This window comes from Meleagris gallopavo, chromosome 6 (assembly GCF_000146605.3).
Source record: "Meleagris gallopavo isolate NT-WF06-2002-E0010 breed Aviagen turkey brand Nicholas breeding stock chromosome 6, Turkey_5.1, whole genome shotgun sequence".
Lineage (NCBI taxonomy): Eukaryota > Metazoa > Chordata > Aves > Galliformes > Phasianidae > Meleagris > Meleagris gallopavo.
Genome location: NC_015016.2, coordinates 37,003,817 through 37,054,640, shown reverse-complemented (window position 1 = coordinate 37,054,640; position 50,824 = coordinate 37,003,817). Strand labels below are relative to the sequence as shown.

General features: G+C 38.8%; 2 long non-coding RNA genes across 2 annotated transcripts in view; both read left to right on the top strand.

Annotated features, from left to right (window-relative positions):
* The first annotated feature begins 8,742 nt into the window (after positions 1-8,742).
* Positions 8,743-15,348, top strand: LOC104911528. Its single transcript, XR_793971.2, has 3 exons — positions 8,743-8,833; positions 10,909-11,015; positions 12,582-15,348. It is a non-coding gene; the product is annotated as an uncharacterized LOC104911528 (long non-coding RNA).
* A 32,902-nt stretch (positions 15,349-48,250) lies between these two features.
* Positions 48,251-50,824, top strand: part of LOC104911526 — a 28,457-nt gene continuing 25,883 nt past the window's right edge. Inside the window, exons 1-2 of the long non-coding RNA XR_793966.3 lie at positions 48,251-48,336; positions 48,714-48,811. This is a non-coding gene — a long non-coding RNA (uncharacterized LOC104911526). The remainder of the gene's footprint in view (positions 48,337-48,713; positions 48,812-50,824) is intronic.

The following is a 50,824-nucleotide window of genomic DNA, read 5'->3' as shown; positions in this document are numbered from 1 at the left end:
TTGTTTGTATGACTAGTCCTATTGTTTTGTTCCTATTGGTTTTTTTTTTTTTTTTTTTTGTGAGCTTAATATATTAATTTCCAAGCTTAAGCAGTACTTTTTTCTGTTTGCTTTTCTCTGTGGGCTTTCATATCTCTGCTTATGTCATACTTAAGCCAGTACTTACGAACAAGAAGCAAACAGTGAGTGTCTGCAGAAGTGAGGTAAACACAAAAAAATCTGGGCCAAATGCTTCTTGGCTTCATCCCCAACTCTTCCACTCTAGCTCCAGATTCCTTTTCACAATGAAAAGCAAAAATGAAATTGTATGTCTGAACGATATATACCCCAAGAACTTTCTACTAGGGAGAAATATGTTGTAATCAAGAGCCAACTATGAAGGCTATGTGAAAATTTAAGTCTATCGGAATAAAGGAAGGCTCAGATCTGTGCTAAATACGACAAACACTTCACATAGGAAAAACTAAAACCTTTAAGATAAGTTTTCAAACAATGATAACTTAGGAGCTCAAAATTGGATCACTACGAAGGGGCAAGTCACACACAAGGTCCATATTTTAAATGGTTTCCTGTATGCCTGCTCACAGTGTCAGCAGCTTAATTAAGTTTGGCTTTAAATTCTTTCAGTGGAAAAAAATATGTGATGCAATTGAACTGGCATGCCAGTGATTTACAATTGTCTTGTATGCAGTCAAAGGCAAGCTCCTAATTAAATTCAGATGTTTTAAATTGTTTTTAAGACCAAGGAAGAGAATAAAGATACCCCAGGGTTTTTGAAACTATTCTTCAAATTTGTATAACTATCTTCTTTTATGACCTCAGAATACATCAAAATTCGTTCAGTGAGTTCCAATCACTTACAAAAGCTGCCTTAGATTTGCTATATAAAGTATTTCTGCTGCCTTTCAGTAAAGACAGTGGACTCCTATAGAGAGAATAAGATTTACTCCTTATGACACCTTAGGTTAAATAGTGCCTCTAATGAATTCAACAAGAAAAGAGAATTCAGAGAAGCTAAGTATTTGTCCATATGTATCTGCTAATATCGACGAAACCCTCCAGGGAATAAAAGAAAATTACATTTCTACATTATTTATTTTAATGTTAGAGAACTCTCTTGTGCAGATTAAACCTAAGGCTACTTCTGACTTTTGATCAGAAGCACAGATTAGGGTGTGGTCAGATGTGTAGGATGAACTTGCTTTGATCTTTTGTCTTCAAAATATTGAGAAACACAGTGATATTTATCATTTTTTCAGTATGGTGTATCTCTAAATGGATACATTTGGCCACTTCCTAGATGCAGCTGCTATGGTTTATCTGAAAGATAATCACTGTTATGACATTGCTCTTTTTACCTTTCTAATTTTTACCCATTAAGAACAAAATATAAGAAGAAAGAGTACATGGCAAACTAAAATCTGCGTATGCTGGTTAATAATATTAGACTTTTGAGTATAAATTTACCGTCGTCTCATCAGTGGTGCTTATCACAACAAGTTCCAAGTTGTGCTTAAAATGGAAAAAAAAACAAAAAAAACAATTATTTTCTTCACCTAAGTATGCTTTAAAAATCCTAATTGATTACCAAAGGCAAGATTCTGAAAGAGGATATACAGGAACATCTGAAAAACATACTTGAAGATGGAGGGCTTAAAGAGTTTATAATTTGGTTTCAAAATATAGTCATCATCAAAATTCAGTGAGTCTCCATTTGTACAGAAGGCAACATGACAAAATGTTCTTTGCACAAGTAATAGTGAGCACATATCTATTCCCCAGAGTCTGTCAGAACATTCTGTGGGTGCTCTCTGTTTTGGTAAAACTGCAAATTAAGAGATGCATTCAGTTCTCTCTAAGTTCAGATGCATTATAGAGATATCTTTTACCAAGTGCTTCTTCCTCCAAGCTCTAAATTCCCAGAGGCAGTCTGATCATACACTGATTTATGCTTCTGTTCCCTTTTATCTTAAATGCAAGCTATTTTTTTTGCAACTTCTTCATTGAGCCTGAATATACATAAGCTTCTGTCTTTAATATAGCTGTGTAAAGTTCTTTTTGTTAATCATTAATTAACCTGGCTGATTAGCTGCCTAATCTAAATGTTAAATTTTCAGGTTTACTGCTAGCAGAACATATGTTCAATCTTTGTACTTTCATTGTGTTTCTTTAGATAGTTCTACAGATGAAGATTCTCCCAGATTTGAGCTTTCAGTTTAAACTGATGGAGACTTGATTAAATCTTTTCATTTTGATTTTCATTTTTCATTTTTATGTTTTTAATTTTGATCTTTTCCTAAGACAATTAACAATATTTTCTTTGCTGCATTCAGTGAAACGGATGAGCATGCCTATACTCTAACACAACTGAAAATATGCAGAAGACTTTTGGTGTCTAATCATATTGAGTAAGAAAGAGCACTGAAGTCAGAACTGATTTATGTGCAACATGTACTCCACCTACTATAAGTCAATAATATTCTAGATAGTAGCCTATGGAGGTTAAAAATCTACAGTGCTTTTCAATATTTTCTTTCCATTCCAACAAAACACTCAGGTTAGGAGGTAGGAGGTAGAAGGTTATTTTGCATTAATAAGCCTTTTCTCATTTTAGAGAAAAAGAGAACATTGTGAGAGCTGTATAAGGATAATCCTCATTAAAACATTATTAGCAAGTCACACTATTAGAACTGTTAAAGCCACTGACCTTGATTATAAATGAGTAAATTGGTTAATGAGAATTATAGTTAATTGGGGGTATTATTGCCAAACTGGGAAATTATATGAAAGTTAAATACATCACAGTGGTAATTCTACACAATTAAAGATCTAGGAGGAAAGAGATTAAGGAGGAGAGTATGAGAAAGTAACAGTCATCAAACAGAAGTACGTTTTTAAAAGCATATTGCAGGAGTCTATTAAGTAAAGCTAAATAAAAGTCAATGGTGCATATTTATTTTGTTGAAATTCATCTGAAGCTACTTCTTGTAAGACTATAGAAAATCTTATGCTTAAGCACCCTGCTGAAGTGTTATTCTGTAATCATAGAGTACCTGGCTGGGATAAAACTGGCACCTCTGCACTTATCTAAAAAAGCCATTCTCACATCTGTCCTTCCTCAAGCTTCTCTTTGCACATGTCGGTGAGTTTTATCTGCTGTGTTGATTTTTTTGAGCATTCTTTGCTTGTTTGATTAGATTTTGCTCAGAGTTTTCAGGCTTTGTGGTACTTCCTTTCCCATTTAGCTATGCTGGAAATTACATGCCTTCCTGCCAAGAACATCTTGTGAGAGATAACAGTGCAGGCACATAAATGCTTGCATCTAAATCTGGTCACTCAGATTGGATAAAACCTAGGAAGACATCGCTGAATTTGTTTTATGTTTGACATGGTATTTCTCCTATTAGAGCTTATTTCCAAAACATCTCACTTTATTTAAGGAGATTTTATCCAAGTTAAAGTCTAATGTGTGTGAAGCATATATTTATATTTCTAAAACATGCTTCAAGGAGAATCAGCAAAGCTGTTGATCATGCTGTACCTCTCAACATGGTTCTATGTAATCTATACTGCCTCTTGTTTCTGATTTTGACAACCCAACGATTGGATCACCTGTACATTCCAGGTACTGGAATTGAATCTAGTAAAGGATGTCAAAGACAGCAGGAAGAGCATCTGTAAATACACAGCTGGCAAAAAGAAAACTAGGGAAAATGTGGCTTTGATGTTGAATGTGTTAGGAGACCTTGAGACAAAGAACATGGAAAAGGAGAAGAGATGGTTCGGAGGGGGATCTTATCCACGTGCATAAATACGTGGTAGAGGTATGGGTAAGTAAAGGAGTGGTGACAGGCTCTTTCCAGTGGCTGCCAGTGACAGGACAAGAGGCAAAGGGCATAAACCAAACAGGAGTTTCTGTCTGAACATCAGGAAATATTTTTACACTGACATTGGCCAAGCACTGTCACAGGTTGCCCAGAGATCTTGTGGAGTCATCCCTCTTGGAGATCTTCCAAAGCCATCTGGATACAGCTCTGGGCAACCAACTCTGGATATCCCTGATTGAGCAGGGGGGTTGGACTCCAAAGGTTCTTTTTAGCTGCAGCCATTTTGTGATTTATTTTGGGCAGATGAACTTTAGTCTGAGTTATTTGTGTTTGGTAATCTCACAATCACACATGCCCTTGCAGCAGAAAAAGGTCTCATGGAAATGAAGTCACATTACCAACTCTTTCTTGAAATTGCAGATAGGGAGGTAGATTTCCACAGTACCACAGAGCTCAGAGCAGAAGAGAGGACCAAGTTCTCTCCCGAGAACTATCACCAAAACTCCTTCAAATAGGAGCCCTTTGGCAGGTAAACGATGTGGATAAGATTGCTTGTTTGGCTTGGATTGTGTCTAGAGCCACTCTCTGAGGTTGTACATACACAGTCCAGCAAATGTTACAAGAAAGCATATGCTATCAGTATCAGTGCTTAAATCTGTGGTCATGCTGTATATTTATATGCTTGAACCACACGGAAATCAGTCCAGCCTCAGGTCTTTAAGAGTGGCATGAGACCCCTAGCTCTGTGGGTCTCCTTGCAGCTCCTAGGTACAAAGGAACTACATGCTCAGTGTCCTTGATTTTAGTGGGATCCAGGCTATGCCCTGGATCAGATGGTCATCAGATGGTCCTTGCATGCTGACAAGGTTAACCCTGGGGATGAAAGGACAGGAGGATACAACACTGGAAAAACATAGTCAACTTCTAATAGTTAAAACAATAAAGGTGCACAATTCAAGGCTTTTCACAACTACTTTTGCAAATTTGTTGTTAATAGCCTGTGGGATGTTTCAGTGTATTATAGTGCATGACTAGAGTTATGCTGAAAGCATTAGTTATGACATTGGTCAGTTGAGAACACTATTAACTGCAATTCTCTAATTTCTATGGGGTGAACTGCTTGGGGCATAGACTCATTTAGAGCACTGTGTGCAATGGAGTACTTAGTTTTTATATAAAATTGTAATGAAAACAGAGATGGAGTGATCACATCCCACTCATCCTTATTCTTCTTGAAATTCCTTATGAAGTACTTCCTCATTCATCTTTTCCCTCTATAAAAAATAAAATATTCAGTGGAGTGTTGTCTGGGAGGGGACTGAAGGTTGTGTGGCTCCCAGGTGACACTTTAGAGAAGGCTAGTTTTTATAGTACACTCACAAACTACACTGAACTTATAAAGGTCTAAGACTTTCTTCAGCTTGAGAGCTGAAGGTATGGCAGGAGTGGATGGAGAGGTAAGAAAGGGCAGGAGGTCTGTATGGAACAGTATTTTCCATTCAGTTTCAGAAAGCAAATCCACAACCTGCTGCCAATTTTCTGTCATTTGTTTGGTGGTGATGGCATGCTGTAGAGTGCCAAGCTGAGCATAGATCTTATGCATAAAAAAAAAGTGTAGGAAGCTGAAGATATATGTCTTATAACAAAACAACACATAAGGGCTGTACATCACTGTAATCTCCTTTTTTCTCTCAATTTTTCATTATCATTCTGCAGCAGTTTGAGTTTGTCATCCTAAAGCTACAAAACAATTTTGTACTTATACTAGATATTTTAAAAAATCATACTAAATACACAAAGTGTTGGAAAAATTAAGTATTAGATCATAGCTCTGTGAAAAAAGAGTAATATGGATTATCCACAGAGAGTTAACTCCTATGAATACTGCATAGCTGGGATACCTCTTCTTTCCTCTGATTTCATCTGCAAGAAATTGCTGTGGTGATATGTGTCTTATCATACATCCTACTTTAAATAAAATAATCAATATCTGTTCTTCCTTTTGTCTCACATTTTCATGAGTTAATTTAATATTCTTTATCTTGCTGGATGTAAGATTGAAAATCCTAGATCTGTCACTGTCCTTCTAAACTCTCTATTTCAGGGTCAACAAAAGGGTTGGTCATGGTTTGCTCTGCTAAACTGAAGGTATAGGAGTGCTACAAGGTTTTAATTTAATCTTTCATAACCTTTTCCCTTTTAGCTTAAACTGTGCTCAGTTTCCTTGCAGTCTTGAGCCTTTTGTTCCTCACTTGCTTCAACTACATCTTGAGTATTCTGAGGGGAGAGAAGGAATTTGTTTGAAATGCCCTTTAGGTCTCTACCCTGCTGGAGGAAGGTTAATATATTGGCATAAAGCAAAGAACTGACAGTTCTGGCCAGTTATTTCTATGGCTTCTTTCACTATAGTGTCTAAATGCCTCACAAAAATGTGTTTATTCTTATTGTACCACTCCCCAAATGAAAACACAGAGAAAAAACAGACCTGTGCAGCTCAGGCTGGCAAAGTTGACAGTAGAACAGAAGACAATTCAAGTCTAAGTAACAACCCTGTGCTTCAACTTGAAACCTTTCTCCCAGCTTTGCAGTGTTTGCCTGGTGTGGTCCTGCTTTTTCCCAAACTGAATGGCTGCGGTCGGACCATTCTATGCTGTGCATCTTGTAACACTGTGAGACCTCGTCAGGAAATTTTTGATACCTGCAAGCAACACTCATCTGTGCACACAAGAGAACTGTCAAGTATTTCCTGAGATGTGAAGGAGGGTCTTGACTCCAAGCCTGTTAAAAGTAGTCAATGTATCAAACAGATAAGGAATATTCTGTGTGAAACTCACTCTGAATCAAGCTACAACAGGCACAAGACAGACAAGATCACACTTCTTTTTCCTGAGATAAATTACAGAGAAACTACCTAGAGGTTAGATACAGGCTCACGTAATTGATGCTAATATGCTAACTGTAGCAAAGCCTGGACTCTAGCCAGAATAAAGTTGTGTTACATCATTGGTAGATGATCTCCTGGCATTAATGGGTACAGAATGATCTCTTTTCCTTCAGTATCCATTTATATTTTATCTTTGTCACTGTAAGATGCTGCTCTCATCCAAGGATGCTAGAATGCACTTAAGTCATGACAGATGTTATGGGTGGGAGTTACCTAATGAGTTGGAACAGAAAAATACCCTTCCATCCTTACACCTCATTTAACGGGTCCAGATATTTGTTATATTCTCTTCAAAGTTATTCTGTCAAAAAGTACTATCATAGAACAAAAAAGAACAATCACAGTCTCTGATGAGAGGCATCTGTACTACTTTGGCCACCATGGCAATCAGGCCAAGTATACTTGTGCTCCTTGTTGTGTTAAGAGTATTTGTGGCCTCATTCGTGAATAATGTTTTCTAAAATCTCCATTTGCCCCAAAGTCTCCATCCTATCCTGATGAATGAAGACCTATCTGTATTTAATTATTTCTCCAATGGTAAGCAAAATCCTTGAGCACTGACAAGTAAATGGCAAGTAAATATTAACAGTATAGACCCCCTTGGCATATATCCTTGGTGACCAGGCTCCCACAGTCCATCCAACTAGTGATCCATTCTCAATGGTGAACTCCAAATAAAATTTTGGATATGGGTTCATGGCTATCTAAAACTCAAATATATTTAACTTGTCATCTTGTAACTTTGATTAATTGGGTACTTTTCTTCTACCAGATCTCTGGCTGCTGATTTTACTCCTTTCAACTGAACTAGAAGTGCTGAAGACATGTACAGCATATCCAGGCTCCACAAGCTGTCGTACATTATTTTGTGCACATACCAAAAATAGTTCCAGGCACCTCCACAAGCAGGTTAGGTTTGGCAGCACTGCACATGACATAGTCATTTCTGGACAATATAACTTCTGTTGCTGTAGACACAGGTGAAGAATAAATGGCAAGATCTGTAAGGAGCAGAGGGGAGATTTGGAGCACGTATGTCTTTTGGTGAGAAAAGTCAATCCATTCTCTGTATACCCTTATCCCCTGGGATCATGGCATACTAGTCTAAATTATTAGTGGTGCTTTTCCACAAGAATTTCTTTGGCAAGGATTTAGTTAGAATAGACATCAGGACTTAAAGATGGCTTAAAAAGTCCTTTTGAGTGTTTCGCCATTTAGTAACCAAAGTTAAAATGTTCCCTGGAAGCATGACTATATGACATATATATGACAGCAATAAAATAGTGATGAAATTCTGGAAGGGCTGAACTCTTGCCTGATTTCCCACCAGCTTGCCTGCACAGGAAGAGGAGCCTATGCAGAAAGACTATTGGAATCTGTCACGTTCAGATTTCTTCTCATGGGGCTGTCCTGCCTAAGCAACATATTGACATATCTCTGTCAAGGGAAGTGCTGGAATTTCTACAGCAGATGAAACTATAACTTCAGAGGTCTGGTCTTAATCTTGTTAGCACCTTTGGCTATAAAGAGACCATTTTATTCTTATTGCAATTCTAGACTATCCATGAGACAGGACAACTTTGACCTTCTGAGCCAAGGTCAAATCTGACTGCATCTCTTACACTAAAATTGCAAATCTTTTCCATTAAAAAGAATGTGTTGTGAATACTGTTCTGCTGAAAAAGGCTAATTATAAGATTGTGGCAGGCAGTATTTCTCAATAAAATATCACTGGCAGGAATGAAACTATATTCTTTTGAAAAGTCACCATGTTAAAGAAAGCAATAAACAGGAGAAAAATCTATAAAACTGTCCCTAATCTGAAGCATTGTATGGGAACTGCTGAGTCACAGCCTGAACCACAGATTGATCACCTGAGGCAAGCACTGAGTCAGCTGTGAAGCACAGGTGAAGGCGATTCAGCTGTGTGACCAGAAGGGGTGGAGCCTGGCTGCACCTCTCCTACTGCCCTTTTAAGGGCTGACTGCACTGGGGCTGGGTCTGTTTCTGGAGATTCCTTCTCTGTGGAGTTTTTCCTGCAAACCTAGGTCTTTGGATACAGGTGAGTATCCTTTCCCTGTTTGTTTCTTTTTCCCATTATCGCCATGTTAATCTTTCCAGCTGTAAAACCAACTGTAAGAAGTATGTAGGAGGAATGCCTAACCTTAAAATATTCTGCTCAGTAAGAAAAAGCTAGTGGAAAAGATGAAAGATTTTTTTGAGGTACCAACAATTACCTATTAATATGTAAGGTTTACATGTGTAAATTAAATATAGGATGCTTGTTTTCTAGATTAATTCATGTAATTTAGTAGTCTTGTATTTCATTTGTCTTATTAATATAGTAGATGCTATATGTCTTGGGGGTAAACTAAAAGGTGATTCTGGTGCCTTGTTAGAACTGTTAGATTAGATCAAACTCTCAGGGTAAAACTATGATGTAGCTGTTTGTATGAGATGCACATCAATTCCTAAAGCTTGCTTTAAAATGAATGGCTGGAGCACATGTAGCAAGGTAATTCCTTGGTGGCATCACCTTGTGCTAAAAACACACACTTCTGTAGAGGCAGCTTTTTAGATACGAGAAACTTTTCTGAATGTACTCCTACAGTAAGTAGCAATAGTGCTTAGCGTGAGATTTGGCCATTTCTATTCTCAAGAGCTCTGTAACATTTCCCACTAGCAGCAATCTGCTCACACCAACAGAGCAGCTATTTGCTGCTGAGGCTGCTATGACAGGTACTTGAACATATAAATAGAATTATGCTTCATAAGTGTGACAGCATCGCATGGCTGAATACATGGAAATGCTGAAGTGAGAAAAATTCTTCATACCCCATAATGATCAGTGTGCTGATATTACATTCAGTGCAGTGATGACCTCTGGAAGTGATAGGCCTGGTTAAACCCATGAGTGAAGCACTAGTGGTGAGCTTTAATTTAAACTACGTGATTAAAAATGATGAAATTATACTTTTGATGTGGATGTGAAAATTTACATTGCTGTATATGCACATACCCATGATGTTTTGTCTTCAGCTTTCTGGGTCCGGTGACACTCCCAGAAGTTCCTTTGGGAGGTACGGGAGATGAACATACAGTACATAAATAGTTTTAAATAGTGAGAAGAAACAGTTTCTGCAGATGCAAAATGTCCTTGGATGCATTAAACATTCAACTAGGCAAGTATCTAGGCAACCTGAACCATTTAGCAGAAGGTCAGATTTGAAGACCTTCCTACAAGTTAATATCTAGTTCTACTCTTATCTGGATTATTGGAAATTTTGTTGACCCTTGGAATTTATGTGGGCTTTTCACTGCCTCCTGCGTTGTGCTTCTGGTTCTATTTTGCATAGGAATATGGGAGTGGAAGGGATCTTGTGAGTACTGTATGTTGTCCTTCTAATAACAAGAAATCCATTTGAGTTTCTCACTATGTGATAAGGACTTGGGCAAGAGCTGATGAATTACAAATGGTTTTCTTATAGGTTGTCTTCTTTCCTCACAGAATGGTTTTTACTGTAATCTTTGTGAAGAAGAATATTGGTAGATTTTAACAGAGAAAAAAAATTGTGAATTAAAAAATAAAAGAGAAAACCACGAACACCAACAAAAGAACCAAAATTGAGTTTGTTGTCTGACATTTGAAGAAAATTTATGACATAACTAAAAATTTTATTGTATATTTGTAGTCACAACTTGTGATAACTGAAACTCATAGCAGAGCTGTGGCACGATGGTGAGTCTACCTGTGATTGGCTGGAGATGTATATCACCATGTGTGCGAGGCTGTGGATGAATTTGTCTGCCCTGCAGAATAATGTAGGACATGTTCTGCTTTGGTGCTGATTTCTTTCTGACAGCATGTCTCTTAGTGCTGCCCTGATGAACTTTGACTCTCCACTCCTTCCATAGAGCCCCACCATTCTTCAGGCTGTGCGCCTCCATCAGCTCTTCCTCATGCTTCAAAATATCCTGAGCTGCTGCCCCACTCTCTGCACCCTCACTTGTTGATTTCCTCTCACCTCTTCCTGAATCAAGCTAACCTTAGTTTCTCAGTTTATGCCTCTTCAAATGAAGGATGCTTTACCTGTTATGGTAACAGCTGTGTCACGAGTATTGTGTCATTTCTCATAGATGGATCTGGTCAAGAGGAATATTTTACGAGAAGCTAAGAAGAACTTGGCATAATTTATTGGAAAGTACTGTGAGTTGGAGACTTGCTCTGTGGCAATGGAAAAAATGTGAGTGGAAATCTGTCAGCAGGTTGTAGTTTCTTCTGTTCAAGGAATTACTGAAGTGTCAGAAATATTTAGATAACTTTTTTTGCTTTCTATTTTACTTTTCCTTGTCTTCCTCACTGACCACAGTAGAGTATGACTCTATGCTATGATGAAGATTGCAATTAGTAATTTTTATATGCAAGAAGAAACATCTCAAAAGAACAATGGGGTAACTTATTTTCCATCATATACATGGGCATGTATATGACAATGACATACTTCAAGATGAATCACACATTTCCTGGTAAAAATGATCAATTCCACCTTCCTGCAACTCAGTATCATATTCTGTAGGTGTTCCAAACAGATTATGCCAATGAAACTCTGGAGGTAAGAGTATTTTTGTCTGTCTTGCACAGTCTATCTCATTTCAGAGATATAACAACAAGAATACTTTCTCTTGAAATCCTAATAAATGCACCATTTTTAGATATAGTTTGATTTCATGCTGACTTGAAAGAGTGATTGACTTCGATTTCTGAAACTCTGCACACAGAATAAATAGTGCAAAGCTACCTTTCCCATTTGTACAGTATTATTATTGGAAACTTGCAAAGTTTTATTTCTACTTAATCTACTGCTTCATGCCTCCACTGATACTGAAATCATTATCAAGTGTCATTTTGATGTGTTACCTCATGCAGTGAATTACCGAAGTCAACTGAAGAGCAACAAACAGAATGAAGACCAGTCTGCTTGCAGACTGGTATAGCTTCACTGATGTCAATACTATTAGTCTTATCTATGTTCAATTTCAGTTCAACGTAGAATAGACCTTTACTTAGTTTGTTAGCAGACTACAGATTTAAATTCTCAGCCTGTTCCAATGTCAGCTATAGTCGGTGGAAGTCTGCACTAACTTCAAGAGGTTTTAGATCAGGTCCCATTCTTGAATATGAAATAGAAATGGATTTATTATTTTTTACTTTTATAGATAATGGATAGGAGATAAATACAAGATGGTAAAATGGGTAACTATCTAGATGACAACTGCATCACTGGATTGGAACATTCTGGCTGAAGCTGGAGCAGGCATATGTTTATTATGGAGAGACAGAGGGATAATTGTCTCTTCTGTCTCTTATCCTTATTTTGTGTTTGTTTTTCCTTTTATATTTTGATTTCTTTTAATTTGATTTTGAAACTTTAAATATCTAAGATAAGTTGATTTGAATTTATATCCACTAAGAATCTGACCCATTTATGCTAAAAAGTAAAATAGAGTTTATTCCCTGATTCACAGTGCAAAGTGTGGCCGTGGGTTGTGTCAATTCCCCATTAGACTGCAAGCTTCTTGCTTTACCACTTACAAACACCTTGAACATTACGTCAGTGGCTTACTGGTTTCCAGCCAGTGAATTTTCACCCTTGGTGATCATCTTGGCACCTGTGAAAGCTGAGTGTGACTCTTGCCTACTCAAACACTCACAGCATTAAGTGAAAAGACAATAATGACTGTAAAGGACTTATCTGCAGTATTATTTCCTATTATACATCTTGCTATTTCTTTGAATTTTCTTTTTCCAGGTCCTTCCGAACCTTCCGATCCATAATCAATGAAAAACAGGACTGGACATGCAGATTCATACAACTGTCCTGACCAAAAATCACATAGTCACTCATGCTTGCTAAATGAAAGATCATACAAATGCTCAATAATCTCATTATACCCCTTCACAAATTGTTCAGCAAGTTGATTACATGATGTTATTATTGGGAGGATAATTTCGTCTATTTTGTTATTTATCTGGCTCTCACAAGCTTCATCTGAAGACCCACAGTTCTTGTAGCAAGAAACACAGCTCACAGTTATTTCCTCTTCACCATCTCAATGCCAATCATGATTTTTTAATGATCATTATCACATCAAAAATATTATTTTTTTCAAGCTGAGAAATCACAGCCTGCTTAATTGCTCTTTGTACAGATGTTTTCCATTTCAGTTTATCCTCTATGCTTTTCTTGGAATATTTTTTTATTTCTAATTTATTGCAGATACAGGATTAAAACTGCATTGCTTTTGAGATGTGGGCAAACTGTGGATTCACGTAGTAGTATAATTATCTTGTATATTCTGCTGTACATCTCCCTACTAATTCCTAACATTTTATTTGTTTTTTGTTCTTTTTGACTGCTACTGAACAATAAGCTGATGAGCTCATTGAATGATTTCACTTCTAATATTAATGCCGAGCTTAGAGCCAATCATTAAAGATGTGGCATTAGGACTACTTTAGTGCTTATCATTTCACGTTTATCTGTACTGAAAGCTATCTGCCACTGCGATCTACCTAGGCATTCAATTTTGTAAACTGCAGTTCTTCACAGTCAGCTCACTTACAAACATGCAACAAGAACTATTTCCTGCACACATGGCTGTGGATGTCCACTGCTTACTGGCCTCCATTGTATGAACTGGCTGCTCATTGCCAAGAATTATGATAAGCTGATGGGGTTTATGTCCCTGAGAAATGGAAGATAACAGGAAAAAATCTGTGGGGTTTTGCCAAATCTTTCTTTCCTTAAAGCCGGGGCTACTCATGACTGAAGACTACCAATCTTAGTGTCTTCTGCTCATTTTGTGAGTTTTAATTCCTCTTGTTCAACTGTATATTAATGAAATGTTTTCTATGTAGTTGTCTTCCTGGTGAACACTGCATGATTGTCCATGACAATTTTCCTTATCAAATGTGGTGTTTGTAGAGTACAGAGATGCATTATCTGTTCCTACAGAGGAGGAAGTCCTCAACATAGATCCAGAACAGCCTGAAGAATTTAAATATTTTGGCATATGTTGCTAAGACCTAAGTCACGCTAGAGTGCATGGGACAGCCATGGGACAGTGTCCATGGGACAGCCTAGACATGCAGTGTGATACAAGCACTCTTGTAAAGATCATGGAAATTTTTACTGTTTTCTTCTGGGATATTTGTAGGATGATTTCTGTAGTAATCAAATGTTCCTTCAGCAATTCAAAGTAACTTAATGTTCCTTTAAAAGTACATGAAATGCTAGAAAAGTTCTGGAAGAAGCTCAGCCTGTTCCAGTTTCACTAAGATTCTTTCAGTTTAAGTGGATTACCATAAAGCGGTATTGACAATTGCTGAGGCAATTGCACAGGGTACAACTCTCTCCATCAGCTGGTCAGAGATAATTAGGTTGTAAACCTGGCTGCATTAGTTTAATCCAATACTGTGCCCAAGATGTACAAGCAGTGAAACATCATATCATCTCAGCACTATGTCAAATCAATACCTGTTTTTGGCAAAAAAAGAAGTGCAAGTTATGCTGGAGATATGACTAATGGGAATACTTTTTGGAGCGTGTGTTTGCACTGCAAGGAGTGATGACAGTTGGTTTCATCTGGAGTAATTACAGCTCAGTGACCGCTAGTTGAGTAATTACTCAGAGGAAATTCTCTGAGGGTAGGGAAGCAGATCTCAGTCTTGTGCTGAAAACGTATCTAATATAATTTCTTTACATATGGAAGGAAAAATATTCTCTCCCAACAGGAAGGCAATGAAAACAGAGTAACAGAAAGATGTATTTATTCAGGACCCAAAGGAAGTTGTGTTTCCTAGGTGATGTGTATTTTTTTTTTCCTGAATGTTACAGTGTCAGTTTTGGTCAACACAATACCATGAACTTCTTGAACAGATTAAAGAGAGCAGGAAGGTGGTTTTGACAAAGTACTCTGTCATACGCATTACTAATGCACCATGTCTCAGAAGGAGCAAAGTATTATGTACTTCAAAAACTATGCGTACAGTGAAAGCAATTTATGAGACGTACTTCATGAAATATTGTGAAAATGTTGTATCTTGAAATTATCTTAGAATGGTTCTGACCTCCGGGAAGGCCTTTCTAAGCAGAATGAATGTGTTAATTCAGGAATGTGCCTAGACTATGAATTCAGGACATGCTCTGGAAGGGCAAGGAGGTATTTTTACATTTGATACTTAAGAGTACAGTTCCAGAAAGCAATTGAGTAGGGACAGGATGTTATGTACTGGAGCTGTATTTGATAAAGTGTTCCCTGTTCTCAAAGCATTCCTTCTATTGGAGTAAGGAGCCAAGGAAAGGGAAATCTTGACAGAAGAAGAGAAAGTCAGTCGAGATGTTGCCAAGGCTCTTCTATTAGATTAGAAGACTATCTTCTGTTTCATCCTTCTGTTATAAGGATATAACCTGAAGCCTTGAAGTCAGTCTATCAAACCTTTGCAGAACTACTTGTCACTAAAGCCTTGTTGGGACTATAGAATTCTATCTAGTAAAAAAAAAAAAAAAAAAACAACTAAAAACTGGTACTTTAAATGAATACTATCCACAAATCTTATAAAACATGTATTCCTTTTCTGTATTCCCAAACCTGCCTTTAAATAAATTCATAACTGGGGCACAGCATGAGAAATGTTGCTGTTTTGTCTCCTTATAACCTAGATGAGAACAGCTTGCAAGGAAAAAAAGCCATCTTTCAGTGAGATCCATCAGTAGCTATGTAAAAATGGAACACTTGACACGAAGAGACATTAGCGTGTTTTATTGTGAAATTTTAGTACCTCCTGTGTGCGTAGTGGGACTGTGAAACACCAGCTTTTCAGACAGAACTTGGAAGTTTCCAGTAGGGAATCATAGCATGGGCTCACTGCAAATTCTGCTTCAGGCTTGGTGGGGGACTCAAGGCCTTCTGAATTAAACTTGTTTTTGATGTAAAATGTTATGAAATAAAGTTTCATCTCTGTATTGCCATTTTCAGAACAGTTAAGTCTACCTTGAGGAATTACTGTTTGAATTAGTCTATGTATTCAAGCTTCCAGTAAATAAAGAACATTTTATCACAGATCTTTATAACTAAATAATATCTGTATAGAATACAGTATCTAATGTCTAGATCAGCACAGAGTGAGCAGATTAGGTCTGAGCCTAAATACCATAGCATATTGCATTGGCTGAGCTACCTCTTTACAGTGATTATAATTTTAGCAGTGATGGCAATAGTAATTCCTTTAGTAAATCACAATATACTCCCTAAACAGAAAGAGCTTTGCGATTTCCTGAGTGAATGGAAAAATAATTTTGTAGAGTCAGTAAAGATAGCAATAATTGTTATAGGATTTATTGTAATTTATGTGAAGAACATCAGTTGCTCCCGGTAGACTGTCAGAAGTACAATGCCATGCAAGTGGAGGCTACAATAACCATAAGCGTAGCATAGATTAAAAGGCTAACTTTTTGTTGCTGGGAAAAATAATAGCTCATAAAGAGGTGAAGTGACTTCTTCAGAAGCAATGAAGATCCCAGTGCTGCAGTGCCATGTCACTTCAAGACAACAGTGTGAACGTTTTCCCAAGAGTCACTCAGAACTAAGTTGTTACTGGTAAGTGAAAAAAGCTTCCTTCTCCCTCCCAGATTAAAAAGGCCACTGATATCCCAACACTGAAAGGCAGTAAAATACTTCAGTTGGTGTTTCCAGCTCTACAGATAAATAGGCAATTCTTTAGTCCATTCCCTGCTTGCTTACTTTGAAGACAGCATGAAATTGTATTCGGAGTATTGGAAGCAGCCAGCCTTCCAGGAACCCTTTACCTTTTAGGGTACCATTTAGGATTGAATCCCAAGGGGCACTCTGTACCAGTGTCCTGAACAGTTCGAAGTCTGCCCTCTAGAAGTCGAGGCAGTTTTGCTGCCCCCCGCCACCCCCCTTCCTGACTTCACTGATAGTCAAGAGCTCTACCATTTTGTGGTCACTCTGTTCAAGACAGCTCCCAACCTCCACATCTCCCACTAGTCAGTATCCACATGTTATTTTAATATGAAAAATCCAATTAATCCTCTTGTCCACACACTGCGTAATATAGAAAGGGCAGAAACTTTTGACTCGTGATAGTGTTGAATGTGTGTGAAGAAAATTTAAATTTCAATTCTTTTTCTACTTTTTCTGAATGCTTTTTTGAATTACAATGTAGCTTTCATTTTGTCGGCCTTAAAAGCATGAAAATGTTGAGGAACATCTTGGCAAGGTGGTTATCTCTAAACCCTGCAATGAATGAGTCCAAAAATGTTTATCTTATATTTGAAGCTTTTCAGTACTTTATGCTGTGGTTACTTATTTGCTTAAGATAGGGATAATGAAAAAGACATCTTCAACAAATGAATATTTTATTCTCTTACTCTCCTTTTACGATAACTTCTACAATGTATTAAAATTAGAATAATGAAAGCTTGCAGTGCTTATGTTGATGAAATTCAGCAACTTTTTCCTGAAAATAGTGTTCAGAAAGTACAAAGAATTTCTGAAGGACCAGAGCTTAACAAAAATCTGGATGCCTACTGCATACAGAACAATATGTGTGCATTCTTTGTATGCACATCTGTATTTTGGAATAGACTAAGATTTTGTGTTCTAGTCATAGTTCTCTCATATTAGTTAATTTTATTTATCTATCTATTCATTTATTTTTGCAATCAAAGCATCAAATATAGCATTTCAGGGAAAAAACCATTTTCCTTCTGTGAACGAACTTGGGCACTTTAGAGAGAGGTACTGAATGTTGATTCTCTTAAAGCGATGCTTCAAAATGAAAGATATTGTCAGTTGCATATGTAAATATTTCAATGAACTGATTTAAAAAGAAGAAGGTTGAAATTGGAAGTACAATTTCAAATTACAATTTTAATTTTAAGACAATGAAATTGTTGAGGTTAGGATTGATAGAAGTATGCAGTTGAAGAAAACTACATGGCATGCAATTAAAAAAAAACACTTTTTTAGTAAAATTTCTTTTTGCCTTTTATTTTTCAGATGATTATCTTTAAGACTATAGCTAACTTTATATGTCTCTAAACTAGCATTTAAATCTAAGAACTCACAATTCAGGAAATCAGTGTAGTATCATTGACAGAGCCCGAGTAGCAGGTAAGAAGGGCTCCAATGCTAATGCTACACAGGATGACTTTGTGCTGCCTTTGTTTATACACTTTTGCTTTCAACATTATAATCAGGAATGAAACCTTCTGTCTTTTTAGAAAAACACTTGTATTGTTTTTGCATTTAAGTGAAACATCCTTTTCTGATGTTAAAAAGGAATCATGGTAGAGATGATAAATTCAAGCACTTTGTGTAGACAATTGTGTGTGTTTTAAAATTACAGATTTATGATTTTCTTTAAAGGCACTCCCTCTGATTCCCACATTCTTGCTCTCAGTTCTCTGCCCTCTCCATCTTCCTGACACCACTGTGGGTAGTGATTTGCTTCACAAAAAGGATTGATGAAATGAAATGAAGGTGGCTAAAATAAATCTCCAAAATAATTCCCTGGAGGAAGGACAGTCTTTGGAGCCAGACCTGGCTGCAATTCAGGCTGACGGCTGATTTTAGAGAGAAGTTTCAGTAGACATAGATTGGTGTCCCTAGATCTCTAGTGATGGGAGTAAGCAACCAGCATTCCTAGGATTGGCCTGGCCTTGCAGACTGCTTCGCCACTGGGCTTTGACAAGTAGAAGAGTATTGTTCGGAAGCTGTATCTATCTGATGGCCTTAAAGGGAAATCTAAAAAGATCATGAATGTGGTTCCAGGGAAAGCCTGATTATTCTCATTAGTCACTGCCAAAATACTTTATATGATTAATGTGAAATATTACAATTTATAGAACATGATTTTCGAGTAAACCATCGCAGTGAACGTATCACTCAATGTAAACACTTTAGGATGCAACTGTCTATTTAAGATTTTATAAAAAAGGTCATGCACCGGCATGGTTAGCAGTGGTTTGGACATGTTTGATAGTGTCTGGAATTAAGAATACATTTACATTATCAAGTATATATATGTTTCAATTTAAACTCAGAGAAATGCAGTACCAACACATTGTTCCAGGTAGCAGCACGCAGTGAAAGGTCAGTGAAGTTCCAATAAACAGTCAGAGAAAGGGATGGTTATCTAGGGAACAACCTACTGATTTTGTTTGCTACAAACATGCTCAGTTGTACACATGAGAATGGTTAGGGATGGTCCAACTTGTTTCACTCCAAGAGCAGCATCCCTTGTAGCATTGTATAAAGTTTGAGCATACACTTGTTGCTAGATAAGGAATCCTTGATAAAGAAGCTCCTTAGTTATAGTATACTCACACCCAGGGCAGAAAACATTGGGAGTGAGTCATCTATCTAATCAAGCAAGCAAGGGCAAGGAGAGAACCATGAAGCTTAAGAGCAGGGAATTCAAACTAAAATGAAGGCACACATTGTTCTGGTATGAGTGATTGAAATAAGCTATCAGGAGAAGTGATGGATTCTCCATCTTTCAATGTCTTCCAGAGTGGGCATGTTCTCTGAAGATTTTGTTTTGTCAGTTGCAAGTTACTCAAAGGACAGTTTGAAGGGCAGTAACTGATGAGCTGAAGATCCTGCTTCACTTCTTACGGGTAAGACACAAAATAGAGATATGCAGTAGCTTTATTGTGCAAAATAAGAGGGAAGAGGAACAATAAGGACAACAGCATAAACTGAAGCCTGAGAGGAATAAAGATCCTGTACAGCTATATATGAAACAAATTGGCTATGGAATGTAAATAAATATCTAATGGACCAATAGACAATAATTAGAGGGTGCTAGAAGGATGTATGAGTTTCTCTATGATGCTTTACACACAAGATCCTCTACTAGGCTAAGTGTGTAATTATTCTGATGCAACATGCATAAAACAGAATAAATCCACAGAGCTGCTGCATGAAGGCAGCTGAAGTACTATCTAATGACAAGGGACACCTTCTAAATGGGAGACAAAGATTATAAACTGTGATGTAAAATGTCTCAGTGTCATTTGTACAACTAGAGCACAAGGCATATGTAACACGTGCCTACTTGCGTACACTTGTTTTCCCAGACAATTCACAAGGTTTTTAGGTATAATTCTCTGACAGACATGCTATATTTTCACCTGCTGTATAGGGAAGAGCTTGCTACTTTACCACAGGGAAAGACAAACCTCAACATAGGGGTTCAACTCATGAAATAACCATACCCTGCAGAGGTGGTAATAACATTTTCATCTAGGGGGAAATTACTGATGTGCAGCCCTGCCCACATCCACAGCTCCCCCGTCTGTTTTGGGAAGGGATTTTGGCAGAGCTTCTAACATGGGGAGGTTTTCAGCCCTCACAGGTAGGCAGCAAGAGTGGAACGCAATGTCTGGTTGTCTCCTTGAAAATGGAAAACACGACCACCACTTAGATGCAGCTCTAGGACTTTTCCTTTTTTTTTTTTTTTGGTCCAAGGAAATATAGAATCATAGAATTGTTTGAATTGGAAAGGACACTTTAAGGTTATCTAGCAGTGAACAGGAACACCTACAGCTAGACCAGGTTGCTCAGAGCTCCGTCCAGACTCACTTTGAATGTCTCCAGGCACAGGGCATCCACCACATCTCTGAGCAACCAATGCCAGTGCTTCATGTTGTAAAGAACTCCTTCCTTATGTCCAACCTAAAATCTTCCCTCTTTTAGTTTGAAACCATTTCCTTTTGTCCTTCCACAACAGATCCTGCTAAAGAGTCTGTCTCCTTACTTATACCCTCCTTTGGAGCCTTCTCTTCTCCAGACTGAACAGCTGCAGCTCTCAGCCTGTCCCCATAGGGGAAGCTTTCTATCCCTTGGATCATTTCTGTGGCCCTCCAACAGGTCCATGTCTCTCTTGTAGTGCCGTTCTGTAGTACTAGGTCTAGATGTGGAATTCTTGATACAAGATAAATAGAAGAGAGGGAGCAAGACTTCAGTGACTCAATCACAAAGCTCCAAAGTCTGCGCAAGGGTGCTAATCCAAAAGTAATGTTTGTTTCTAATCTTAGTCTTTTTAATAGAATCTTTCTAATTTGCTATTTTGCTTGTACTGGTAAAATCTTGTGGTATTATTTTTTTTTTTTTTTCTAAACAGGAGTCATCATTATTATTATCTTGTAAGGGCTCAGATCTTTGTCATTTCCTTGGCATTACCATTACAGTGAAGCAATCAGTGGAATAGCATAGGCTACTTCAAACTGTTACAGATTTGTAGCTATACAAAATCCTATTGATTCTCCATGCCTTTTTTTTTCCAACACCTGAGCTGTATAGTCAGCATAGTCAGCCTAGAATATAATTGTTTAGCACTGAGTTTAAACTGAAAGTACTGTAGCTTGTTTTCAATACAGTTTGCCCCAAAGGAAAGTGAGTAGCAGGAAATATTCACTCAAATATTCCAGAATTTGAATTCTGTGTCTGAAAATTCATCATGTTTCAGTCTTGAAAATTTGTGTCCCTTAGTAGATGGGCACTTTCTGCGAGATACTTTTAAAAGAGAAGTTAGAGATTTTTTTTTTCCTTCTAGATTTTCAGTAAGCAGGACTTCCTTCTAAAGTATTTTATCGTATTGTTTCTCCAAGCATGTCCTGTGAGCTATCTGTGCAACCAGGCTGTCATACAAAGGGAAAATAGAGTGATAGTTTCATGAAATGTTCATAATAAAAGCAAGAGCCCTTAATTTCCTAAGATTGGAGTCAGTAACTCTTTGCCTCTGTGAAATGTTAAAAGTTCGAATCTTTGACTAGCTCATTTTCTTGAAACTTATTCTCTTTCTGGTAAGTCTAGGCAGGCAGAGGCCTCAAAATTCTATTTTATCAGTTTGAGTTGTGTTCAAAATATGACTGAGTTTTGAGTAAACTCCTAAAGAAAGCCTCACAGTCAATCTCCTTAAGACTTGGTTAGCTGGGGCCATCTCAGGAAGAAGAAATTAGCATTTGTCAAGCATTTTCCCCCAGTTTACAGCTCTCTAGCTTTAAGGTGGTTGTTGAAGGCCTGCTCAGAAGTGAGTCTGCCTCTCTGTTTTTAGCATTGTTACTTATGGGATGTGGTTCACTGGCAATGTATGTTCTATTGCATCTTGAATTAGGCAAGTTCTTAGTGGACTGCTCTTTGAATGCTCTCTGTGGATTCATGAGTACATCCTTCCCTGGGGATCTACATAATCTTCTCCATTCCCATCAAGGAGAATGTGATTGCAGCAGAGTGCTATGTGACAGATGTGGGTATTACAGACTGTCAGTGCTTTCTGAATGACTCAGGCATTAGTTTTCCCTCCTACCAAATACCAACAGAATGTTCTGTGCGTCTCTGCTGTAAATTATCATCTTGTACTAGTTCCCATTCATTCCTACACTGTATTTTATCCAGGCACCAATAATTGTGTGTTACGATTGTGCCTTCATTTCTTTGTCTGCTCATTTACTTCAGTCTTCCTTTCCCTGCTATCGTTGCAACTGTGTGCTTCTATTGGTTTTCAAATGGAAGTCTAGATGTGCATTTATCAAGTATGCCATCCAATCTTTCATTTACTGCCTTTTAATGCATTTCTGCATTCTGCATTTTTTCCTATTAACTGCCTTGAACCTCTGTGCCTTTTTATTGTATGTTAATGTAACAGTTCAAATCACAAAGCTCATGGCTCGCTTCTCCTTGGAGTCCATTCTTTTATTATTACAAATATGTAGCAAAATTGGAGAAGCACTCTGGCTTGCAGTACATTTTACACTTACATGAACATACAGTCAGAAGGCTTTTTATTCCTAGAGGTTCCACTTTCTTGTAATTCATTTTGTGCTAAGTAAAATGAAAGGCTATCCATTTTACCTCTGACTTGGAAACCAACAAACAGAAGAGAGCTGAAAAATGAAAGCAAATATCCGTAGAAGTTTAAATGGCTTTTTAGTGGAAGAGAAGAACAGTAAAAAAAATAGCTTTTTACATCCAAATGCAAGTGGAACTAGAGGAACCTAACGTGCATGTATCTTTTATATATTTAAAGTTATTCTGTTAAATATAAGTCCTGCTTTTTCCTGTCTCGTTAAGCAAGGTTGTGCCAATATAGCAGAGAAATGATTCATGAATATTCTTGTGTATAAAGGCAACTCTCCTATTGCTTTCAAAATCCTGTTTTGTGGGCTTACTCAGAGATGTAGGCAGAGGAGCAAGATGTACAGTCTGGGAAGTGACACCTTCTTCTGTAGCCCACCTGCCTGAGCCCCATTCAGCATGTAACACAGCCTTGTGAATACCAAGTACAGCCCAACCTCTAACTTCTTAAATATTGCAGCATCCAGGTTTTAATTTCAGTCAACCAAATCTGACAGCAGTAGCTGAACACTGGATTCTGTTTTTCTTGTGCTGCAGAAGGGCTGCGGAACTACTTTGCAAGTCCTGCCTAGTCCAAAGTACAGACTGAATCTTAGTGGGTTTGTATCCAAGTTTTTTGCAATATGTGTGTACGCTGGCAGCAAATGCAAATCTATCAAGTGAATTCCCTAGTCCAGTTTAGCCCCACTCCTTACAGGGTAATGGTCCATTCCGGTCATTCTTTAGGAACAGCATTATCACAAGAAGAAACAGGCCACTTGTCACAGCCCCTGGCGTCCTAACCAGAGCACAGTTCATCCCTCAGGACATTCTGTATCCATCCAGCCATGGCCCTAAAGGAAATGTGGGGCAAGCCTCTTTCTAATTTCTAGTTTTTATTGTGGATATGTTCATAGGCAAGGTAAAATGTATGGACTCCATCTCAAATTAAGACAAACTCCAAAATCTCAGTATTGATCTTAGTCTAATACCATGCAGTTTCCCATATCTGAAGATGTCCTGAAACAAGCAAAAGGACTCTTTTTTCACTGTGGGGCAGAGGACAGGGAACTTGCTGTTTCTTTGGGAAGAGAAAAAAGGGGATGTGGCTCCTGACTCCAGTCGGGTACTACAGGAACTGAGCATAAGGGTTAGGTTACTTCTACATGTGTTGAGAACAAAGCAGTGGGTAAGATTTATTTGCAGATACAAGAGCTGCTCTGAAAGTAATGCCTCCTATTTTATTATGTTGGCCAACAATGTCAGAGGCAGATGTTGGTGGTATGGCAGTAGAGTTTGGAACTTCCCACTGATATTCAATTACATTTCATTGCTGTGCAACAATGGCAGCAGTGGTGCAGTCAGACAAAATGACATCTTATATGGAAGTGTGGATGAAGCAAAGATGTTTCACTGAATTACTCCATGCAGAAGAATGACATCCATTAACATTCATTGATGTTTGCTGAATGTTTATGGAGACCAAACAGTGGATGTGAGCACAGTGAGGCTTTGAGTGGTGCAACAGTAGTGACAGTGACATGAAAGATAACCCACATTCTGGATGGCAATGCAGACTTTTATGAGTGTGGCATGCAGGCTCTTGCTCATTAATGGCAAAAATGCATAGCTATTAGTGGCAACTATGTTTAAAAACAGTATTTTGTAGCTGAGAATTTTCTCTATCAAATAGTGTTGTGCTCTTTGTAGCTGCTATATTCTCTATGGAAATAAATAGGAAGCATTACTTTCAGATCAACCTGTGTATATTGAAAAATTGTGAACAGTCTTGAGTGGAAAAGAAAGTAAACTATTTGTGACAAATCACACTTTGGTGGAAAACTCAGTGCAACTGCCTATGTGAGGTGCTAACCAAACCAAGAAATAGGCAGGAAGGACAACCTGAAAAGAATGAGATGAACAATTTTATTTCCAGTGGTTGCTGTTTCTGTTTCTGCTGCATAAGTGACTGCTTAACTCAGCAATCTGATAGAATGAAATTCATTTCAGATGAGAACATTTTTACACATTTTGAGTTTGTATTTACACTTGTTAAGGTTAATAGACCTGACAACTTTTTCGTGTTCTCACTACGGAGAAGTCACTGACAAACTGGAGGAGAGTCAATAAAGTAAGCCAAGCCAAGCAGAAGGGTGACAACAGCTCCTTAGCAGTCTCCCATGACATGAAGCAGAAGGGTAGCCACCCCAAGGAAGTGTATTGCTATGCAGGATCCTCTTGCATCCCTCCAGGGAAACTACATCTTCTGCTCCCTTTTCTTCTATGAATTACCTGTATACCAGTGCACACAGAAAGGGGAATAAATAGGAACAACTAGAGCTCTGTGTGTGGTCTTAGGGCCATGATCTCATTGCAATCACAGAAGCATATGAGGGACAGCTCATATGACTAAAGTGAATGGCTGTGTACTTTTCAGGAAAGACAAGTTAGCAAGGCAAGGTGGTGGAGTTGCTCTATATGCGAGAAAACAACTGGGACATACTAACCTCTGCATAGGGATGAATAATGAATGATTGAATTCAATGAATGAGTGGATGAATGAGGCATTTAATACTGTCTCTCATTATATCTTTGTAGGTAAGCCTGGGAAGTATGAGCTAGATGAGTGGACAGTGAGGTAGATTGAGAATTAGCTGACTGACAGAATACAGAATGTTGTGATCAGTGACACAGTGCCCAGTTGTAAGCCTGTTGCTAGGGAGACAGTACTGAATCTAGTTTTGTTCAACATCTTCATCAGTGACTTGGATGAGGTGGTAGAATGCACCATCAGCAAATTTGTTGATGGTACAAAGCTGGGAGGAGTGGTTGACACACCAGAGGCTTTGCTGCCATTCAGTGAGACATGGACAGGCTGGAGAGTTGGGCAAAAAGCAATCTGATGAGGTTCAACAAGAGCAAATGTAGATTCCTACACCTAGGAAGAAATAACTGCATGCCTCAATATAGGTTACAGCTTGATCTGCTGGAAAAGAACTCTGTCAAGAATGACCTGGGTGTCCTGGTGGACAACAGGTTGGCCATGAGACAGCAGTGTGCCCATGTGACCAAGAAGGCCAATGGCATCCTGGGATGCATTAAAAACAGTGGCCAGCAGGTTGAGGGAGGTTCTTTTCCCCTTCTACTCTGCCTCAAGGCCACATCTGGCATAGAATATGCAGTTCTGGGGTCCTCGGTTCAAGAAAGACAGGGAACTTCTAGAGAGAGTCCAGTGGAGGGCCACAGAGATGGTGAGGGCCAAGAGCATCTCCTTTAATGAGGAAAGGCTGAGTGACCTTGGGCTATTCAGCCTGGAGAAGAGAAGGATGAGAGGGGATCATACTAATGATTAAATACCTAAAGGGCAAAAGTCAAGTGGATGGGGCCAAACTCTTTTCAGCAGTGCCCAGTGACAGAACAAGGGGCAGTGAACACAAACTGGAATATATAAAGTTCCATATGTGCATGAAAAAAAAAACTTATTTACTTGTGAGGGTGACAGAGCGCTGGAACAGGCCCCAGAGATGTTGTGAAGTCTCTTTGGAGACACTGAAATCCCTACTAAGCATTTTTCTTGTAACCTATTATAGGGAAACTTCTTTAGCATGGGGTTGGACTTGCTGATATCCAGAGGTTCTTTCCAATCTCTATGAGTTTGTAATGGAAACATCATTCTACAGAGAAAGAAAAATCACAGAGCTGTTACACATTCCTTCCTAGTTGCAGTCCTTAGTCCCTGTTGGTGTAAATCAGCACAGTGCTCCTGACCTCACCACAGCAAAGCTAATTTGTACCGTCTACAGTTCTCACTGTTTATTCTTGCTGTCTATCGTTCCCATGTTATACAGTAGTGATGTTGGAGCCTCAGTCACCCCTGAATCCACTTTGTTATTTTGGAGTCTCTGTCAGCACTTTTCTTTTAAAATGTTGCTGGTTTTATACCTTCTATGCTTGTGCTGCAGATTCCCATCTTAAAGTACTCTACCTTCAAAACTCCGTCTGCAAAAATCTATTTTGTTAGTGTTGCTGAGGAGAGGTCAAGCAAGAAGTATCTTTGGCTACTTACAAGGTTGCCTTTAGAAAATAAAACAATATATTAAGCCAGTGAATGTATCCGGAAGAGGATTAAATTGAATTTTAAGGGTAATATAGAATCTGGGATAGCATGTGTTCTTCTCATTGGCATCAGGGCTCTTAGGATATCTGAGTCTGATACACTTTGCTTTCTTGCCCTTTCTAGACTCCATAGAGGACCATAGAGACAGACTTTAAAGACAGAAGCAGGCAAATATGTCCTAGGAAGTGAGCACACCTGAGCTGAACTGCAATGGGCCAAATGGCTGCTTCTTACCAAAAATAGGTGTAAACAAAAATCCAGTAGCTAAATTGAGGAATTTAGGGTAAAATATTTCATTTCCATCTTGAGTAATATAAATAAGTTGGGCAGGTACTGTACCTAAGCTGCCCCTGCGTGAGCAAAATCTAATGATAGTTATCTCTCCCAGACTTCAGTACAAGCAGGCAGGAACGGGCAGAAGGCTGGTGAAAGTTTAGTCTGTTGTGCAGACTAAATTTTCAGAGATTCATCCCCAAAGTTTGCAAGCTGTTTTACTAGATAATTTCATTCTTTAGTGCTCCCGCCTTCAGTGATGTCTGTTTCTGTCATCACAGCACTCACCTGTGGCGAGATCTTTCATCACAATGCCGTTGCAGAGGCCTCCATAAGGAATGTCTCCCAAAAATAGATGGTAGTTAAAGCATTGTGAAGCAGTGAAGAGGTGAAGAGGAAGTCAGCCTTCATTAGCAAATTGTATTAGCTTGTGTGACAGATGATTCTATTCTTTCCATGGCAGTCCCAGCAACAAAAGCTCCACGTGACCAAGTGTTAATCACAGTGGTTTATTTGCAGACCAGCCTTCCACTCATCATGCCTACATCATTTCTCCACTTCCAATTGCACCCAAGATACCTATCCCCTATATCCCCTGATGCTTTAGAAGCCTAAGAGCAGAAATACCATTGCTCACAGTCATACACCTTTGCAATCTATCGTTATAATCTTGTTTGCCAAGTAAGTTTTGTTCATCAGGAAGTTCTAGTGCACATCCTTTGCTTGAAGTTTTAATTTAGTTCTTAGTGAGACAAATCTCATATGGTGACTAATGTAGGAAGTGAGATTGAATAAAAGTCAAATAAGGTCTCAAAGGTTTGGCCCTGAGTGATGATGCTAAATATAAGTGCAGATAGGAAAGGTAGACACGGGGGGGAAAAGTTCTGGCTTGCAGAGAGATTTTCTTCAGGGATAAATAAATTCAGAACATTTCTAGATATAGCTGAATAGAGTATAATGCTGTATTTGTCCTCAGTTTTTATCACAACTGAGAAGTGAAAAATTGCCTCATCTGTAAGGGCTCTGAATATAATGAGCAAGAATGAGCTTCTCTTTGTCAGTCCTAATAGCTTTGCCTCTGAATGGACAACAGGACTGGGGGAAATGTCACTTGTTCCAGCAGTTACAGAGTAGCACTAGATAACCACAAGTTTATCCCCACAACTCAGCTAGTGAGTCAGAAATAGACAACTTGGTATAGACAATGGTATGCTGTGGAGCATCAGTTGCAGAAATATGTGTAGCTATAGATGTATATAAAGAGCTGCAATGTACATAAATTCATCTGAGAGACAAGAAGGCAAAAAAAACAAAAACAAAAACAAAACAAACACACAGCAGGTAGCCTACAAATATAGCTGTTTGTTTGGCTGTTGTATTCCATCATTTTAAATATATGAATTAAGACTTCAATTGAACTAAATTTTGCTTAAAGTAACACTAAATTTTCTTGATATATCTGTACTAATATATTAATGCATACATATAAAATGAAGAAAATATTATTATATATTCTAATATTATATACCATATTCACTGAGAAGTGAGATTTAAGTTTACAAACTCATCCTGAGCAGAACCGAAGACACTGAGTCCCAAAGTTTAACCTCTAAACTTGCATAGCAGCAGTACATGTTCTTACATACCACTAGATGGTGACTTCTGTAATGAGTTGTTGACTTTTATCCTACAATGTATTTATCTTGTTATCAGAATGGAGCAGAAGCATGATTTTACTACCTGCATTTTTTATAATTTCCATCTAAATATATTGCTATAATCATTCTGACAGTTGGAAGAGTCTAGTGGATAGCTATGGAAAAAGGTGAATCATCCCTGTCAGATTGTCTTTATCATCTCTGTGCAATTCAAAAATATATATGTTTGTTAACACAGGCTGTATGATGGCACATACAAATGATCAGACCACAATTCATTTGCCTGAGGCAAAAAAAATAATCTAATAACTTCATTCATTTATGAATGCCACATGCATAATCTTTAATTAGAAAAGGGTAAGCCTTCCTGCATTAGGCAAAATGTCTTCCTCAGTGTGTGCTGTTTCCACTCAGAGCAACCTCTCATATTAGCTATCTGCTATTAAAAGGCTACTTCAAAATCCTGCTTGGCACCTTTCCCTACATGGCTGCAGTAGCAAGATCAAACAAAAGCAATCTGTTTGTCAGCTGAGGCTCACTCTTCAGTTGGACAGGAATCACTCTTATCAACAGGCTGTACCAAAGACCCATTTGCCACTTCCCTCCAGAGACACTTGTTGCTATTAATACCCTTCACCTGACGTAAAGGGTTAGAAAGCCTTTACTCTCAGATATGTGGTGAAAATTCATTGATGACTATACTCTGAATAACAAAAAAAATATTTCTTTCTGTCCTATTAATGCATTATTTAGATTGGAAGCCATTTATACTGAGTTTGACTCTTCTGTACATCACACTTTGCTTTCCTGCAAAACTTTCTAGAGCTCTGGGGATCTCTCTGATTGTTTAACATAGGCTGCCAATCTTTATCTTAACAACACCACAACTAATAATAATGAATTTATTTAAGTTGCTCCTCATTTAGCAGACTGTAGCATATGATATGGTTTTCAAGAGCATCTGAAGAATGAGATGCTCTTAAACACTCTTAAATTCCTGATAATCAGACCGATTTAAGGAGGTTTAGAGCTTGTAATCACAAACCACTTTTGGTCTATACAACTGATTCCCTTTCTGTAAGCATTCAGTGAATAGTTTGCAATGGATGCTTCTGTAATAGCTTGAGAATTTGTAGCCCAGGATTGTGAAGAGATATCCTATTGCTTTACTTGTACTGTCCTACTGGATGATGACACCATTACAGAATGCCTGCTCTCTCCACCAAATCAAATTTTCTTTTCTCATCAAGTAAACTTCAGCCTACAAACTGGAATTTGTTTTCTAGGAGCATTAACACAAGCTAATTTGTCTTGTACAGGTGTTTATGGAAAACCAAATCAGAGCTTTACTGGATCAAAATGTGTCTGAAGAGCCACCAACACATCTGAGAATTTGTCTTCTGGTCTTTACCTACCTCTGCGGTTGATCCATCTATTAAAAAACAGATTTGTACATGGCTGGACTCCAGGCATTTTCTGGTACAATGTTTATTAATGTCTTGCCAAGATGAAACATTTCTGAAACAAGATTAGCATCAGTATTTACAAGCAAAGGGCTAGCTCTAGAAATAGCTCAATCAAAAGATGTCAGAGAAGGCAACTATTCATGGGAAATTATTTGAAAAAGATACATTCTTCCTTCCTTAGTTATGCATAGACTTTCTTCCCAGCATCAGGTTGACTCTCTAGTTGTAAGCTTAAATGAGGAAAAATACATATTTACCCTATAGAACACAGCTCTTTATCTTCTGCTTTCTTTCTGCCTGCAAAGCTGCCTATTGATTTCTTAACTTGTGTATTTCTCATCTACTGACTAATGACAAAGCCTTAGCTGTGTCAATGCTGTCAAAGCACTGTGTGTTTATGCCACACTGAAGAAGAGATAAGAGGAATTATACTTTTTTTTTTTTTTAATTGAAATAATCTCCATCTATATCTTGTTAGGAAGAGGTTGCTCTTGAAATCAGCTATTTGGGGCCAAGGGGGATGGGAAGAGTTGTCCTGGAAGATCAAGATGTTTGGAGATGCACAGGAGCTATGCTAAAACCATACATACTACATTAACCAAGGACTAGTGATGTCCTAAATATGAGCAGAATTTTTATTCTAGCCCTCCATTGTTGCAAAGTGTGTTTTGGGGGAGATTCACCTGTCCTTTATTTTCTATTCTGAATTATATGTACTCTGTATATATGTTAATGTACAATTAACATATTGGGCTTTTGGATGAGTTTTGTAAATACAATACAGTTGATTTGCAGTGCCATGCTGTGAGACCAGTGCCATTGTAACCTGAGCCCATTATATGACCAAAACAGGCTTCAGGCAGAGTGTGTGTCCTCTGAAGCAAGCTAACAAGAAAAAAAACACCAAGCAAATAACTAAAACAAAACAAAAACAACAAATCTCAAGCACAAGCTGAAAACAAGAAAACAACTGCATAGAGAAAAAGTGAAAAGAAAATGGTGTTTATTCATTGTGTGTTTTTTAACAAGAGGTATGACTAGACCCTAATCAACTCATTTCATCAAAACTTATCAAACAAATGTTGAACCTTATGACCAAAAAAAAAAAAAATCAATATTTTATAGGACTTTAATCCAATCAAGAAAATGTTCTAAATCTGACTTGCTTTTACCAGCTGGTAGTTTTTAAAGAAAGATATGCTAGGGTAAACTATACATGTGAATGCCTTGTAAATAAGTTGCAGCTGAATAGTTAATTCTTGTAGAAAATGTGCACAGCCTAACTAGAGGTCATGTGATTTTCTGTTTTCCTGTTGTATAAAATATCTGGAAAAAATAATGTGATACATTGCTCCTACTAATGCTGTACCCTGTCCCTTCATTTAATTACTGCAATTAATCTTAATCTGTCTTTGTTTGGCAACAGCTAGGTTAGGAATGCTTATCTGAATGCTTGTAATAGAGATGGCTGTTTTGATCGCTAAGCTCACCATCTTTTCTCTGTCAGATAAAAATATCCAGCATTTTATTGCAATCTAAATGGGTGCTTTATGGTTCTGCAGAATACAATTGTGTATTACTAAGGGAGAGGCAAAAATATTTGCTACAAAGGAATATTTTCGTAAACAGCGTAAAAATGAAATTCAGTGTCCAGAACATTTAGCACTGTTTTGTTTGTAAAAATGTCACAGCTGTGTTTCACATTGTATGAAGCACTCACATAAGCATTTAATTCACTTATGTATCAAGCTACATAAAAAAGGATACAATAATTAGGTCTGAAACAGATAGAAAGCCTACTTTAGATAATACACTGTCACTAAAATAGCATATGCTGGCTTCCTTCAATTCTGTATGTTTTAGTTTGTAAAGCTGTAGTTTTGATGAGATGACAGTTACTGAAAATAATAGAATAGACAAGATTTACACAAACTTTTCTGAAACAGAAGCTCTTCAGTTTTGCCTTACTGCATTTTTATAGGCATTTATAGGCAGCATGTCCCCTGTCCATAGAGCTCCACAGAGAATTTATTGATTGTAATTCTAGGAAAATACAATGTAGGAGTAACATTTTCCCTGAAACAAGTTTCAATTTTTTCATGGACAGTCAGTGAGTAGAACTGTACCTCCCATAGGCTGATGGACTCTCCACTTTTCTGGTCTCTTCTAGGCAAAGATCAATCAAGTGGATAATCCAGTCAGTGTGCCCCTACTGTTGATCATGTGAAGAGCAAGACTGTGCATGCATGCAGAGGACTGGGTGTTTTGGATAGTCACACCTCCGAAATTAAGACTTTTTGAGTAGGCATTCAGCATCTTTGTAAGCAAAGAAGGTTCTTTGGCTTCCACTCAAATGCTTTTTGTTCTTAGAGCCCAAGTAAGCCAAATTCTCTGATGTTTCTGTTAGGTAAGTTCACAATGCAAAGAACAGCTGGTCTCACAACTGGTATAGCAGGCCAAAACCAAGTCTGAGCTTCACCTGGAAGAAAACTGGGACATAATAAAGCACTCTGCAGCACAAGTATCGCCTGATATTTCATGGCCAGATCTCCCACTTGAACAGATAAACACAGCTTCTGCAGATTTCATTGACAACCTTAAGAAAATACCAGGTGGTGGTGACAAAGGTACCAGTTATTGCAAGTACTGCAGAGTAAAGTGGGTCACGGTACGTTTACCATTTCTATGTGTTAAACTTATTCTAGGTTTATTGGAGCACAGGGAGTTCTCAGACCCTGGGGTATGGACAATTTTCCTTGCAGAGTAACTGCATGCCTGACCTCTATTCCAAAATTAAATTAATTAGTAAATAACCTTCTGGATCTTTTGACCTTCTACATGTCTATTGTACTGATGACCAGTAGTGCCTCACACAGTTCTACGTGCTGTTAGATGACTTTTTAATATTCACAAGTTGGGCTAATTATGCCCAAACAAAGCAACTAAAATCATGACTAGTATTGGGGAAAACTGAAATGGATGCAGGGATTTGCTTGGAAAACACATTAATGCCTGTAAAATCTATGTGCTGAGGTCTTCTAGTGAGGGATTTTGCCTTGAATAGGTCAGCCAGATAGGGGTGAAAAAATCCCTCTTCATATTTATTATCCTAGCTCTTTTAGCAGCAATCTATCTGCTTCAGGGGAGTGCAGTCACCTAGCACAGACCATTGCTCAGTCTCAGTATGAATGAGAGCAGATTAGAAAAGTGGCTGTAGTTGTAATACCCCTCAATTTCATCAGCACAGAGTCACCCACCTGTTACTGGGCCGCCATCGCTTGCTCTCTGAAGGCTTAGTTCAGCACCAGGCATACGTATTTATGTTTCATCAAATAAACCTCAGTCTGTGCTTGCAAGATATCCTCCATGGGGAAGCAAGCTGAAATCATTCATATGTGCATAAAATGACTCTGTGAGTGATTAGTTCAAATCAAAGCATTTTGAAAGTGAGGCATGGTGGTTTTGTTCACTTGAGGAAACATTCAGCATCTACTTATTATTACGAACAAACCTCAGCAGATTGTAATTACTATTTTCTTCTCTTACTGCTGTGGCAATCAGGAACACTGCAGACAGAGAAATTGTCCGTGGCCCAGAGAGCTTACAAGCCCAGCATAAGACAAGAAATAGCAGATGAATGTGATGGATGTGTCGAAGTTGTCTCAGCACCAAAACTAATGACTAAATGCTTCTTTGTTTGTCTTTGTTTGTTTTAGTAACACAAAAGAAACTCTCAGTTTGGGTTGAACACGATACTGTATCTGGCCTCAAACTGGTGACTTGTTATGGATACTTAGAAGAGATACAAAGGAAATGAAGAGCAGAGTTTTTCACAAAGCCTCAACAGATCCCCATGTTGACTTCTATGACCATTGCTCTGACCATCTGCTCACAAATAAGCATCTCCCTGGCTGGTATCTGAATTCCTTCTTTTCCACAACTTTTAATTTGGAGGCTCTCAGTTTCTTGGTGTGATATTGAAGTAGGAACCAGCTGCAGGATCCAAAGACCCAACAAGGGCTTTTGTTGAAGCTATTGCTCCTGGGAGCAGAACAGCAAAACCAAGCTGTGAAACCGTGCAAGGCATAGGGATTTGTGCTGTTGTAGGTTAGGGCCAATAGTGTTGTTAATAAGAATTATGAAATGAGCAGAAATTAGACATCCATCTATGTTTATAGAATCATCTGAGTTGAAAGAGACCCTTAAAGGTTACTTAGTACTGCTCCTCTGCAATGAACAGGGCTCACCTACAGGTAGATCAGGTTGCTCAGAGACCCGTCCAGCCTGGCCTTGAGCATCTCTGGAGATGAGGTCTTCCACCAGCAACACTGCCCTTATCGTAAAAAGCTTCTTTTTTATGTCCAATCTAAATTTCATCTCTTTTAATTTGAAACAATTTCTCTCTTGTCCTATCACAATAGACCTTGCTAGAGAGTCCCCTTCTTTCTTACAGCACCCCTCTAGGTACTAGAAGATTGCTAATCTTCTTTATTTCTGCTCTTTTTCTTTATCTCTCAGTTGTGCTGCTAACTACAGACAGTATGTTCATTTAGCACACCATGGAGATGTGTCTCTTTGTTCAGTTTACAAATTCTTCACCAAGAATGTGTTTGTTTTTTGATTTATTAAACAGCTGATTTTTTCAGGAGCACATTTGAGTTCTGGATTATTTGCCAGCAGTTTGTAATAAGCCAAGAAAGAGCAACAACATATAATCAAATCCATTATGTCTACATTAAGATTACAGTAGAGAAAGGAAATTAAACAAAATGTTGCACAAGTACAGCTAAGAACAATGAAGATATCTGAACAATGTCATAAACACTTATTACTACTTACATAAGGACTACTTGTCTGCTTACTCTCAAGCCTGAGACTGACTTCCATTTTAAGGCTGCCCTCAGATAAGGTCATCTTCTGTTAATATGAAATCATATCAAATATAAACTTGTTTGTTTCTCGGCAGCTCTCAGCAGAACTGAAACCATTTCTAATGTGGCTAAGCTCTTCCTTCAGTCCTGACAATGGACAAACATCAGAAAGAAAAATGCAAGTGAGATGATAAAACTGTAAAAGAATCTATCAACCTTGGGAAAAGCAGGTATTCTTAAAATAAAGAGTTAATATGGGTAAATTTATAATTTAAAGTCATTACTGTAAACATACATAATGGAGAACTAGCATTTAAAAAACACAAAGAGACACTCTAGAAGGAGAAAACAGCTTTCTTCTTGATGTAGGAAGGGAACAGGGCAGAAAAAGCATATGTATTGCATGTGAATGGTCTTGTGCAGGGAATGCTTTAAAATTTTGTCTTTCTCTGCCAGTGTCTTTTGGTGAAATTTTTTTTAGTGCACTTCAGATTATTGGGCCATAAAGCTAATTGGACTTTGTTCAACTAGCTACAGTGCCATTAGGACCAGCCATTTTCCTCAGGTTTAATTTATCAATTTATCCAGAAAAGAATTATTCAATTCTTTCTTAGAAGAAAGGATTATATTTCAGTACTTCTCTGGAGAAGACAGCTGAGGCAGAAAGAGCAGAGAGACAAGAGAATATATGGCATGCTGTGCAAATGATATGGTTATCCTTTCTTCCCTGTGTAATTCAGTCCTTGCCAGATTTCAGCAGGCAGGCAGGCAAGCTGCACTGTTTGCCTTTCAGAGCTGATGGTTTAGAAATGCCATCTATCACTCTGCCACAGCTCCAAACATGGCAAATGACTCCCCCAGAGCAAGCAGCTCTGAATAACTGGAAATCATTACTTTTCACCCAGAATCTCCCTCTGCTCATTTGGCCTTTTTAGGTTAAAGAAAACTTGCTAGCACCATAGCACTAAAACAGTACCTAACTGCTGGAGATACTGGTAAATTAAGCTTATTGAGGCTTATTGGAGCAAAGCTGGTGCAAGTATTTCTGAATCTCTCCCACAACCATACCAGGGGCATTTCTGCCCCAGATTGTATGCTCTCATGCATCCATTCAATAAAAATTGATCTGAGGGTAATTCTTACTCTTCCAAGACACAGTCCTCTTGATCACAGCCAGCATTGCCACTGCCTTCTGGTAATAATCTCAGTGCCTTTGAAAATTAAATCACATGGAGGGCTGTTGGGTTTGAAACAGTTTCCAAGATTTGAAACGTGCTTCAGTCATTACAGAAACAAGTCCATGGAGCCTTTCTTCATAAACAGCGTAACTGTGTGATCATTTCATCTTTTTTTCTGGGCAAAGCCTGAGAAGAGGCATTGCCTGGGAGGGGGTTTGGGTGGCAAGCTCTGTTAGGGGGGGGAAGGCAACCAGGAGTCCCACTGGTCAGTTGGCCCCTAGCAGAAGTATAGAGCTTCAGCTCTGCCATTCAGAGTTCTGCCTGGCCACATGGAACTTGCCGTCTGCACAAGCTCAGTGTGCTGAGGGCATGGGCAGCAGCCAGAGCTGTCATTATATATTCCACACTTGTGGGAGCACTGGGTGGCTGGTGCCTGGCAGAGAGTCTGATAGGGTGCCCCCAGAAAGACCCAACATTGCAGGCTGTAGAAGAACATAGATGAGGTAAAAAGATCTTATGACTAATGGAGAGTGGAGGCTTCTATTCATGCACCAACACATACTCCTTCACGTTCAGATATATTTTGTGTTCCTGCGAATGTATAAATTTGATTAAAAGTATTGAGATAAAGCCTGCCACGTGGAATCAGGCTGCTGAGGCATCTGTACCAGTATCCAGCTGGCCTGGAAAAAAGGCTTACAAAGCCCAGTAAGAGGCATGAAAGGAAAAAATAATCCTTCCTAGCTGCTCTCTCATAGAGATTGTGCTATAGTGGAAGCTTGGCTGCTATTAGAGACTATTCACAATTTTTTCTTTTGCGGGGGGTGGAGTTATTTGTAGCATTAAAAAAGTAGCTAGTTAATGAATAATATTTATGGTGAGAATTAATTTGTGCATGTGTATGTTTGTATGTTTTTATGGATATGATTGTAAGCATCCTCCTCCACAAATTTGGCCCAACACAGACGTACACATCCTATATATAGTGCAACACAGATTCTCCTATAATTTACTCTGGAGATCTCTATCTGCCTCTGTCTTGATACATCCTCTTTCTTCCCTTCTCTCATAAGGCTTCAATAAAAGCTCCAAATCCAGAGGAAGATGGTAAAGCTGTACAAACATTTGAAATGTGGAAAGAAGTGAAAGAAAAATAGTTTCTCTTACCCAGAGCTGTGAGGGATAAAATGAAGGCTGATCAGTTCTGTGTAAAGAAGCAGAGATTCAGGTCAGGTATAAACTTTTCTCAGTGCTAAAGCAGATCAGGCTGTGGAATAAACCACCTGAAAAGATCACTGAGCCACATCAAAGGAGGTATTGTGAAACTGGAGGCTTTGGAAATTAGGATTTCCTAATTTAGAATTAGGAAGCAGGTGAAGAACTCCAGTGAGGCTGGATCAGCTGCCTGACCCTGACACCTGCACCTTGGGTCAGTTTTTATTTCATATGCCATTGAATGTAACTTGTGGCTGATCTGCATGTAATCAAAGAATGCTGTGCATATCCTATAGCAAAGTCTCATATTTTGGCTAAGCTTATGCAACAGCAAAAACCATGCTCCTAACTCCTTCCCTGGGCTGCACAGATTCAGGCCCTGCCTGCTACACCTCTGTCAAGCTGGAAACTGGTGCTCCATCACAGCTGCTCTAATGACACAGACTCATTCCCCATGTCCCATCCAAATGCTTGCCCCGGAAAGCCTTTGAAAGCATGTACAACAAAGGAAGGGGTGTCTGCAGCACCCCAAAATCAGAGCTTACTCCTGTCCATGAAAAATTGAAGAAGTCTTTACTGCTATCAGCTGGTCACCTGCCAAATGTTGCTGAATATGTGGTGAATGGTACAGCAGTAATAAATAACAACAAAGGTACTTAAGAACTGCTTAAAACTTGTGAAAGGTGGAATTGGTTGTGTTAGGACAGGTGGACGTGAAGTTTTCCCAAAGTATTGTCCCAACTACTGTAAACACTTCAAGCAGAAAGTCTTAGAAGCCTTTCTGTTTTCAGATCGATTAAGCATTTTACTGCAGGCAAACAGATAAACATGTCTCGCAAACACTGTATCTGGCATAGAGTTTTGTAATGAAGACAGTGGGTTCCTAATCTTTGTGCCAGGTTGCTTCAGGCACTTTTGGGAGAGATAACACCGATGTATAAATAGTAGATACAGAGGGCACACAGGGTGGTAGTTTGCAGTTTGTAGTTATCACGCTATGTGCATTGCTGGCTGCTGCTCTTTTCAGGGATGTGCTGGTATTAATGCAGTTGATCTCCTAGGCTGGGCATTCAGCACTCTAAAGTTGGAGAGATTTCCCTTTTTGGCTTGTATTGTGTTTGTACTGAAATTCATCATTATATCAAAAGAAAAGGAATTACTGGCAAGAAAGTAACTTGAAAGGTTCCAAATGGTTTTCTGAGAAAGAGGCTGTGCTAAAAACAAATAGCTATTTGCGTACATACATAGTGTGAGGATTATCACCCCAGGAACATATTATATGAAGCAGTCAAATGTAGAGCACACAGCTCCACACCTCTATGTGCCACGGTGGGAATTAGATTCCTTTCCCCCCTAAACTCCTCACTGTGCCGGAGAGAGGGGATCTGGAAGGCAGCTCCAGGCACTAAATGAGTTGCACAACAGCCATCACCTCATTCTGCTGGGCTGCAGAGACTTTCTATTTTCAGCTTTTCACTCCTGTAAAGAAACACATTTAAGCCCGAAGAAAATTGACTTGCCATAGACGATCAGTGCCTCACTTGGGGATAGCTGTGGGCCTTTCCTATTTATTCTACCCTGTCCTAGGGAGAATAACTCTTGCTAGAGAAGAGCAGGGCTGAGTCCATCACATCATTAATTTTGCTTACTAAAATAACGTGCTGTTCTCCTACAATAGAAAACCCAAAGTCACACAATCATCTAGAAAGCAAAAAGAAAATGTAATTTATGTATCTCTTGTCAAGTTGTACTAACTACAGACTGTTGTGTTCTGCTTAGGATCAGAAAAAATAGTGTGAATAAATATTCAAGAGAAACAGCCATGCAGCACCTTGCAGTTAAAAGGTTGCTTTTAAAAACTGAAGGAAGAATACATTCTGTGTGTATGAATATGGAGCAGAGCAATATAGCATAATTCTAGCTGAATCTAACCAGGAAGCCCCAGTCAAGACATTATCTGAATGAAACACCTCATGCAATATGCCTGAGAACACTTTCAGCACCTGTAGCTACAGATCTGTGCATATCAAGTTTGCCTTTATTTGAAGAATAATTAAATTGCTCACATTTTCCTGAAGACAGATTTCAGGGGCAATAAATTACAGGGGCCAGCAGGTAATTAGAAAGCTAAATGCTGTCCTTTCCAATTGCATTTATTTAACTAACAATCTTTTGCTTACAGGGCATTGGAAAGAAGGAAAGTGAAATCACAGCCTTTTTAAAAACATTGGGCCCATGGTGCCTGACTAGATCTGAATAGATGTAACTGTGTCCAGGCCTGGAGCCCTCAGTATAAAAAAGATGCAGAGCTCTTGGAACGAGTCCAGAGGAGGGCCACTAAGATGATCAGAGGGCTGGAGCACCTCTCCTATGAGGAAAGGCTGAGGGAACTGGGCTTGTTTAGCCTGAAGATGAGAAGGCTCAGAAGGCTCCGGGATGACCTCATTGTGGCCTTCCAGTATTTGAAGGGAGCATATAAACAGGAGGGGTAACAGCTGTTTACGAGAGTAGGTGGTGACAGGACAAGGGGGAATGGATTTAAACTGAGACAGGGGAGGTTTAGGTTAGATATTAGGAGGAAGTTTTTCACTCAGAGGGTGGTGACGCACTGGAAGAGATTGCCCAAGGAGGTTGAAGGCTATAGGGTAACCTAATTGCAGCCTTTCAGTACCCAAAGGGAGACTATGAACAGGAAGGGAGTCAACTCTTTGAAAGGGTAGATAACTGCAGGACAAGGGGAAATGGTTTTAAGTTGAGGGAGGGAAGATTTAGGTTGGATATCAGGAGGGAGTTTTTTAAAGAGAGAGTGGTGAGGTGCTGGAACAGGCTGCCCAGAGAGGTTGTAGATGCCCTGTTCATCCCCAGAAGTTGTTCAAGGCCAGATTGGATGGGGCCCTGGGCAACCTGGTCTAGTATTAAATGGGGAGGTTGGTGACCCTGCCTGTGGCAGAGGGTTTGGAACTTGATGATCCTTGAGGATTCCTTCCAACCCTGGCCATTCTGTGATTCTGTGATTCTGTTGTGGATGCCCCATCCCAGGAGGCATTCAAGGTCAGGGTGGATGTGGCTCTGGGCAGCCTGGTCTGGTGGTTGGCAATTCTGTCCATTACAGGGGGGTTGAAACTAGACGATCTTTATGGTCCTTTTCAACCCAGGCCATTCTATGATAGTATGAACACATTTTCCTTTTATTTTTTCCCATCATGCTTTGTAGCAGACCCCATTCTCAATTGGCTGTGTCTGAATCACTCTCCCCCTGACCACCACTACTACTACATGGCTGGTCTGTCTCTCCCATTCTTCAGCCAAAACATGCAATTTTTCTCTCTGTGATTTGTAAAATGTCTCAGCTCGTAATATTCTACACTAGAAGGTGAGCTTGGTTAGGAAGCCACAGGCACTGAATCTTGGATACTTCATGTACAAATACATTTGCACTAAAAGTTAGATGCTTGCATCATCCACTTTTCTAGCCTGGGGTGCTGGGTAGCCAATACGTGCAGTAGCTAAATAGCAGCCTTATTTTTTAAAGGTTACATTGCTTTTAGCTTATCTATATTATGCTGGGCATAATGTTACTGGCATTTCATGACATCAGGGTTACCTTTATTCTGACAACAGCATAGAAATACCCATGAGCTACAGCATGATTTAAGCTCTTTGTGATGGATGTACTTAAGGCAGACCAGCAGAAAACAAAGATTAAATTTCAGTCAAAGGAGAAAACTTTTTCCAGGTCTATGGCCTAAAATTCTATTCTACTTATTCTCAGTCACTTTGCTCAGCCTGATAAATGGCTTTACATATGAGGTACTCATAAGCTTTTAATGTCCTATTCATGAAGCCCTTTCTGATGAACAGAAAGAAAGCAACATAGCAGGTAGAGCATCCCTTCAGTTATGAACTAGAGGATGAAAAAATAAGTTTTTCCCTGTGTGAAACTTGGTGTTTCTTAGAGGCGCCCTAAATGATAAAGAAGTAAAAAAAGAATCATAGAATCATAGAATTGCTCAGGTAGGTGAGTTTCTGTCTTTTATCTGTGTCTCTGGGGAAAATATAATTTTAAAATATATATATGCTTTTACTTAAAATAATATTTGAACAAAATTGTGACATTGGGTCAGTTATTAGCATACTTTGGTTCAAACCAGCTCTTTCAACAACATCCAGAAAACAGCAGAAGGCCTGTAAAATTTGATGAGTGAACATTTCTGTACTCTAACTTCTAAACCGAACAACTTTTATCTGTATCTATATCTTTTATCTATACACCAGTGACAGCTTCAGATTATTCAAGCAAAAAAGAACAAACAAAACAAACAAACAAACAAAAACCTGCAGAAGAAAAGGGTGCTGTACATGACTTTCAACCTCTGTCTTCCTGCTTCAGAGATTACAGATCATCTGAGAGCCAAGGAGATCTGTGGAGATGAAGCAGGGAAATCTGGTAATAGTGTGTCACCACAGATGAAAGAATTGCTATTTGTTTTGGGATCGTACGAAATATCAACACAGACTACAAAAGCATGTCTTTCTCTGGAATTCATCAAAGCTTTTGGAAGAAACAAATAAGTCAGAGGACACTACTGAACAAGGTGAAATATGTAGTAGTCAAACCAACCACAGCTCAAACTGAGATGGAAGAAGTGAGATACTGACATGCTTTTACTAGTATGGAATGGATTTAAAATAAGCGTTTACCTACTATCAAGCTTTGAAGTGAAGCCGAAGAAGAAATTAGCTGAAGATGAGACTACAAGGAGATGTTCACTCTATTGAAATCAGTTCTGGTGGTTGAAATTGAAATGAAATTCAAGGAAATACTGACTGAAGCAACAACAGATACTCAAGGATCTTGTAAGTATCTTAAGTATCTTAAGTATCTTAGGAGGCTTTATCCAAAGGGAACACAAAGAGAATTGGGAAACACAATCTGGATTTCTGGAATGATATGATGGATAGAGAGTAATTGTAGAGAGAAAAGGTCGCACCACATTAGACAACATAAATAAACAGCAACAAAAATTATAAATAAAAGGAAATGCATGTGCCTCTTGCTCTGGCTGAGGGCATGTCACTCTGAGTGCTGTACCCTAAAATGTAAGTAAGTACTCCAAATTTATTGATGTTAGGTTAGTTCAAATGCTCAGTCATCCCTTTTTAAAAAGAGACCGTTTAGAATAGGGAAACTTAATGCTGTGTAAGGGCAGTTATGTTAAGGAGACCATTTCACTGTGTAAGAAAGGTTCTTTTTTTTTGGTTCTTTGGTTTTTTGTTTTGTTTTGTTTTTGTTAAGTGGGCAGGCAGTGTTAACAGGTAGCTGATTTAGCTGATTTGACATCACATGTATTGGTGACCTGCAAAGCTTGATGTAGAGAAAAAAGTGGACAGAGGAGAGAAAGCATGAAAGTTGGTTTAGCAGTTGAATGTAGACCTAAAAGCAAAGAAATTCTTAGTTCTAATTGTACTGCTCCTACCTGCTTATTGGATGCTGTTAAAGCTTAGCAAGTCTTGGGAGGTGGAGAACTATGTTTTACCATTAAGTTGATGCAATGAGGCTTTAATGAGACTGAAATTGAGTACTTCTCTGCAGAGATGGTTTAACTGTTTTAAAAGCAAATATATATAAATACACTACTGAATTTGAAAAGGAAGCTTTTAATGCCTTTCGCATGAAATCTTAAGAATGGGTCATGAAACAACTTCAATAATTATTACATTAGAGACACTTATATTTTCATATGTGCTAATGTTGCTATCAAGGGTAAATCTACATCTAATTCATAATTCCTTCTGACTGAAAAGATTAGTTTCATCTCTCTGCAGCTGATACAAACCAATGATTTCTCACCCCACAGGGGTGGGAACTTGGCAATATTTTCCTTCCTGCTTGAGTGTTAAGCCAACTCTGACATTTTATACAGTTTTAATTAAATCACTGTGATCTTTGCAGGTCACTGTTTGGTCTGACAGTGTTTTAAAGCTTAACATTCAGAAGTAAATTATTTTAACAAATGCACACAAAGATTCCGAAATGAATCCCTTCAGTGTTGAGACTGCACTGTCTGTTATCTCTGTTTTGAAATAAAACAGATGGTTCATATTGCAAATGATGCATGAATAGGACTTCCCAATGTGATGCAAATGGATCGTTGAAACTGGAATTGTGCAGATGAAAAGAGGCTGCTGTTGGTAGAAGCTTCCCAGACAAACATTGGTATTAAATATGTTCTTTAGTTATGTTTCGCCACCTTTTAAAAAATAAAGCACGTTCAGAAAAACATAGCAACACAGAAAAATGGCTGTAAGTGACTATTTCAAGGAGAATAAAACAGCTCAGTAAGTCAGCTCTTGATCCATCCTACTGGTGATTCCTGTTGTTACCTTTGGCAAGCATACTCACATAGCCTCTCTGGGCTGCAAGGTATAACTTTGGGGTCACAACCTCCTGCTGTTTATTGTCTGTCTCCCACATTCAATCCATGCATTTTTGGAGCAGACATTTATTTGCATCAGCTGGAACAACCGCTGTATTCTGCTGTAATCCAGAGATGAACAACATCTGTGGAACAATAGCGTGATGGGAACAATATCTTTCTGTGCTAGAATGACTTTCCACATGCACAGAACTGTATGGAATGGATCTGTGATCCCTTATAACAAAAACCAGCCATTTCATTTTAGCTGATCTCACTGTATTCACTGCAATGTAATTACTTGAAATAGTTTATTACTAATATTAATGAGTGAGAAATAGATCTAAATTCCCTTTCATGTTTCTCATTTAGAAAAAGGCTTGAGCTTTCAGTCTATTCCTACAGTAGTTAATACTTCTGTCCCAGTGATTAAAATGAAATATATTCTTAGGTTGAGAGTACTCTGACCAGATTTGTATACACTTTTCAGTAACTTATTCTTCCCAATGTTTCCTCTTTCAGAGGAAGAAAATTCAGATTTATCTCAAGAAAACAATATTTGAACTAATAAGCTTTTGTCCTACTAATTTTGGCATTAAAAGTGCTCAACAGCCGTCTTTCAAAATGGAGTATCCAACTGAAGGCGTTGCTAGTTTTTTTTTGTTTTGTTTTGTTTTTTTTTTAAGTTTCATTGTGTGTGATATTAGTTTTACAAAATAATTTAATGAATTATTTATTTTGGTTCTTGAGCCTGGTTGCCTACAGGTTTTGCTGATTTATGAAACATCTGGATGAGCCAGCTGCAACAGGTTCATCTGCTTTCCTTTTTTCTGTTAAAAATCATGTTGCCTAAGAACTACACATGCTTTTGCCCAATTTACCATAGATTTGCTGAATTTCAACCTCTTTGGAGCACTCAGCTCTGAAGGAGGCCCAGCACGTGCCTTGCTAGCAAGAACCTAAGAGGACTGGGAGAAGCAAGTGTTCGCTGTCTGGGAAGGGAAGGCTCGTGCAAGGTTGAGAAAGAAGCATTTACAGAGCATGTGAAAGAAAGAAGCTATACAAATTAGAAATGATAAGGAGAACCAAATTTTTCAAGAGCTGTTAGAATTGTGTCTTTTTCTGGCCTTTGGACTTTATATGTATGTACTACATCTCTCCACAAGCTTGCTGGGGTATCCAATGCTTTTTTCAGTGTTTTTCTGACACCACTGGTACATCTGCTTGTCCCTACATGCTACGGAGTTCACCAAACTGGTGGACCCACTAGGGGTTTGCTCCTTGTCTAATAAGTCTGATCATGAAGAGGGCAATTTGGCTGTCATAGGAAGTGATGCAGGCAAAGCCTATAAAATGAAATGATCAACTATCTGTGCATGGTATCATGCCCATTCTCACAACATCTAGAATTATTCCCCTGACTTTTCAGGGCTCTTTATCTTAAACACTCCATGAAATCATTCAGCAACTAAAAGTCACTGCTTTTACTGGAGTGGGAAGAGAATGTACATTTTTGCATCCATTTGCTTGGCTCCTGGGACTTTTTCTGCTTTTAACATTCCCTGGCAATGTGTTGTGCTGAATCTGTGCCTTTGGCGGCAGCCGCTGCACAGAGGGACCATGCAGGCAGAATAAATAACAAGAGTGCTGAGAGACTTTTCTTGATACAAATGGCTGTAAGTTGGGAAGAGAGGGCATATTTCCTTAGTACACAAAAGGGCCCTACGGCTGATGCTGTAGGAAACTAATTCACTGTTGTCACTCTCTGTTCTGGGAAGAGACAGAGGAGCTTTTTCATATTCCTTTGGTTCTGCTGTGTAGTCTGCCACAGCAGTCAACATTAGTAAAACCAGCCCTGTTCTCATCTGTTCAAAATATCACTGTTATTTCAGAATGCTGATTACTCAGACAAACTACAAGGCAGAGCTGTGTGAGTTTCAAAAGCCGGGCAACAAATTGTTATGCTGAAGTGGCAATGGAATGGAAAATGGAGGCAGGGTACAAGCAACCCACTTAAGGGACCTGGAGAAGCTGTGGGGAAAAAGGGTTGTGTCTGAAAGAGAGCATTTAGGTAAACAGAACATTCAGCCAGCACTCCAGCTGCTAGACTCCGTCTAGAACACTGCATCCAGCTTTGTCCCTTCCTCAGCACAGGAAAGGCATCTACAACCAAGAGCAGAGGCCCCTGCAGTCAGGTTAGGAGCACTTGCCCTCTAAGAAGAGGCTGAGGGAGAGGGGCTTCTACAGGCAGGAGATGTGACGGCCTGCAAGGAGATAAATGAAAAGTTGGAGCCAAGCTGTTGGTAGTGGAGCAAGTCAGGCAAACAAGAGACAGTGGATTTCCAAGTTTTCACTGCACGGGAAGTCAGGCAGCAGAATAAGCTGCCCAAGGGATTTGTGCAGTCACTTTCCATCCTGGGAGGTTTCTCAAGGTCTAGCTGCATAAATCCCTGAGGAAACTGGTCTGAGATCAGAGCCAGCCTTGCTTTGAACTAGAGACCTCTTGACATTCCTTCCCACCTGAGTTACACTGTGATTCTGATTACCAGCTGCTCTGGTCACACTAGATGTTATGGCAGCCCTGCATATCTGATGGCCAACAAACACCTCAGTCATCACCTAAAACAAGCAGCCACCAGACTAACTCCAAATCACAACAGGCTAATGCTCAGGCCTCCAGGCTCTGCGTTCCTTTGTATGTATACATACATACACAAATATAAGGACACCTTGAGAAGTGACTTCTGTCACTTGATCTTTGTGTATTCAATGGAGTGACAGCAGTCTGTGGCTGCAAAGAGCCTAAAAAATGGTTCCAACCCAGAAATGTTTCCTCCTTGTAGGAAATTAGGACCATAACCTCCTGCCTGGAAGGTCACTGTCCTCTTAGGGGTAGGCTACTGTCAGGCATTCTGCAGTTTACGAACAGGAAATCTGACTATCTTGCATCAAGAGAAATAGCCAATTTCAATCATCTGGTGATGGTAAGCTAAAAAGGAAAAATGGGTTAATATAGGCAATCGCCCTTCTAGCCTGACATATGTCCCTTACAAAATAATGACAAAACTGGGACAACATTTAATTACTAAAAGTATAAGTGGAGGTAAACTGTGTGAATATTGTTTCACGACAGTCAGTATGATGTTGTTAAAAAAATAATCTTGTCAGGAAAGTCCAATTTTATTGGGAATTATGTGTCTGTTTGATAAAGACTGTTGTGCAGACATAAAAAAACGTCCATGGTTTAATGTGTTCTGTTCACTACCATTGAACAATCCAAGCTAAAAAAAAAAAAAAAAGCAACTGCATGGCAAGGCTGCAAAATGAGCAATTAGTGTCAATAAAGCTCAGATATGATAAATTTAGGACTTACTGAATGGCAGATTACAAAGCTGCTGCTAATGTGAATTTTCCTCTGAATGAGTCTGTTTCTAGTGCATCCCGTGGTGGCATGTACCAGAAACAGTACTGACCAACAAATTTTATCAGTGTTCTGGAAAAAAATGTAACATTACTATTGATGTAAAATAAATCTGTGAATATCATATGCTGGTAGAATAGAAATAAAGATAAGAACAAGTAAACTTTGTGGAGTAGTAACTGGGTGCACGGAGTCTCATCAAACAAAGCTTTGGCCAGGGTACATGAGCATAAGTTGCAGGCAGTATTTATTGAGTTGGATAAGTAGTAACACCAAGAAGAGTCTGGGAGTTGCTACAGTGCAGTATAGGCTCCCACTGTCTGATGTTCTGGCAATGTAAGCAAAGATAATGCCTAGCTTCATGATCATGAGATAAATAGCAGAAGCAGGCAAGTGATTTCATTGGAACCAAAATACTAAAGGAAGTTCTGATACTTGCACCTTGAAAAATATAATGTAAAATGAAGAAGGTGCATAGATGATATAAGACCTAATGGCTGGATAAAAGTGCTATATTCTGAGAGGTCTCGATCTATGTGTTGTAAGTTCAAATGTTGGAAGCCAGACATGACTGTATTAAAGAAAATGTATTTTTTTAACCATGGGATTTGAACGTTTGAAAGAAATTACAAAAAGGGAATTATGAATCTGTCTCTGGATCTTCATCTTTGGCAAGAAGAAAATACTTTGAAAAATATGTTTTATTTAGCCAGATGTCTCTTGGTGCGGTATAGAGAAAAAATCTTTAACTAGCTGAACTTGTCTGGAAGAGAAACTTTTGCTATGTATACATAACTGTATGGGAACTGTTGAGTCAGGGCCTGAACCACTGATTGATCACCTGAGGCAAGCACTGAGTCAGCCATGGAGCACAGGTGAAGGTAATTCAGCTGTGTGACCGGAAGGGGTGGAGCCTGCCTGCACCTCTCCTAGATGCCATTTAAGGGCTGACTGCCACTGGGGATGGGTCTGTTTTTGGAGATCCTTTCTTTTGGAGTTTTCTATTGTGAGCCTAGGATATGGGTGAGTATTTAATTTTTGATTGTATCTTTCCACCACAATAATCTTTCTAACTATAAATCTGCAAAATGCTATCCTAACCATGCTCTGCTTCAAACTGTGCATTTGTTAATTGTACAATACCTATCCCAAAAGTTAGGAGCAGCAAAGCTAGTATCAGAATTGAAAAGAAGAGACACTATGACACTCTCCCTCCTATCATCCCTGAAGTCTCTTGGAAATGATCAGTGAATGGGCTTGTAAAGGTGATCCTATGATTATGTTTTTGGCTCACCTGCCTATACTACTAACCTAGCTAATGTGGGGCTGGCTTTAGCGACATTGGTTATAAGTTTTGTCTTATACTGTATAGTTATCATAGTCACAATTCTTTTTTGTAGAAGAAGAGGGCTGTATGTGTCTATTCCCTTCCTCTGATGAAAGGAGAACCATCGGAAAAATATCTTGCAGACAGAAATCAATTTCCTGAAATTTGGAGGTAGGAAACAATTTGTGAAAAAGATACGAGGCATTGTGTTTTCTCTCTGGAAGTATCCCTCTCCATATAACTGAGACTGGCCTTATTACAGCAGCTATCTCCAGCTGGTAGGAAAGTTATATATGTACTCAATAACAGCAAACATCAATGAAATGAGCCTTTAGAGGTATCCTTATACTGCTTGACTCACCTTTATTGATGTTGTGAGATGCAAACTGCATTTCTAATAGCAGCAGCTGATGGGCCTCTGTGACAGCCAGGGGAGGCTGAAACAGTACAGGAAAGGCAAATTTAAATTGTTTTTGGGTGCCCCAAAATAACCTTTCAAGGGACCAATTACAAGTAGGCAGGCAGAGCCAGTATCACTTATGATGCTACTCAGTTTTGGTTTGGAACTTCTTAACTACAACTGCTTGAGTAAAATGGGGATGGAGGTCACTTGCCTAAATGGGGGTCACCTGGGCTGCCAGGTGACCAAGGAAGGTTTCTGCTCATCACTAGAGCCCAAAGTGTGATTCTGCTCAGCCTTAAAAAGGCATCCAAAATAAGACAGAAGTATACGAATCTAAATGTGCCCTTGTCTCTCTCTGTTGTCTTTGTAAGGAGCTTGTTAGCAGCTCAGTAACAGACAACTGTGCTGCAGATGTCTGCCTGTAATCAGCTAAACCAGCTCCTGGAGTTTTGTTGGGCTCTTATGCCCCAGTAAATTGCTCCCGTTCGTAGGTGCTGGGAAAAGGCTATGATGTGCTACAGTCATGCTTGTTGTATACAATGAAAAGGGGCAGATGTGGTTTTGTTGTCTTCCATGCACACAGAGGACGTTTATGAAGGCTGATGAGTACTTACTACAAGATGCACATGGAATCAGTCCAGGCTCTGGCCTTTGTTAGCGATCTTTGGACATCACTTATAAGAGAGAGTAGAGGTAATTTCTGATTGATTTTATTTTATTTTATTTTCCTGGTCACTATGAACAAGGATTTATCTGGTACTGTTAGCAAAAGATGACAGACCCATTCCTCTGGGGAGACCTCACTGTAGCCTTCCAATAGTTCAGGGAGCTTATAAGCAGGAAGGAGACCAACTTTTTACATGGACAGATAGTGTGATGACAAATAGGAATGGCTTTAAACTAGAAGAAGGGAAATTTGGTTTAGATATTAGGAAGAAACTCTTTACTCAGAGGGTGATGAGATTCTAAGATTCTGTTATTCTTTGATTCCTCTTAATTAATGGAGACAAACAGAGAAAGCTGGTTTGAACTTTGTACCAGAGACACACAGATAATGTGATGGTATGGTTTTGCTATGCTTTCTGTTATAATCTGCATCACAAGTTAAGGTAGGACTGCCATATTAACAAATGAAAAATGTAATCATTGGCATTATCTGATGGCTGAAAGAGGAGCAATGAGTTATTTCCTGTAGCTGTTCAGTGGCAGTAACAGCGTCACTGGAAAGTTTGCACAGAGCTCTGTGTGCATCTGTGCTCTGTGAGAAGCAGTGCTATTTTTGAAAGCCATAAAACTAGTCAAGTGTCTTGAAAGTATTTCTTTATTTCTTTTATTGGGAAAAATATCCTCTCCTTCGGGGATGGATTGTGAAGCAGTATGACAGGAGCCAAGATTAATTCAAGATTCCTGGTGTTTGCAGTAGTCAGATAAAACTGTATTTGTAGGAGGCTATTCCCTCTTAAATTGAAGACTGCAGTTACAATGTGATAGAAAAGAAGGGAATTTGCACGTGACTAACAGCATAATCGGATACCAAACCAAGGTCCGGGACTTTCATATTTACGCATTTAAAATAAATGATTAACTACCTGGTAAGCCTTTCAGAATAACAGCAGCAATAAAAAAATTCACAGAGCATATTTTTTTATCATGTTACCTGCAGACTTTGGTGGTCAGTTATGCTGTTCAGGGCTTGAAGTGGCCTAAAAAATGTAATGTAGGAAATCAGAAGCAGGTTCCTGAGAAATTTCAAATAAAACCGGGACACCAATAATTTTTTT